The sequence below is a fragment of the Magallana gigas genome, chromosome 1 (genome assembly GCF_963853765.1).
Source record: "Magallana gigas chromosome 1, xbMagGiga1.1, whole genome shotgun sequence".
In the NCBI taxonomy this organism is placed as follows: domain Eukaryota; kingdom Metazoa; phylum Mollusca; class Bivalvia; order Ostreida; family Ostreidae; genus Magallana; species Magallana gigas.
In genome coordinates, this window is record NC_088853.1 from 36,659,752 (window position 1) to 36,731,840 (window position 72,089).

The 72,089-nt window shown below is 32.8% G+C and overlaps 2 protein-coding genes across 2 annotated transcripts; both read right to left on the bottom strand.

The window, feature by feature from the left end:
* Nucleotides 1–8,833: 8,833 nt before the first annotated feature.
* Nucleotides 8,834–10,170, bottom strand: LOC109618954 (myb/SANT-like DNA-binding domain-containing protein 4). Its single transcript, XM_066079061.1, has 3 exons — nucleotides 9,920–10,170; nucleotides 9,264–9,328; nucleotides 8,834–9,186 (listed from the first exon to the last, which is right to left on the bottom strand). The coding sequence occupies exons 1-3, from the start codon at nucleotides 10,126–10,128 to the stop codon at nucleotides 9,008–9,010; spliced, it is 453 nt and encodes a 150-aa protein (XP_065935133.1). The 5' UTR covers nucleotides 10,129–10,170; the 3' UTR covers nucleotides 8,834–9,007.
* A 4,138-nt stretch (nucleotides 10,171–14,308) lies between these two features.
* LOC136275883 (uncharacterized) lies at nucleotides 14,309–41,412 on the bottom strand. The gene is made up of 5 exons (XM_066086088.1): nucleotides 41,072–41,412; nucleotides 23,319–23,621; nucleotides 22,705–22,740; nucleotides 14,915–15,208; nucleotides 14,309–14,322 (listed from the first exon to the last, which is right to left on the bottom strand). The coding sequence occupies exons 1-5, from the start codon at nucleotides 41,292–41,294 to the stop codon at nucleotides 14,309–14,311; spliced, it is 870 nt and encodes a 289-aa protein (XP_065942160.1). The 5' UTR covers nucleotides 41,295–41,412.
* Nucleotides 41,413–72,089: the final 30,677 nt, after the last annotated feature.

Sequence of the window (72,089 nt, forward strand, 5' to 3'; positions counted from 1 at the left end):
CCTACGATTAATGTTCTAAAGACAGTAGTAACACCGACAATGAGTGCTGTGGAAGGGTCAATAAATAATGCAGCGAGTCCAATTAATATTGATATACGTATCAATTTTGAAATACTGGGAAATTTAGTAAACGGATCTAGATCAAAGTCAAACTTGCTTTTGATATCTGTTAGAATATACCGTTGCATTTCTTCACAGATGTCTGATCCTAAAGAATAACTAACTGATTGAAGGGTTTTCTCCATCAATTCTTTTTTAAGTCTTTTAACAGTTGAACTTGAGCGACAATAGTAAGGATCGCTTTCTATGTTTCCACTTTCCTCAATAATAGCTTCAAAGCAAAGTTCGATGATTCTTTCTTTTGATAATGCTCGAAGAACAGCATGTCCGACAATATGTCCAATGTGATTTATTGGAATGTTATCCTTAACAGTAATGACCGATTGTTGGTAGGTCTTAACTTTTTTGTGCGCAATTAGTTTAGCAATTTCAGCATATTTTTCAGATTCATGATGCAAGTAAATGTTTTGAGAACTGATGAATTTTTCGTACTTTTGATGTACTTTACGTTTTGTTTCCGTGACATCAGCAGAACCTCCTTTAATCAGGATAATTTTAATGAGGTTTTCATTTTTTCTATGGAAAAAATCAATCTCTTCTTGAAGATTCTAAAACAAAAAATACATGTTTAATGTTGTATTCTACTTATCCAATTTTTGTACAAAAGCATGCATGATTACTCAGAATAAATGCTAAAAATAATGCGAAATCCTTAAGATATTAATGAAAGAAAAAAAATCAATGTACCATTTCCTTAATATACATCTGTTTTTTCCTATATGTTACAATAACTTCGTAGACATACACTGTCCCAGGTATCTTATCTTCGTCTTTGATGTGTTTACAAAGAACAACTCTTCTTGCAAGAGATCTAATTTCTCCAACTAATTTATCTAAGTTGGACGCTTCAAGAAGATTCCAAGTAAATGACTTTTGGGATCGATCTTCCGGTAAATCAATGTTGAAAGAATGGAAGAAATCGGAAAGATTTTGAAAGTTGATAATTTCTGTCCAGGCATTTGTTTTGTCATCTAATTGACAAAAAAGAAAAGAAAAGAAAAAAACAACACTGCAAGCAAGTGCACAAACATGACTCAATTTGTATTAGTGTGTTTTGGTTTTGTTTCTTTCTGTTGTTTTCATTGTTTTTCCTGTTTTAATTTAACGGTTTTTCGTCAGTGTTGTAAGTTGAAACTGTGTTTTGATCTCAAAGCCACAAGATCAGTCAAGTTACTCATTTGAAGGCACGCAAACCTGTTAGCCATACCCGTATCTTATATATCGCAAACATCATTTAAAAACGTTTAGATATCGACAACTGTCCTTTGATAAGATATATTCAAGTAAAAATTGTTGAAACTAGAAAACTGACCAGTCAGGAAGGGCCCCGCTATGACAATTAATATAGAGAAGTGAAAAAAACTTTGAATTCCATCCTCTTTATATTAACAATAATGAAAAATAAATGCCCGGCAGAAGATGTAAAAAACTGGAATATATAGGATCTCGTGATTTGTAGTTGGATATGATTTTCATCCAACAATTAAAGTGTTTTTTTCTTGAGCCTTAGTGAGGGGATAAAACACACAAGTTGGATAAAAATCATATTATACTACAAATCATGAGATTCTATTTATCCCATATTTTATACACCGCAATCAATGTTTACACTGTTTATAAAACTCTACATTATTTTTACTTCATTATGCCTAGGCAAATCCCATTGTAAAGTCACAACTGTGGAATATCAAAAAAATATCCAATGAGTCATATCCACGGGATAAAGTGGGTTAACATGGGATGAAATAAAATTTGTTAAAAAAACAAAGAATTGATACCAATGCAATGATACCTAGGCTTTGCCTCTATTCAATAAAACTATCATAAATCATTGTGTACGGTATTTTAACCCAAAAAATATGAATATTATATTTCAAATCCATATTTCAAAGAATGTACACAATACTACACATCATTCAAAATTGACCTTAACTTCAAAACAAAGTTCATTTGCAGACACAGGCAGTGCAGTAATTAATCTCAATGTGACAGATAAAGATAAAGCTTAGGATTTTCTTCCTGTGGAAGGTTAATTAATCCCAAAGGACAAATATTGCACAGCCTTCCATGTATACAATGGTAACATTCTCAGCAGTTATCTCTCTTTGCCCATTCATTCTCAGCAGTTATCTCTCTTTGCCCATTCTTCTTATGCATAGTTAGGAATCTACCCCACCACCCCAGCTCCAAACCAGAAGACATAGAGAACCAAACTTAGCATCAAAATATGTATTTCTGCCTACTGAACTACCATACCAAATTTGAACTTGATTGGGCAACCATAAAAAAAGTTATTAGAAAAAAAACAGGAAATTTGTGGACGGAAGAGTGACAGACGGACGGACGGACAGAAGGACGGACGGACAGAGTGATTACTATAGGGCACCCGCAAATCCTTGCGGGGCCCTAATAACCCCTTCATATTTATTTTTTGTTAACAATATAATTCTAATCCAAAATATGCATAACAAGTGAACGTGTAGCGTTCATTGTAGGTGAACTAAGAAATGCTTTAAGTGAACACATGGCGACTTCACTTTAAGCAAAGAATGTGTTTCATATAGAATAATATTTGAATATTAATGCTCGTGGGCTTTCTTTTATTTAGAAATATTTTTTTTCTACTAAAAATGTGAAAACGTCATTCAGAAATAAAAAAAAAAACGCTTTACGATCAAGATCTAGTTAATGAATGGTGCATACATGTTTATAAAATTTAAGATATAAATTCTTCTAATGAAACTTCATAACAATAGCTATATATGATAGGGTGTACTGGGGTTAAAAATCTTTGTGAAGACAATTAAAAATCAAGTATTGAACAGTTATTTTCAATCCACTAATAAGGAACAAATTTAGGAGTTTATTTTTGCTTTTATTTTATTAATAAAAAATATCTAGAATGCCTTCAGTCTCCCCCAAAACGGAATTAAACAAGCTCTTGACCTCCTCTTTTAAATGGTGTCAAATTCATTACAGGTATCAGGATTACCTTTTCCGTGATTTAATATAGGATTTCAGGATATTGTTTTATCTTCTACAAAACTCTTTTAAATCCGTAAAGTACGGGAAAAAGATTCTTTAAATCAATTATGGTTCTAGCATTAAAAGGCACTCTGGCATCTTTAAATAGATATTGACCTTAATTGATAAATGTTTATAATTCAATTTTCGTAGCAACGCGGAATTTGATTGGAAAGAACATTTTAGTTTAATTTGTATAACCTGATTTGCATGTCACAAGACACGTCACAATGCGCCAACGTCAAAAACGCAGTAATCTACTCGACATATAACATATTAATATCATTTTTAAAAGTAAAACGAACTCAATTTGTTCAGAAAATTAAATAATAAGGAATGAACTCAATATCTACCCAAATTATACGAGTATAACCTGGGCTGGAGCAATATACGCTTTTTAGAAGCGGATTATAAGGCGTAAATTGCCACAACCCGGGTTATAATCGTGTAACTAGGGTAGACATTGAGTTCATTTCTTAAATAATCCTCAAAAAGTTTTAAAAACATCGTCTATTGCCCAGGCAAGCTTCAACAATGTTTATTTTGAGTTTAATGGATTTATCACGTTTATTTTATAAGTTATTTAAAAATATGTCCTGGTAGTTGTTCATAAAAAAAATGATGTTGTTAAAACATCTGCTCGTAAATCCGATTTAGCGCTTATTTAAAGCAATACAATCTTACGAAATGTATTTCCATAAAAAAAAAATAGCTGCGCGCAATCTAATGTAACTTAAGTTGTCAAATCTCAAACACTATTTTGAAATACACAAAGTTCATATTTATTGATACTTCTACAATAATGCGCTCAATTTTATGTGTTTTCGTACCGGTTAATCGGCAGTGAACCGTTAATTGAAATTTATAAACATTGAATAAAAATATATTCTGCCAACGAATCTTATTTTTTGTTAGGAGAAAAAAGAGATATGCAAAAGTAAGTCTTTAATTAGAGCAGAGATGAATTTGAATACTGTGATTAGAGGATTAACCTATAGTTTAAGAAATGAAGAGGATCCACGTTTTACAGTTCAAAAGAAGTTATACTATCCCTCAATGTATTAAGAATAACCAGAATAAATACTAAGAATAAAGCAACACAACCACAACAATGCATAGATTTCATAAATATATTTGGAATTTCATGGGGTTTTTTTTATGTATACGGTTATTATGTAAAAACTAATTTTGTTGTGATTAGCACCCTAGCTTAAATTTTGATTATTGTCCTATACATTGCTTTGTTTGAGCCTTCCTTTATAAGGAGGCAAATATAGTATGATAGTTTCCACAACCATTGAGCCCTCTGTTTAACTATCTTGGTTTATATCATTTTTTCTTACAATATAACTTTTGAATATATCAGCACACTAATTTGAGTTATATTTCTTAAATGTAAAGATAAAATCGAAAACGTGTTTATTTTGACAAATCAAATAATGATCATCTCATAAAACAAATGTTGAATGACTGTCAACTTGTTTCAGAAGTTGTTACAGAAAATCTTATTAACTTAACTAAACAAATTGGGTCAAAATTACATTATTGTTGCATTTAAACATAAAACTAGTAGGAAGAATAGAACAATCAAATTACTTACCACCACGAGACAGAGTGATAATAGAGTCAAACAATACTTCGTCTGGCGATGCTAAAAAGGACTCTCCCACAAATGTCAATACTGAAATTAATTAAGGTCTTTTATATCAATGCATTTTTTTTTCTAATGTATTTTTCTTAAATTTAGCAGTCTGATAACAATTCTAATTCACGGAGTCTTTTTTTTATTTTGTTTGCTTTGTAAATTGAAAAAAAAAAACACCAAAAGAATACAAGAAAAAGAAAAACATTGCAATAACTCTTAAACTGACATATACCTGGCTATTGTGAATGAAAAATTAGAAATAACATAGTTTTTAAGACGAGACAATCTACTGACGAAGAAGTTGATAAAACAGGGCTATAACCAGTCTCGGTGCAACCTTGTCAGCAAATACACTCTTTCACTGGATCACATTCATACTTTTGTGTACAAACTTTTCCATTTTCGTGATTATGACAAAAAGCACACGGCGGGTGTGACCGGTGAGCAGAGGATGCTCATTCCTCCATGGCACCTGATTCTTTCTCTATTTTTAAGAGGTCCGTATTCGCTCTGCTGCTGTTTTGTAATTTTCCTTTGGACTTTTTAGGTTTTGTATGTATGTTTCTTCTATGTAGAAATATAGCATAGCGATTAACAAAATACTGTTAACCAGTAGAATAGTGCATTAAGAGGGTAGCTAAATCATCGTATTAATATCTTATTTTTTTTAAATCAGAAATGATTCAGCGACAAATTGGTACATCACTTTTTGAATAGGTGACTTCACTAATTCATATCAGTGATATAACAATTACAATAAATGCCACATCAGTCCGTTATATGCCAATGATATAATGAAGCATTATGGATGGCAGTTATACAGTGTATGTGCGGACTATTTGATTTTATTGAATAATTAAGATTCGATTTATGGGAAACAATTTGAAAAACCATCAGAAATAGAGGAGATAGCACAACGAGAAAAGCAAGAAATGTCTAACATTACGTTTAATGGACAGATTGACGGACGATTGTGGCATAATATAAGTATGCCCTTACAACATAAACCTCCTCTTTTGGTCTGAAAAAAAAGTCTTGTTCAAATTAAAATACAGTGTGCACTACAACGCAATAACTATTGCGTTTAAACCCAATACCTTTTGCGATTAAACGCAACGATCATTGCGTTCAATCGGAAAAATCTTGGCGTTTATTTACAAAAATTATTGCGTTTAAACGCAATATTATCTTTTCGTTAAAACGCAATAAACCTTTCCGTTGAAACGCATTTTTTTTGTGTTAAAACACAATAACTATTGTGTGTAATCTCAATCTTTTGGGTTTTAATGCAAAAGTTATTGCGATTTAACCTAAAAGATTGCGATTAAACGCAAAAAGTATTGCGTTTAAACGCAAAAGAATTAATTGATTCTGCTAAGCTGGCCTCAGTGAGCTTCCGTAAGAATGCCTTTAACCCCGTAACAAAATGTGTCAGAAATATTGAAACTGTTTTAACGGTGTTGTTTTTATTTACTAATGTCTGAAAAACTATTAAAATTCAAAACATTTCTTATGATCAACCAAAATTTCAGCGTAGAGCCATAAGCAAGATACAGAGCTTTGAGTCATATAATGTTCACGTGAGTTCATGAAATTCAGCTTCAGATTTTCAACTTGGTATTTCCTGTTCAGCATTCAAAATTGAAACAAAAGAATAAAAAACAAGTGAAAAGCTGTCAATGTGACAGCAAACCGGGTTTTCTTTTATGTGAACTGGCCCCGCCGTCACCAACATCCCTCAACTCAATACTCAGCCTCAACTCTGAGGTTTTCCCTCAAATATATTCCCTCACCCTCAAGTCGCCGTCACCACACAAAATTGAGGGATAATCTTGAGGAAATCCTCAAATATTTAAGTATAGATTCATAGCAACCTTAAGGTCTTCCTCAAACAAATCCATCATGGCAGTCAGACGTCGCAGACGACGTAGACTCCAGCTGTATTGGAATACCCCGTCCAAAAGGGTGATTCGGGACCGTCTGAACTCCTTAGAGGCATATACTGACGATGAGTTTTTAGAGCGTTATCGATTTAGACAGGTAGTGTATCTTTTGAATTTAATAGGTGGGACCTTATTAGAAAGCACTAGAAACAATGCCTTACCCCCGATGTTGCAGCTGTTTGTTTGTCTTCGCTTCTTTGCGACAGGCGCTTATCACAAACTCATAGGTGATAGTTTAAATGTATCAGAGTCCACCGCCGGCAGATGTTGCAGATCGATAACTGAGGCCATCCTCCATGTTCGAAAACAATTTATTGTTTTTCCGAGAGATGATGAAGCCCGGAAAACAAAGCAAGAATTCATCAAAATTGCCGGTATGTTATCAGTCGTATTGTTCTGTTTTCTACTTTCTCTTTTAAAAAAGGATAACTCGTGCTTCGATTTTTGTAAAGAAAAAAATTGGGGAAGTTGTTCATCAAATTTCATATTTCAGAAAATGAAATTAAAAGTAGTTACGTGAGATTTTGTCATTTTAAATTATATTTTATGGATGAGGTTCTTGCGTCGTCCCACAAATTTTTCCCTTGGAAAATTTTTAAGGTTATTGTTTTGTTTTTAACATATTTAATTGATTAAACAAAAGGATCAGAAACAAGTTCTTACAATTCTACACACGTCTTCTGTTTGACCACGTAAACTCAACGGATTATTTATAATATTACGATTACAAAAATCATAATTTAATACAAAGATTTGTCTCATTTTTGTATAAATAATGTTGTTACACCGTTTACCAAAAGAAAAATTTATGGAAAGTTTCGTTACTTTAGGCATGTGTTTGCAAAACAAATTGATTAAGGTGGCTGTTCTGGCCTCTAAATTTGGTGTATTCCACTGATTGACAGCATTAGGTAAAATTTCATTTCATTTGTCGCCAACCACGATATATACAATAGGCTACCATCCCCCCACCCCCCACCCACATGCATCCCATGAACTTTGTGCTTTAAGGATGTCATAGTCTTTACCATTCTATAGTATTTTTACACAGGATTCCCGAACACACTGGGCTGTATTGATGGCACTTTTATTAGAATCCTGGCTCCAACTGAAAACCGGATTTTGTAAATAGAAAGGGGTTTCATTCTTTAAATGTACAGGTCCGGTGTTTTTTTTTTCTTTTCGGTATTTCAAATCACATTAAATGCTTGAAGAAATTTTGAAGAAAAGAACTGAAAAATATATTCAACATCCATACCAAAATCTCTACAATTAATTTTGTAGTGTAATAATATGCAATAAATCAGCAACTTGTCGGTCCCCTTATATAATCGGGGTCGAATTTTATTTTTGAATAGATGGTTTGTGATGCCAAATTTAAATTCACAAGCGAATTTAAAAGGACATAGTCACGATTTTTGTCAAAATGTATTTTTCCGCTTTATATCTATCTCTTTTTTATAATTTAACATTTAAAACATCTTAGCATTCAAATTGTAAGCAAAAACATGATCTAAGCTTTGTTTACAAGCTCTGTTTCTCGCTTATAGCTCTACGACTGACAATCAAATATGGGTAAGTTGCATTACTGGAAAACATCAGCATTAATTATACGTAAACAATTGATATAAAATAAAATTTGACAAAATCGTGACCAAATCACTTCAATTTTCAAAGGTAGTTGGTCATTTACATAAAGGGTCTAAAATGAATTCCGGAAATTCAGAACTTAATTTACACGACAGATAAGACATCTTAATTTCTAATAATTCGGCCTCAATTTGAAATTTCTTTTCATCCCTTTCTAATTTTTTCTGCTCTTGTTGAAGTTTACTTATTTCTTGGCTGAGCTTTTCGTTTTCAAGTTGGAGGTTTTTTATTTCCAATTCTTCTATGAATTCACGTGTTGCCATCTTCCTCTTCTTTTCTTTAGGCCGTTCATCTAATTATTGAAATATGGACAAATTTGAAAATACACATGAACTTATAGAATAAGAATTATTTAAGTTGTATTGCAGTTTTCCACTTCGGTATTTACCCGGTTACTTGTAACAAAAATAAATAGGTATCTCACCTATCTTCCTGTTTAAAGATAACCCAAATGTCATGCTAGCTGAAGATTCAGAAGAAGCTGAAGCATCACCGGTGCACGTGGTGTCATAACCAGCCAGCGATTGGACAGATGACGTTGGTTCTATAAAATTATATATTCTTTGGGGTTTTTTTCAGAATGACAGTGCAAGAACGTTAATATGAATTTTACTTTGACAATGTTCTACCTATAATAAATATGATATTTTTCATTACCATCGGAATCAATGCCCCCGACTAATCCAACAATACTGGGTCGTGTGTCCATTGTTTGGTACAGGGCTTCCTCTGCTTGCGTAAGGGGCGCCGTTGTTGGACCTCCCCCTGTCTTTGGTCGGTGTATGCCATCACTTTTCTCTTTCGCTAAAATTTATGTAAATTATCAATACAGTTTTGCTTAATAATTTACAAAGTTTTAAACTTTAAATGCCAATATATACCTCTTTGTTTGATGTTGTCATACTTTTTGTAGATGGAATCAGATGTTCTGTCATTTTTAAATTGTCTAAATGAAATATAAAAAAAAGAAAGAAAATAAACAATACATTTTGTGCTATGCAAACATTTGTATTATCGCATTTTTCTATTCTATTCGTCTTTTTTTAATTGATAATTTATGGATCTAAACAAAATCTTTACATTGCTTTAAGATCTATAATTCAGAAAAAAAATACTGGTATTGTGTGTTTTATAAGTGAAGTCAAGTTTAATCCAAAGAGAGGAGCGTAGATACGTAGATATGATGTATATTTTTGCGGTCTGGAATCGCATTACGATAATATGCATGCATATATATGCGTGCGGTGTGTACATGTTATATTGTATGTCAGTGCAATATCAGACCAGAGTGTGTTTACGATTTAAGATGTGTTATAACAATTTAATGAAGTATAAGGAATGCACTTTTATTAACTGTACGCTTTTTCTATGATTAAAAGTAGAGCACACGTCCAGTTATAATATAGGACTGGGATATACTGGGGTACAATTTGTGTATACACCTACAAAGGGAGGTTACTATATGTGCACAAAGGAAATCGTCTGGTCAAAACAACCAACAAGTAAGTGAAATACAGATAGATATCATAATACTTACAAGTTCAAAGTGTCTGCTATGGACTTCCAGGTCTCTTCTTTTATTTTCCCGTGCTTTCCCTTGATCCCCATCCCTTTCATTTTTCCAAACAACCGATCTTCAAATTTCATTACTTCTTCTATTAGAATTATCTCCTCTTCACTTGTCCAATTAGCTCCCCGTTTCCTTTTCCCCGCTGTTATTAACCCAAGTATCTCGTTTTCAGCCATTTTACAAAGAAATAACAAACAGACGACAGGTATTTTATTGCGTACAAACATTACGTAAAAATTCTGCGAAAATGCGCGATATTATTAATGTAGCAACTCAACTGTGTTGAGAAAAAAAAAAACACCTTAACTGAGGTGATCCTCAGCGCAATTGGTGACGGTGATTTGAGGAAAACCTCAGTTAAGGAAACCTTAAGAACTTGAGTTGAGTACTGAGGTTGAGGGAGACGAAAGTGTGGTGACGGCGGGGCCTGTATCCATAATCCATGTAAACCCGTATCCAGTGAAATGGAGTACCCTATATGCAACATTTTGCCAAAAATGACTAAGTTCAAAAGCTGGTATTTTTTTCATATATACTTAAAATCAAAATCCTAGCAATATGCACACCTCTAATATAAGTACAATTGATCTGCAAAAGAACATCTTCCTATCTTGAAAACTGTAGGAAAAGTTATCCGTACAATGAGGGTACCCTATATGCAATATTTTGCCAAACAATTACTAAGTTCAAAAGCTAGTATGTTTTCGATAAGTTATCAGAAATCAAAATCCTAGCAATATGCACACCTCTAATATAAGTACAATTGATCTGCAAAAGAACAACTTTCTATCTTGAAAACAGTAGGAAGAGTTTTCCGTACAATTAGGGTACCCTATATGCAATATTTTGTCAAAAAAATGACTAAGTTCAAAAGCTGGTATCTTTTTGATAAATTATCGGAAATCAAATCTTACCACAATGCACACCTCTGATATATGTTCAATTAATCTGCAAAAGAACAACTTCCTATCTTGAAAACTGTAGGAGGAGTTATCCGCACAATGAGGGTACCCTTTTGGCAGCCGCTCGCCCGCCCGCCAATTTCAATATTTTAATAACCGTTTAATTCCGTTGGAAAACCCGGTTAAAAATGTAAATGGATCGGATTGGAAAGGCAGAGCCAAGATCAGTTGCCAAGCCCTTTAATTGATAACAACAGGAAAGCAGAGAAGGGGAAGATCAAGACTATTATGTAGAAGAGTCCTTGAAAAAGAAATTCCCGAGAAAAAACACAGCTGGAACACTATCCATCAACTATCAAAAGACAAAGAGAACTAAACAAGAGACCACTTGGCCTTAACGGTCACCTGAGTAGCATATAACCCATACACAAACTTGTCAAGGAGTCTCATATATGCATCTAATTAGTTATGTTTCATACTGGAAAAGAAAAATTTTAAATCTGTAATGACGACCCCCTCCCTGCCTGCCTGAAATCTATCAAAAAGGACTGTGAAACCTATAATTTTGGCGAAAAACTGAAAGATCTGGTCTACAAAATCATGAATTCAGCTTTCCTTTGAGGTGTGTGGGAATAAAGAAGATATATTTTAACATTATGTGCATTTACACCTATACATCCATTCTGGCCCTGCCCTAGAGTCAAAACCCATCCTTGAGGGGATATGAAAATTAAAATTTCTGTAGAGGGCTTTCTGGTAAACATAATTATCAGTCAGTTTCTATACAGATGTGTGAGAACAGAAAAGAACATTGTTTACACATTATATGTATTAACACTATATTGCCAGATTGTCCCGTCCCCCCTCCCCCCCCCCCATGTCCTGAACCCCTGACCCAGGGCCATGAATTTCACAATTTAGGTAGAGGAGTTAAGGGACATCATAACCATGTATTCAGTTTTTTGCTCACTTGTGTGGGAGTAGAAAAAAAAGACTTTTGAAGATTTAAAACATTTTTACTATATGGCCATGTTGGCCCCACCCTAGAGCCCGAACCCCTAACAAAGGGGTCATGAATTTCACGATTTTGGTAGAGGGCAGCATGGACATCATAATCATGCGTTTAGTTTTTAACAAATATATATGGGAGTAGAGAAGAAGATTTATTAAGATTTAATACATATTTAGTATATGGCTATATTGGCCCCACCCTAGAGCCTGAACCCTTGATACAGGGGTCATGAATTTCACAATTTAGGTAGAGGGCTTCATAAACATCATAATCATGCATTCAGTTTTTAACAAATATATATGGTAGTAGAAAAGACGCTTTTCTAAGATTTAATACATTTTTACTATATTGCCATATTGGCCTTATCCTAGAGCCAGAAACCCTGACCAAGGGGCCATCAATTTCACAATTTTGGTAGAGGGATCCATGGTCACATAATAACTTTGCAACCAGTGTTTTTCTCACATGTGTGGGAGTAGAGAAGAATATATTTTTTTTTAAATTAGGCTTTTTTTGCATATTTGGTCCCACATGTGGCGCCCCGGGGGTGGTAGAGTTTTGAATTTCACAATTTACATTCCTCTTACCATAGAGATACCTCACATCAAAAATGGTAAAAATAAGCTTTGTTGTTTTTCAGTTAAAAATGTAAATTGTTAACTCACGTCACACGACGACCATCGAAACCAGATAGCAATAGGGCACCTGAGTTTACTCAGGTGACCTAAAAAGAATTGTCTGTGGCCAATTCTCCATAGGGGAGTAAAAAAAGCTTAATTCAAAGTCAAAATACATCTTGTTGAATTTTTGTTTTGCTTTGGAGTTTTTGTATATTACAATTTACAACAGAAATCAAATACAATATACGTTAGACAATGTTGGGTACAATGTAGTATTTTTAGTAGAAAAAAATGTATATCCTACCGGGCTAACCATAACTTAACGATAAAAACCCCAACCTTAAATTTTAGTATTAAAACTTGTCCTGAACTCTAAGGCTCCCGAAAAATAAATATTAATGGGTGCATTTCAACATTTTAAAAACAGGCGTTGCTAACAGCATCAACGTACTTTGATTGATGTTGTCGAAAACCAAATTGAAAATGAATATATATTAATAAGAGTGAATCTTGTTTTAACAAAATAATTATTATTTGTTTTTTGATGTACAGTGAAGTTGATAATGTCTTTTATCACCCCGCCCCCTATAGGCCACATCGCTCACCTGAGCGACGATAAGCATAATAAAATCAACTTAAGGCAGTCATAATACAAAATATCTTGACACTGTGGCATATTACATGTCGATCTTGTAAAAATAAACACCCATTTCCCCCTTGGATATGCTTATGTTTATAATCATGTCCCTTATCTAACAGGATGATTTTAAAATAGTCATATCGAATGTTGAGCATTGCAATTCTCAAAAAGACCCTTAACAACTGTTTATTTACGGGATATATACCTACTTTGAACTCTAAACCTCTTGTGAGGTCCATGAATCGTCTAGGGGCCAAGGTCTACACAATTTTAAAGAATCAGCAAAGTGTCAAAATGCTTGCATGTACAATGTAAGTAAACCCATACATGATAACTTTTCAATTTTTGTGAATAAGTAAACTGTTTTACTTTGTACAACTGGATCCCCAATGTGGCAACACCCTACACCTCAACATTTTTATTTCAGCAAATTTGAATCTTCATTATCTGAAGTTATTTTCACTAAAGTCACAGCTTCCCTACGCAAAAGGCAAAAGAAGAAGATTTTGAGATTGTTCTCTATGTATCCCTATGTAAAAATTCGACCCTCATTGGGACTTCACCTTACTCCCTAGGTTAATGATTTTTACAACATTGAATCTACATTACCTAACAATTTACTCTAAATTTTCCTATGTAAATAGTCGACCCCCATCAAAACCCCACCCTTCTTCCGAGTGTCACTCTTTTTTTTTACAATTGGGAATTTACACCACCTGATAATGCTTTCAAATAAGTTTAAGCTTTCCTGACCAAAATGGTTCTTGGAAGATTTTTTTTTTTTAAAAATTACTCTAAATATTCCTATGTAAATATTTTACCCTCCCCCCCCCCCTCTCCCATTGTGGCCCCACCCTACTGCCGTGGCTCATAGTTTTCACAACTTTGACTACACTTAATGAGTATGCTTTCACATGAAGTTCAGCTCTAATGGTTCCTGAGAAGACGATTTTTAAAAATTTCTCAACAATTTTCAATAATTCCTGAGTATCTCCCCTTGTAAAAAGACATGGTCCTTAATTTTCAGAACTTTAAATCCCCTTTGCCTAAGGATGGTTTGTGTCAAGTTTGGTTGAAATTGGTTAAGTGGTTCTGGAGAAGATGTTGAAAATGTTTAAAGTTAATAGACGAACAAACTGACGGACGACATACAAAATGTGATCAGAATAGCTCACTTAAACTTTAGTTCAGGTGATCTAAAAATGTCAGTATTGGAACATTATTTAATAAATACTTTTTTAAGCTCATAAGATGTGAATAGCACAACACCTTTTAACGATCTCTGATCATACGAAATGTTTGATAACTCTTAATTATCCGGAATTATTTTATTCGTATCAAAAATCTGTCTTTTTTATAGACAAAATTAATTTTTCTTTGTGTCAATATAACAATTAGTTGTTCGGCAAAATGCTTGGCTTAATTGCTCCACTGAGATCTCTTACACACAGGCTCGAGCCACCGTTGCAATTTTTTTAACTGATCTCAACTTGTATATTGAGTTCATTATAGTGATCAGTATATTGATCGTTGGAAATTTTGCAATGACTTTGTTAAATGCATGAATAAATATGCCATCAATAAATTTAATTTCTGTTTGAAGGACCCATAACGTTTTTATAGTTAGAAAATACTTGAAGCTTGGGTCAAGAGACTATTAAAGGCATTGCTACCACATGCATGTGTTATCTAAATTTAAAAAAAGTTAGGGTTACTTGTGATGAATCAAATATCTACAATCTATATTATTTTATATATTCAAGGTATAAAATAGAATTTATATATTACCTATGCCTTGATCAGACATGTTTTCTCTTTGACGCCTGCCTTTACTTGAAAGCAATTCCTTCAAACCATTTTTCCTCAGTACTTTAGCGAATTCAACAACATTGTGATCATCATGAAGTATGAACCGAAGAAAGGTGTTCATCCGTTCTCTGCGGCTTTTACATCCATCATAGAGAATTTCTCTGATTTCATTAACGTTTCCATTGCATTTTGATAATGTTTCTCTTGCAAATTGCGTTTGCATTTCATCCAGGATATTTCTGTAATTCATTGTAATTAATTTCCTGATGTTTTCTAAAACAAAATTAAAATAAAAGATGAAAACAAAATCAGAACCATTTTTAAAGTTCAAATACATCTGCTTTAATGAAAATATAAAAACAGACATTTGGAGCTCTTTCAAAAGAGGATCGGCACAATTTAAACTGATGATATTTTAAGTAATGACGTTCTATTTTTAAATGTTGATTTTACCTTGAAGATTAACAAAGAAATGTATTAAAAGTACGCTTATTTAAGAATGTTATCTTATATATCGTACTTTAACACTTGTTATGATCATAGTTGTGAAACTGACGACTCATACATGCATTTCGGCTACAAGACAATTCAGCAACAGCCATAGCCATCAGTAAAGAAACATACAAGACTACTTCAAGACATCTTACTTCCAGTTAAAGCTATCGCTCTTAATTGAATTTTTTTTTTCCGCATTTTATTTGTTAAAGAGACGTTTTTTTCAATGCTTAAAAAAAGACCTATGAGCCTTATTGGTCACTTGAGTAACTGCAGTGTGGCTTTTGCAATTTATACATTGTATTCATGTGCATTTGAACTACAGGGCTAGTGTAATCATTTTTAATATTCCAGGACTGTTTGATGCAAGAAACTTTCTGAATTCTAAAAAAAAAAATTTAAAAATTGCAGCATATCATACATTGACATAGGCAGCTAGGTTAAGGCCTCCCACAGATATCACGTGACCTTTCATGACGTCAGCTCCGCCCATTATTCATCTTTTCATCTTTTTCCTAATTTCGATTTAGTAAAGCGATCGCTGTTGAAATTTATCGATTGATTGCTTTGAATAATCATTTTGAGTTTTATTTTAAACAATATTTTATCGAAGATCTGTAATATTTATAATATTATATTTATTTATATTTATATATTTATTTCTTAAAATTGCATTGTCGTTTGCTTACCATCCGCGTCAACACAGCGCTTTCACTTGCCTTGTTTTGATTGTGAACAGATGACAGCTATTTGTCAACATTTTCATAAGATGCATGGCCTGCAAGAAGTCGACAGTGGAAAATGCACCTCATCTATAGTTTGAGAAATTTTAATGGTATGTTTCAATACAGGATATCTCGTGTTGACCTTTTCTTTTCAAAACATTTAGTCTTTTCAGTCCAGTGTTATGAGAGTATCTACACGTGTTTGTTTTGCACATCACTGCTCTTTTGAATTCTTACTTCTTACAAATGTACGAGGCTATACATGTATTTCATTTTGTGCATTGACTACATACCAGACACTGTAAACAGTGCATTTGAAAGAGGTGGGGTTCACAGGGAACAGTTATAGAATGCTTTAATCAAAGTGCATGCATGTTTGCATGATCATTACAAGTGAGTAAATTGTCGGAACTAAGATGATATAATTCATTTTGCTGGCTCTGTGCTTACAGTCAGGCTTGGGGCGAATTACATTGTAAAGTAATGGAGCATTACATTACCATTACTTCATGAATTTGGGGATTAAATTACCATTACCATTGCTTGATTTCTTAAAGCAATGCATTACATTACCATTACATGAGTAAAGAAATGCATTACCATTACCATTACTTTGTTTTAAAACAGTAAAGCTAATAAAGAGTTTTTGCTTATGTTTCAAATATAAAACACTCTTTAACATATATCTACAGGTTCATGTTCAGTATCAGGTTCAAATTCAATGACTATATATACAAGAGTCATTCTAATTCTTTATTTGCTCAATATATATCATCTTGTGGCATTATGAACAAGATATTACATATTAAGTATTAAAAAGATATTTAAAGACATTTGGCATGATACAATGTCAGATATGACACATAATTCATGCATAATAAAAAACAATTTATGGAATAATGTTGCCGTTATTAAAGAGCTAAATAGAGATATTTCCCCAGATTACCCAAATCTTTATAATTTTGGACACTTAAATGTATTAAATTATAAACAGAGGGTTTTCCCCAGTTATAGTTCTTAATATATTTTAATCGAATTTCTTTATCCTGAGGACACTTTAAGACAAAACATTGCTGTTGCACTTTATGATCAAAGTTTCAAAGGTTTCATCTTTTAACTGCATCCTATCAGTTTGAAAATCTTCCCAGCTATTCTAAATAAACGTTCTACAGGAGCACTTAAAGCTGTAAGTTACAGTAGATATCTATAACACTGTTTTGAATCCTTTTTTGATATTTAGCTACATATGTACATATATGCCTTATTGTGTATTGAGCTATTTTATACACGCCATTTTGGCATAAACTGTGAACATTGCTTTTGAAAGGTGTGGTGTCCCATGGTACACAAGTGTAGAATATTGTAATTAAAGTGCATGTTTGCATCATGATTCCTTTGCCTTATTTTATGAAAACAATTTTGTAACATCTTGCCTTTCAAAGCCTTATTTTTAAATTAAAAAATTCAGAAAGATTTGTACATGCTTGTAAGTGCATTAATATATATTAATTAATATTAATTAAGATTTTATATATTTGACATTGTTAAATATTGTGCAGCTAGGCTTTAGAATATTAAACCAATCAGTAAAATATAACATATGTGGTGGTCAGACTCAGTTGCGTTAGACCAGATAGCATAATAGCTAGATAATATTCAGGGGGCACAGGCTTGAAACTGACCTGGTTAGTTATTATTATTCACTACCTGATCCACATGTGCATCTCTACAATAACATATGCATGTTCTCAATAGCAGATTATGTTTTTAATTAACCAATGTAAACCTGATATGTTATTTTACAATTTATTTAACTATTTTCCTAAAGAAGATTTTGAGCTTAAAATAATTTCATATTAAATCAATATCAGAATTTTAGGGTAATGTTCCCTAATATTCATAAAAAAGTCTTCTCAGGATTTTTTTACAGAGTCATTGTTATTTTTTAAGATATGGTTTATCTTAATGTAAATACGTATTGATTCATTTCTAGGTAAAGTGTACATGTGCATCAATAGCACATGGCTTGAACATTCATGTATCAAAACAATTTTGATATAAGACAAATACATGTATATGTGGGATTGATTGTTACATTTACTACAGTGCTCAGATACCTCAGTTTATATTTGACATTATTGACTTCTCCTTGATAAAAAAAAAAATATATGGAACTCACTGAAGTTTAATTTAGTAAAAGATTATTTCGAGAATGAAATATGGTATATCAAAATAAATCTAATATTTACTATCACATAATGTGTAAAGCAGACTCTCTCTCTCTCTCTCTCTTTCTCTCTCTCTCTCTCGCTCTCTCTCTCATAATTGTTTCTACTTAAGATATTATAACCTGATATGCAAATTTGGTTTTTGTACTGCCATCTTATTATACGTATTACACAGCATGGAGTGGGTTTTTTTTCAACAAATATTCATGTATTTGCTATGCATATGTTTACACACCTAATTGATTTTTTTATTATTTATTTCAGCCAAACGTGGACATCTGCTACCACCTGGCGACATGGGTTATGCGGAACAATTCTTTTTGTTTCAATACTTGAGGCTACCCTGTCACCCCTACCCACATGTGTTCTACAGACTATTTATTAGAAAAATTAATTTGATAATGCATAAAAATGATGGATAATAAAGTGCTCATCATCATGAATTGGTGTATTTTGAATGTGTTAAATCATAATAAAAAACAAAATTAAAGCTGTTTTAAAAAATTACAATTTTAAAATTATGGTTCTGTTCCCTTTATTTTGTTTTCATTTGATATCATATTCACTTTTTTTTTAAATGACAATGTTATTCAATTATTTATGAAAATCTGGACAAATATGAGGTTCAGTGTATCTTTAAAAGACATATTGAAGACTTGCGTATCTTGATATGATGAAAAAAGTATCCGACTTTATGGTAGAGATACCCTTTTACGCAAGATTATTTTATATTGATTGAGGCAGGGACACACTGACTTCAAACCAATGTTAAATTACATAGGTGACAGGCACGTGACATAAGGGGGGGGGGGGGGGGGGCTAGTCCCCAACTTTTTCTCGCAGCAAATGTTTTTTTTTTTTAATTTAAATATAAAATAAAATAATTAATAATGGAGTTGTCCCCTAACTGTTTTGAGAGTATGAAAGAAAATCGATTTTTTCTCTTGTCAAGATTTTTTTTTTATAAATCTGCCCCACCTCCCCCACTTTAATCAAAGTACTGAAAGCCGGGCTCTTTTGGTGTGTCTTTGTGCAAATTGTGTAGTAAACATTGAAAATCTCTCTCTCTCTCTCTCTCTCTCTCTCTCTCTCATGCTTTTAATGTCGGCAAAGCGTCAGAGAGCGACTAAATTTTGTAAGCGGCTATAGACAAAAATATGTCTGTCTAGTAGGAAAAAGTTCAACAGTTATTGCCTTGAATTTTGCAACAAGCGTTTTATATTCAATCCCCATTTCTTCAACGCGCAGCAAAGTAGTTCATGGAAATTCATGTGCATTGTATGTATCCAATATGCATATTCTTGTTTTTGGATCAAGTTATTAAAAAGAAAACTAAAAAAGATAGACAATTCTCTCGAAATTAAAAAAAAGAAACAAAATGCCAACACTTTTGACAAAACGTGGCTCTTTGTGTAACTATTTGGTATAGCGGAAGCTTTTACTTTGACGCGGTCTTTTGTTTACTTTTGAAGTTGTGGCTATTTATAGTAACATTGGCGATTTGCCTGCCTACAGCCAGCACTCTGCTTTCAGCAGAGCCCGGCTAAAAAACGATGCTACATGTTATGTGCCTGTAAAGGTGGGATCAGGCCTCTTATTTTCTTTTCAAGAGAGTCTTACGTCTGTTATCTAGACATTAAATTTATCTGAAGTTATATGGAAAATACATTGAGAAAACCAGCCCCCACCCTAGACCTTAGATCCGCGCATGTGGTTATCTGTTCTGGTGCATTGAGGAATTCGTCACTCCATTCTGTTTAACTGAACAAAAAATGAATAGGTAATATTCCTGTGTAGTTTACAAATTGAAAGGCTCAAAAGTTTAAGGTATCCGATCCATAATAGCCTCGGATTCAATGAATCTAAGTGCATAACAGATATGTATGGGCCTAATACTCAATATATTTGGACATAATTTTCCTATTTAAGTATCAATATATAAGAGTCGAATGTGTCCCAATTAATGACTTTTTTCTTTTTTTGAAGAGTTGCCCCCTTTGTTTTTATTCTTAAAAAAATTAATTCTAAAAAAATCTACACGGTAATAAATTTATTTTCAATAGTTTTTGTGATCCTTATGATAAAATACTTTTACCAAAGCATTTTTTGATATTCCTAGTAATTCCTTTTTTTTATCTTAAAAATGTGCTCGTCTCCATAGACCTTAATGCAATCTTAATTAATTAATTACTGCTTAGTTAATATTTTTGAAAATTTCTCTCGGTGAATCTTTTTCTACTCTTAAATGCTTTAAATAACTATCCAAGTATTAAAGATATGATGGATATTCAAGGTTGGACAAATTTAGTCCTAATATGGATCAGATACCTTAATGAAATGTGCAAAGAAGCAATAATCAACGATAAACAATGTAAGTATTATCTGTTTTTGATCTTGATCATAAGTGCGTTTAAAAATCGGCTCATTTGCATAAAATCATATATACCTGTCTAAAATTGCTAAAGTTCAACGATATTCCGTCAATTTTAAGGAATGTGTTTAATTTTTTTATTTTCATTAGATACCAGTACGTGATTGTAAAAAGTGCTGGGAGCAAGTTGTGACATGTTTCTGAAACGTGAATTGACTCAGTTATCGACAAAATTTATAAAACTTGAACGATCAATGCAAAAATTAAGCATGTTGCTGGTACTGCTATAGTTGCTCCCAGCATATTTTAGATTAATTAATTTTCTTCAAAGTGACAGAAACAACAATTATTTTTTTTATTTGCATATCGTCGAACTTTTGTGGTAAGTGAAGCCATATGTAGCTGCTCTATTTTTAGCGTATTACGTGATGAACAGCTGATGCGGTGGTTATGTTCCTGTGAAAAATGTAAGGTAGATCGATAGTAACATAATGATGTATAAACTTTATTTTTGCCATATTTGTATACATCGTCTGAAATTAAGTCTGTTTTTAGTGCATTTATTTCATATGGTAATCAATGGGCGTCCTTAACCTAGTTACGTAATTGAACAAATCTTAAGTACCATGAAAAACAACTGGTCGTAATAATACCATCAAACCATATTTTATCATTATAGTCCTGTTTTAATACTATCTGACCCAGGGGCCATGAAATTTAAAATTTTGGAAGAGGCAACTCTTCCTCAACATAACTGCACTTAATTCATCTGATTAAAGCCCAGAGGAAAAGGTTTTCAAAGAATCCCTCATGCATATAGAGAACCCAGCCTACCATAAAAACCCCTACGCCATGGGCAAATAATTTCAATTTTGGAAGAAGCACTACTACTACCATTACTATGTATTATGTCTTTAGTTCATCTGCTTAATATCTATATATCCTACCAAAAGAGACTATGAATATTCATAATTTTGGAAATGCCATTTTCTCTCATAATTACTACATGTATGTACTAACTATGTACTAACTAGATCCCCGCCCTAACACTAGAGAGCCTGACCCAGGGATCATGAAATACAGATCTATTGAAGAGAGCTAAATGTGTATTCCAATCATGCCTGCAGTTTGAAAAAAAACTTGTCTAAGAGTTTGAGAGCGTAGATCGACAGAGCTGCAGTATACATAGTAAAGGGTGCATGCAAGTGTGAACTGATTGTCAACGATCTACCTTTTGTTTTATCAATAAACCAATTCGTATGACCTATTTATATATTTAACAATATTTACATTTGCAAATATGCTTCCTTATATGAACCTATAAAATAGCGAAAACGTTCAATTCTGTATGAACTTTTTCGTGACGTCACAATGATCATAGAACGCGCTTTGATTATTGTAAACATATCATCTCGGTATTTTCAACAGTTCTGAACGATTTGTATTTTTCAAAAATAAATAAAAGTAACTGTATTCACATTTTTGAAAGAAAAAAAACATCATTACGGCAGAAATACAAAATATATGAGGAGAACATATACATTTACCGCTTTTTCAAGAGATTTTTATAGGGTTCCTTAGTGAAAAGTATTAACTTTCGAGACGACCTTATAGGAAATCGGTGTGGTGAATAAATAATGTTTTGATCTTAAAATAATAAATAGAGTTGTAAAAGTATATGCAAGAAATGCCAATAAAATACGTAGGGTAGAAAAAATTAAAATGGGCCTCGTTTAGAATATTTGGGGTAAAATTGATGTCCATACAATGTACATGAAATCTAAAATATCTTAAATACACATTTCTAAACATGTCCTTAAACTGTTACAATGCAACATTTATTGACAAAGATCTGTATTAGACAATTCAACCATATAAAAATATAGTAAAAATATCGCACACTTTTCTGACAAACTACCTTGCCAACATTACAAATTGAATTAAACTCACCTGTTTCGTCATGGTCCTCCGGGAAGTCAATCAAATCTACAATATTTAGTGCAATGTTGTATATTTGTTTCATCTTTAAATGAAGATTATAACCAATTTAACACAAATAGTTTGTCAACAACAACGTTCTAACATGTACCACTGTATCTCTAGCCAAACTGTAAAATCTCTTTATGACACTTTTTTGGTAGAATTTTGTAACAGAGAGAAATACCTCCAAAAGACTGTCGACAAATTAACAACATTATTTTTGGACCTGTTTTACATTGTATAAATAATTCCCTCAAATAAAATTAATTGACCCCCCCCCCCAAAAAAAAAAGATAACAAAACCCCGCTTAAATAAAGCTCAAACGCCGCTTGGCGTTAGACCCACTGAAATATTAATAAATAGTTAATTCGCCGTTAATTGACATTTCGGTATCTGTTGAAGCATTATTGGATTATTCCATTTCCATTTCTAAATAACTGATGTCGAACATACGGGGTATATCACAAAGTATACTGAAAAAATCCAACCCCAAATGACAAATTATATTCAAATATATTTCTCTTATCCCTATTCTCATTTTCAAAAGCGAATCTTTTTTCGAAGAAAATCAATTTAACCTCACCTGACTTGTTCTCGAGGTCAGGGGCAGTAATCAATTTTACAATCTCTGAATAACCAAGATCGCTTAAAACGGTCACAAACCCATCAACGGATTCAGGACTTCCTTCTTCAACCATTGCCAAAAGACGTTGAAATTGTTTAAAACAACTACGAGGTTCACGAACTCTGTCTAAAGCGGTTTTTGGATACACATTCGTTTTTGATAATGCAGAAACAATCGCCGCCGGCTCCAATTCCTCAAAAAGGGTTTTTTCATTAATCTTTACTCGTTTTTTGATCAGTGTTGCATTTAAACTTCCAGTATCTACAATACAATACATTAAGATAGTAGTTTATATTAATAATAGTAAACACCACGCCCAGCTTGGTATTTTATTCATATTATCACCGTAGTTTTCATATTTTCCATGTTTTATTCTTTTTTTTAAAGATATACATTTATTTGTCTATGGTTTTTATTTCCATATTCAATTATTTACCCATACCACATCATATAATCATTTTGCAACAATATGACAGTATTCACATTGTTAATGTGTGACTTGTTCAGACAACATTTAAACAAGGTTGGAATGAAGCGTTGAATAATATTTGAGCTATATTCGCTTAGTTTATCAAACAAGAGACCAACGGTCACATGAGTACTATAGCATATACACAGACTTGTCGAGGAATCTCATATATGCATTTAATTAAGTTTCAATCTGGAGTAAAAACAAGAGGTCCATGTCCCACATAACTCACCTGAGCAACAATAGGCATGATAAAATCAGCTTGATGGAGTCATAATGCAAATAATCTCGACAATGTAGTATAATTCATGCATATCATTTATAAATTAAAAATAAAAATGCATTTACCCTTTGATACTCATATCTGTAAACATGTAATCAATTCCCTTTTCTAACAGGATGATTTAATAGTCATATCACATGTTGCTTATTGCAGTTCTCAACAAGATCCAAAATATTCTTTATATTTGGGATGAACCCCTTGTGAGGCCCAATTATCGCCTAGGAGACAACGTACAATGTACCCCCCCCCCATCCCCACACCCCTCGTTGTGACCCCATCCTACCCACGGAAACTATGATATGAACAAACTTGAATTTACCCAGTCCCTTCACCGGAAGAATCTCTGCCATTCAGTCAATTGAAAGGTGACTGAAAGGTGACTGAATTTCATATCTGTGCCATTCAGTCACCTTTCCAGACCATTCAGTTATCATTCAGTTGACTGAATGGCAGAGCTTCATCCTGTGCTTCCTGATGATGTTTCCACACAAGTATCAGCTTATTTGGCCAATGGGTTTTTGAGAAGACGATTTTTAAATATTTAAGGTCTTCTGTTTTATACTATTATTGTGCTGGTTAAGTTTCTTTTCTTTTTTTGTTCCTAGACGCGACCTTTGGGACTTCTATCTTGCTCATTTCTGAACGTTTTTTCTTCCAATTTTCAGGGCTTATGGACTTTACAAAACACTATCTACAACATTTTTTTAAATTTCTCTTCTTTTAACGGGTTATTCGCCTTTGAAAATTGTTTGGCCCTTTTGTTTCCAGACAAAGCCTCCGAGACTATGATAATAGTGAATAAAAATCCAACAAATTTGAATAACAGAGACATTGAATTATTTTTTTTTCATGACGTTCTTTATTTAGTAAAGGCAATTGTAAAAAAAAAAAAAACAGGAGTCAAAGGAGCGCAAAAATTTAGACAGATTTTCATTTGTTCTTTTAAATGAACAATATTTGTTAAGACATGTAGAATACAAGTTGTGCAGAATAGCAAGGGTTTTAAGTTGACACCGATAAAAAGGGCGGTCCTCTTAAATTTAGGGCCTTGAAAGTTTTCGCTAAATAACTCAAAAACGGTTAGGATTTCGATATGAATGTCGCTAGAAAAGGTGTTTGTTCATCTTTGCTAGCCAAGGTTTTCTGATCCACACGTGATCTTTTATCCTATTTTTAAATTGGCCAAATGATGAAAGGTGCCGTACCGTATACCTACCTGGTGCAGGAATGGCAGCCTCTGTAGATATTGACAAGTTGGAAGAACGTTTTAACGCCCAGTGTATTCAAAAGTTGGAATAATGGTTCTTCTCGAGAACCATTGCATAAAAAATATCAATATTTACAACAAAGGGTTAATATATTGAAGATTTTTAATTGTAAAAATCGTGACCCTCAGATCAAAACTGGGGCCCAAGGCAGGGTTCAAAATTTAACATAAAAATACATAAGATTGTTTAAAAAATTTCTTCCCGGGAACCACTGCACCAGGATGTCAATATTTTCACAAAGGCTTGCTTATAAAGTGAATATTCTAAATTGTAAAAAAGTGACCCTCAGATCAAAACTGGGGCCCCAGGCGGGGTTACAAGTTTAAAAAAGAAATAGATATGAAAAATGTTTTAACATTTTTTTCTCAAAAACCACTGCACTATAAATTATTAACAACAACGTTTGTTTAAACAGTGAAAAAAATGTGGCCTGAGGTTGGGTTCAAGGTTTAACACCCACATATACACACAAACACACACACACACACCCACACATACACACACACACACACACACACACACACACACACACACACACACATATATATATATATATATATATATATATATATATATATATATATATATATATATATATAACTTAAATAAATGAAAACACAAAGATCGAGTAAAACATAAGCGCTTCCATTTTCTTCAGGTGTTTTACAATACTAACATTATATATATATATATATATATATATATATATATATATATATATATATATATATATATATATATATATATATATAACTTAAATAAATGAAAACACAAAGATCGAGTAAAACATAAGCGCTTTCATTTTCTTCAGATGTTTTACAATACTAACATGGTAACGTTTGTTATGACGTCATAATAGTTTAACGGCGTCTTCAAGTCTCTGAATGACGTCATATGATTTATAATAATTAATGTATTGTATAATTTAGCCAGGCGCCTTTGTACTATAATATCGGACAAAAATCTTCTAAATTCCAGACGAAGTGAACTACGCTACCTGCTACAACAAAGGAACTACCCCAAACCACTACTAGAACATGGAATCAAAAAAGCCACATGCCATGATAGAAATGAGCTACTACAGATAAAAGATAAATCAGAAAAATGTGTTATTCCATACGTCTCAACACACAACCCGAAAAATCAAGAGTATTACCAAATTATAAAAAGCAACCTTCAACTTTTAGAACGTGACAAAAAAATTAATGAAGTCTTAAACAAATTTCAGATCATTAAAAGTAAACGACAAAGTCCGTCTCTGAAAAAGATTTTAACCCGTGCCAAATTGAAAATATCGAAGAAACACCAGATGTCCGTAAATGCCAGAAGCCAAGATGTGCAACCTACCATTACTTACAAGAAGGCCACCAATTCAAGTTCAAAAACGGCAGAAATTTTAATATAAATTCCTCTATTACATGTGAAAGTTCCAATCTAATCTACGTTATAACATGTGCAGGATGTGGAGTAAACTACATTGGTCAAACCGGGGATACCCTCAGACATCGAATGACAGTCCAACGACAACAAATTCGTGAAACAAAATACCAGTGCACGGCTGTTAGCGGACATCTTAGAAACTGTGCCAAGAACATTTCTCCGAACTTAAAAGTGTGTCCTATCTATAAAACAACAACAGAAAAAGAGCGTGAAACAAAAGAAAAACATTGCATTTCATTATATAACCTAAAACTGAATGCATTATAATTATAATTATAATTGTTTGAATATATTTTATGTTTTTCTTGTACAATTATATAATATTTGAATATATTATATGTTTTTCCCGTACTATTACAAAACGCTTATACTATGACGTCATAATGAACTCTGAAAAGCGCAACATATACTTGATGTTATATGACGTCACAATGATCATTTGAAATGTATGTACTTATGTATCTATGGTGATTGTTCAAAATTCCTGAAGATTATAATGAAACCGGTAGATTTTTGAATCGGCTTTCTGTTATTTTTTATTTATTACTTGCGTGGATTAACTTTACTCATTTTGGATTATATATATATTTGTTTTCCCTCAGACTGAAATGTCACATTTTCATTGGATTAAACATGGCACGTGATTGCATAATATATCTCTATGTAGGTTCTGTGAGGATAACTATTAAGCAATATGGCCGTCATTGGCCGCCGCCTCACCTACTCATCTCGATATTTCATATTATTTAACACAGAAATCGTGTTCAGTAAATCATTAAAATATTTAGAGTAGTGGCCCTTTGGAATTATTTTTAAATTATAGTAGTTGCCCTTTGAATATTGACGTCACATTGTTGTGTCTGGAATAGAACAAAATGGCAGCATCTAAATTTGCTCAAATCTCTGCAGAGGTTTAAAACTGAATAGCAACAAAACATTGTAAGTAATATGGGTGAAGCAAAGATTTTTTAAGCGTATTTGAAAGGTGGTATTGATAATTTTAAAGAGTTTAAATGAGTTTAATTGGACGAGATGTAAGGCATCTTGTACACGGCTTTGCGTAGATCACCGCTATTTGTGAATGAATATGTCCCTTGATAGTCCTCGGGAAAACAAAACACTTCGCCTCGCCATCTATGAGATTGATCAACCCAATATATTTCCGTAGTGAGTCAGTAACTAACCTAATAAGTAATATATATATATATATATATAGAGAGAGAGAGAGAGAGAGAGAGAGAGAGAGAGAGAGAGAGAGAGGATATCTATATTGTGTGATTTTATATTTGCTTTATCCAACGAGTTGAAATGGTGTATATATTCGCAAGGCTTGCCGAGCGAATATAACCATTTCAACGAGTTGGATAAAGCAAATATAAAATCAAACAATTATAGATGTTCAATTTATCTCATACAATTTCATTTATATTATGAAGCTTTTGAGACAGTCCCTTATGTGACCCGAATTGGGTTTTTTTTTCAAAGATAAAAACGATGATGCAACGTTGTGTTATGCAGCTATTGTGACCTTGCGCAATACAATTTAGTACGTTATTCCTGAGATAAATCTAACTGTTTAATGTAAAGTTTCACTGCAATAAACCTTAAAATAATCTTTTTGCTCTAAATAGTTTTCCTAAGAGCATATTCACTTGATTAAATCGAAATTCCGATTAGAAGACTTGAATAATCAAGTTTGTTTACACACACAAAGTTGCGAATGCTTGTTGGTTTGAATTGACTCGAACGAGGAACAGTTGTTGATGCTTAATAAAACAAACACTAGGCTAGCCTTATGATTCGAAATTGAAAATAGTGAATAAGGATGCTTACTGGTGGTGGAATAAAAGTCTTATGAAACATTATTTCGGTAAGTTCTTGTATATAAACACAACCAGAGCGCTCTGTTTTCATCGCGTCGTCAGGATGAAATCCTTCATAGTTAGCGTAATTTGCAGTTTTACTAACTTTACAAAGCAAATTGAAAGTTGGAAGTGGGCTAAACTTTTCAAAAATCTCGACAAACAAGAAAAAGGGGTCTTGTGGTTACGGTTATGAATAACTTTGCAAAAAAAGATGGGGGGAGGGGGGGGGGGGGAGGGGGTGACGCTTGTGCTACGCAGTTATGTGTTTTCCTTCATATTTGTAATTTAAATCTTTGACAAATCAATTTTATATTAATTTTTGTAGTAGGTATAGTTATGTTGAAAGTACTAGCAAATCTTCGAAAATAGGTCACTGAAGCGTTGAAGCGAGGGGTTGTGTCAAAAAAAGTTCGAACCGGAAGTATTGGATATAGCATCACCCGTGTGATATAGCAAAGCTTTATCACAGGGGTAATAAAAACCACATGTATGAGATAAATATATATATATATATATATATATATATATATATATATATATATATATATATATATATATATATATATATATATATTTATTTATTTCAATTTTATATATATATATATATATATATATATATATATATATATATATATATATATATATATATATATATATAATATCCAAAATGAGTGAAAGGTGATATCACACAGTATCAATAATCAAAAAAGAAAAAGAAAATGAACAGTTCCATAGTTTCTATGTTAATGAAAATATGTCGTGTAAATCCAAAAATCTACTTTACTGTATTACATGTAACCACTGTGGCGAAGATTACATCGACCAAACCGGAACACAACTTACCGCCCGCATGCGCGTCCATCGCCAACAGATCAATGATCCCAGTACCAGAAACACCCCATGCAGTGAACATTTTGACAGATGTGCTAAGGGAGATTATACAGTATTCCCATTTTAAAAACTTAAAACCGATTCTACCGCCATGAGACTTGTGAGTGAGAACTATTTTATTAAATTATTTTCCCCAAAACTCAACAAACATTAAATATCTGTATTTATAATCATCTTTATTCGAGGCAGTCTTTGTATTTGTAAATTTATTGATTTCGTTATGATCATATTGTGTCTAATTCAGTTTTTCCAAAACTTAACGTTTTATATTGTATTATGACGTCATGGATTTATTCCTTCCCTGAGAAGACTCTTGTTACATCATGACGTCATAGTAATCGTTTCTAAGGAAGACAATTTCAAAACTTATGTACAGTGGTAACAACGTTATTGTTGACAAGCCAATCGTGTTAAATAGTTCGTGTAACGTGGGTGATCGTTCGTGTAACGTGCGGGATCGTGCGTGTATCAGGAAAATTGGTTTGCGTTTTTACCGTGCGTGTTCGTGATTGATCGTGCGGTTTTTCGTTTTGTGACATTTTTTACGGAATACCAGTATTTATTCTTAAAACAAAGACAAGTAGTTTTTGTAAAACAATGTGAATTTAAAACTTTTTTTTTTATATAAAAACATTGACAGTTGTTAACATTAATTCTCTCTTTCGTCGTTAAATACATTTCTTTTTATTCAATAGCTCATTCAATCCTTTGTTCGGTCGAGTTAGTTTTGCTTAATTTTATAATCAGCCTTTATCAAGCATCCACTGTGTCTTGACACATAATTTCAATCATATTAGCAAGAACGACACGTTAAATGAAATCGGTCATGCTTACTCATTCCCCGTTTTAAACTAAACGATTATTCCCAACGTTTTTCCTCCAAATGAAAATACGGTACGCATTATTGTCTGGTAGATTGTATAAACATTTGTTTGAAATAAGATTTATTTAGACGCTTTAAAATTTAGAATAAATAGAAATAAATCAATTATGTACTGTAAATTATGAAAATATTGGATGTGAAAAATCGAAATTCTATGGAACAAGGTAACAAATTTACCTGTATCCCGCATAATTAAATCGCACGTAAGAGAATTAAATTACATAAATAGTCAACTCGTATGTAAACAATTTCGTGTAGTTTATGCATAATCTTCAATTCTATTACACGTAATTTTCTTTTACTTATGATAAAAGGTAATATTTGTTATGGAGACAAAAAAATATTTTTTGTATGAATCCTTTATATTTGTGTATGGATGTGTAAAAGTGTTAACTCGTAAAACATAAAACAATGCATGACTAAATTACATGCCGCTTTAAAAAAAAAAACACAAACATAAAGCAATACGAATTAAAGAAATGCGTTTCCTAAATTCTAATCTTAAAAATTAATTTTGATTTTGCGTGTTTAATGGTGTAGAATCGTTCCGTTGCGTGTTTTATCGTTTTTGTTCGTGTATCGTGAAAATTCAGTAAGTTAGTGATCGTCTGTGTATCGTGCGTGATCGTTCGTGTATCGTGCGTGATCGTATGTGTATCAAAATCGTGCGTGTCGTTTGTCAACAATAACGTTGCTACCACTGTACATTCACCTGAAGAAGGATGTAAATCCAGAAAGCGCTAGTGAATAGAAACTTTGGAACTGTTAATTTTCTTTTTCTTTTTTGATTATTGATACTGTGTGATATCACCTTTTACTCATTTTGGATTATGTTACGGATTCACACATAGAAGAAATGGCAGAACCAAATACTACCAATATAACTGTAAGTAATGACATGGAATTATTACTTAATGAGATTTCTGAAAAAACTATCAATTTTGATTGAAAAATTTGATAGCAACCATGAACCTATTAAACAAACTATTGACGCTATCAACCTGAATTTTGAATCAATCAATGATAAACGTCAAGGCTTCATTGATTTCGGAGCAACATCCTCTACAAATAACATGCAGCTGGAGAAAGAAATCAGCATGAAGAAAAATATCATCATCCGGACATGGAAAAGAAATCTAAACGAACGAAAGCAGGCATTTTGGAATGCATTGAAAACTGAAAATATTGTCATCATCTATAAAAAATGGCGACAAGAGGAAAATACCATTATAATGCCAAGAAAATTTCACATAAAAAATAGCAGGAGAGGATGAAACTGAAAGAGCAATAAGAGAAAATTTAGCTCTACAAAAATATGATGCAGAAATTGCACTATTGGAATCAAGATCAACTAGGTATACTCAACGATTTCAAAATATTGATATCGAGATGGAAGATGAAATAAAGAAAATTTCATCCGGAGAAGTTCAGAACCACTTACTTAAGCAGTGGAAAAAAGTCACCGATAAGGAGGAAGAAAAGTCTGAATACATCTGGACCAAAAAGAAGGTCTTTTATGACGATTATGCAGAACATTACGGGAACGTTGAATTAGACAGAAATAGAAAAACCTGCCCAAAACAAATCGTTAAAACCAAAATTAAGGTATCAGCATGGAAACGATAAAACATATGCTGATGTAACCATGGAAAAAAACAATGAATCAGCGAGACAGATGACCAACAATCAAATATTTAAATTAACACAAAATAACCAACGATACCATGGAAACTGGAATCAAAACCAAAGGTACCTTAAACCAACAAACGGAAGAACTCATCAAAGAGACGAAAGCTATAATCCCATTAGCAACAGGCAACACGACGTTCACAACGATGGAATTAACAACAACAACAACAACCAGAACAACAAAAACCAAATCAACAACAACAATCACAGAAAACCTTTTTTGTGGAGGGGCAAAATTCAGAAATACCGCTGGAAAAGTTGGGCATCGAAAACATAGACCCCAAAATAATTCATTTATCTAGAAAGACCTTTTCCAAAGAAGAAATTGAAGTATTAGAAATGGGTTTCAAATTCACACCAAACCCAGACAATCAAACCCTAGGAAAGGACATAGATGAATTTTGTCGAAAACTACGTTTACGTGAATTTTTTGGACGGGTTGAGAATTTTAATGATTGTATAGTTCAAAACAAAAAAGGAACAACAATACAAAAAGCCCGAAACAAACATCTTGATGAGTACATTGATTGTCTGAAAACTACAAAATCTTCATTGAAAAACAGAAATCATGTGAAACATAATTTAAACGTCAAACAGAAGAAAGCTCTGCAAAACTTACAAAATGAAGATACAATAATTCTCAAGGAAGCCGATAAAGGAGGAGCAATTGTCTGTATGGGCAAAACGTTTTACATAACCCTTGTTCTTCAACATCTAAGTGACGACAACTTTTATGTAAAATTACAAGAAAATCCCGACAAGAAAATCATGAGAGATTTGAAACGCCTATGCAAAAAAACATGAACATTTATTGAAAGATAAGGAGCTGGATTATCTTACAAATTTTGAGATGAAAACTTGTAATTTTTATGGACTTCCTTAAATACATAAAAGTAATCATATTAAAACCGTCATCAAAGATCAGAATCAAACATATATTATTACTACTGAACCCTTGGATCTGAAGCTTCGACCAATTGTTGCAGGCCCATCATGCCCGAAACATTGACTTAGCAACTTTGTGGACATTTTACTTAAGAATATATGTGAAAAAGTCCCTAATTACATTCGGGATAGCATGGATTTCTTCAACAAAATTCCTGAAAAAACAGCCCCAGATTCTCTTCTAGTAACATTTGATGTTACTAGTTTATATACAAATATTCCTTATGATTTTTTATTACAAGCTATAGCATTTTGGATATAAAAACACCCAGAGCTTATTTCGAGAGACTTTTCACCAGACTTCATTTTAGATTCAATACAGTTTATTTTGAAAAATAGTACGTTTCATTTTGATGGAGATTTTTACAACCAAATCAAGGGAACTACAATGGGGACAAAGATGGCGCCCTCCTACAGTATTTTAGTAATGGGATACTTTGAAGAAATTTTGTATCAAAAAGTTGAAAAGGACCTAGACCAAAAAGTTATTGAACACCTTAAACATTCCTGGAAACGATATTTAGACTGCTTCATTTTCTGGAGATCTTCATGAATTTCACAGTCTTCTTAACACTTCAAATCCAAATATTCAATTCACCATGGAATTCATTGATTGTTATATTTCGTTTCTGGATATCATGGTTTTAAAAAACCAATCAAAAATTTCAACAGATGTTTATTACAAAAGCACGGACACTCATCAGTATCTAAATTTTAAATCCTGTCACCATACGCACACCAAAAGAAATATCCCGTACAATTTATTTAGAAGAATTTGCACTATTGTTAGTGAAGAAAAAACCAAAGATCAAAGATTGATGGAATTAAAAATGTATCTAATTGCTCAAAACTATCCCGAAAAACTAATAGATTCGGCCATAGAAGAAGTAAAGAAAATACCACAGAATATACTCAGAACAACCAGAAAAAAGGAAAAGATCCATTTTTAATTCCTTTTGTTACAACCTACAATCACAAACATTTTAATATATTTCAAAAAGCAAAAAAGAATTGTTCTATTATTGAACGGGATCAAGAACTTCAACAACTAATTAAAAAATCTGACCTACTCAATAGCCAAAGACAACCACCAAATGTGAAGAAAATATTAACAAGAGCAAAATTTCATTCAACACCAGAAAAATATGTTGTTTCCAAATGCGGAGATTCCAGGTGCGGAATGTGTCCTTATCTCAAGACAGGAGATTCTATTTCTGTTAAATGTGGCAAGACTTTTTATGTTAATGAAAATATGTCGTGTAAATCCAAAAACTACTTTACTGTAACCACATGTAACCACTGTGGCGAAGATTACATCGGCCAAACCGGAACACAACTTACCGCCCGCATGCGCGTCCATCGCCAACAGATCAATGATCCCAGTACCAGAAACACCCCCATGCAGTGAACATTTTGACAGATGTGCTAAGGGAGATTATACAGTATTCCCATTTTATAAACTTAAAACCGATTCAACCGCCATGAGACTTGTGAAGGAGAACTATTTTATCAAATAATTTTCCCCAAAACTCAACAAACATTAAATATATGTATATATAATCATCTTTATTCTAGCCAGTCTTTGTATTTGTAAATTTATTGATTTCGTGATGATCATATTGTGTCTAATTCAGTTTTCCCGAAACTTAACGTTTTATATTGTATTATGACGTCATGGATTTAATCCTTCCCTGAAAAGACTCTCGCTACATCATGACGTCATAGTAAACGTTTCTAAGGAAAACAATTTCAAAACTTATGTACATTAACCTGAAGAAGCATGTAAATCCAGAAAGCGCTAGTGAATAGAAACTTTGGAACTGTTCATTTTCTTTTTCTTTTTTGATTATATATATATATATATATATATATATATATATATATATATATATATATATATATATATATATATAATGTTTAAAAATATTTTCAAGAACTTAACCTTTTCAACGCCGATAGTCAGTAACGTATGTAACGTCATCTTGCCATACAGTGACGTCAACGTTAAGTAATGCGGTAAAACGCGACGTCGAGTTGCAACGTAAAAAGTCGCACCTGCTTATTTCATAAACATATTATGCACACCAATACTGTATTTATTACTCTTTAAATAAATTCAATATTTCATCATACCTATTTCTATGTCTATCAGATATAAGTTAAAAATCTTTGTTTCAACGTAAGCAGAGAAGTAAGTTAACGTCAACATGTGAGTATAACGTATATAACGTCTGTATTTCGTTTAAATCTTCCAGATTTTTTTTGTATTCAAAATGCAATAAAAATCAACTGTATAATGGATGCAATATTTTACAAATTATTACAACATTGAGCGAGCAATAGCTAAAGGTACTTGTTTTCAACAATTCTCTCTCTCCGTCTTTCTCTCTCTCTATCTCTCCGTCTTTCTTTCTCTCTCTCTCTCTCTCTCTCTCTCTCTCTCTCTCTCTGCTTTTCATTTTCCCCTTTTACACAGTCCCCTTATTTGTCTTTCGCTATTGTTGTCATTTATTTAAAATGAATGCGGGTGTGGTAAAGCCTAAAGCAGCGGTCGACACACAGCCCCACCTCACAATCTTGACACCACCACTGGATGCGTGTTTTCTTGCAGCGGTCATTTCCAGCAAACACCACGCACTTCTTCCTTTTCCCTTCTGGAATGACGGACGGGAAATGCCTCTCGGTGAGCCTCGCCAAGGTTCTGTGCTGTACAGGCACCACTCTCATCTGTCTGTTTCTGCTACCCTGCCTGTATCCCCCTATCAATTCTTGGCAGAGTTGCTGATGGAATTTTAGATGGTTCAATTTTTGCTGAACCAGGAAAGTGTCGCGGTAGCAAATGAATGCGTTAACTGAAAAACAATTATGAAATGTTTATGGTTGTATGAGATACCTCTATATTGTGACATACTTTCTATCGAAATAAACAATAAAATCAAGTAAAATTATTTTTTCCCCTCAAAATCATTAGCTAACAGTGTAGCGCAATGGGTCAGTGGCCCGTTTCACAAAGCATACTTAGGACTAAGTAATATATTAGGAAAGAACTTTTTCCTAAGTTCATTACTTATCCGTTTCACTATTCCAGTCTCACCTTATGAAATTACTAAGTTATGTCTTAACTTTAAGACAGGTAAACCGATGTCTTAGGAACATGGCGACTGTTTATATATAATGAAATGAATTACATGCATATTAAAGTTGAACAAAAATACAAGAAAAAACGAATTATTAGGACTTGTTCACTTAAATTCTTAACTGAAAACTTTAGAACTATCAAAATATACATATATTTCTTCAATTAATTTCTTTTGTGTATACTTTTAATTTTAACATTTTTTTAAGATTATCTGGTCGCACGCGCAGATGGTTAGTGGGTATTGTTAAAGCTAGTGCACTGACGATAATCTTAGGAAAGCTTTGTGAAACGGGCCCCAGAGCTCGAACTATGAATCTATAGAAGTCATGAGTTCGAATCATGATGGGTTTTTTACAATTACCTTCATTTCTGAATCTTAAATAAGTTAACCTATATGTTTGCGATTCTTCGTGTACCATCAACACTAAAACAGTTTAATTTTTAATGAAAATATGAAATCACACAATACCCGCTGCTGTGACAAGACTGTGAAAGAGGAGCTTTCTCCACATTTTTAGACTTTTGAACTGGGGTTCAAACTGTAGAATTAATTGGTCCCCCAGATCGACTCCTCCCATTGTGTGGTTGTATTTTTCAACAACTGCTGGTATAGAGATGTCTCGTCCTTTGCCATTTGTTGTCTGTACAAATCTGTTGCAAATAATATTTTTCATTAGAATTATAGATATTGCAGAGAAAGGGAAGGGGGCGTATTTATTCGTCAAACGACGGCGTGGTGAATCAAATCTAAATACAACATGTACGTACCGTCGGGAAACGGTTGTAGTCAGAAATGAAACTACTCTTCTGTCTGCCCAAAGAATTGCCATGACTCCACCCCGTGTTTTCACGCGAATCTCTCCTTTCTGAATTGGTGTGGTTTTGAAACTGGAAGGCATCCCCTTTCGAGTTTTTATGACCGTGCCCGTACTGTGAGTCCCCTTATCCAGAAGGTCGTAGACGAGAGCAGGGCTTGTGAAAAAGCTGTCGTAAGTGACATGGTGATCCTTGTAAAAGTGAGGTTCCATCAGCTCCATCACTGCCTGATAACCCTAGGGAAAATTCCTTATTACCATTAGCAGGGTGCGTTTCATATCATTTCTGGGATTAAAATTAGCTACAAATACTTGTGCATTATATTGAAATAATTAAGATATAACCAACATGTTTAACAAAAGCGCGCATTAAAGGACAACATACTTGTCCATTCGGACTACGGCGTTCATTCCTTCTTCCTTTGTAAACATTGATGTGGTGCGTGTACCCGGTGATAGAGTCTGCCAACACCCAGAGCTTTATACCCCATCGGTGGGCCTTCTTGTTGGAAATATACTGCTTTAACTGATGCCTGCCTTTAAAGCCAACCATGCGTTCGTCTACACAGACATCTTGATTTAGACTTGAAAGAACATAATTAAATCAGGAAATATTAACAAAAAAGTGACCAAGGCTTAACTAGTATTGACTATACATATTAATTTCTGACAATTATCCAAAGCATGAGACATTGTTTTTTTATTACTTTGTAATTCATTGCACGTGTACGAAGTACATGTGTTTGCAGTGTAGTATTCACGAAGTTTTTTTCATCAATTTAAATGATGATAAAATAATTATAAAAGCAGCAACATTTTGCTCGGGGAAGTATTTTTAAGCGAGCGCTCTGAGAGTTTTCTTGGGGGGGGGGGGGGGGGTGTTTTTTAATGAGTTGGAATAAACAACATATCGCTGGGTTTAAGCATTTGATAAAATAGAAATGGGAATACTTTTTTCTCGTTTACACATAGTATTAATTTCCAAAGGTCTTGTCTTTATTGAAGTTTAAAGTATGTGTGTTGTACTTGACAAAACCCATGCCTGCATGATACGCGAAATACATATGAGAAACTCGGGAATAATTGGAATTTTATTAATCTAACTAAATAATTTATATACATGTATCAAATTTTAACGGCTTATGAGGTTTTTTTTAAAAATTAAGTTATTAGCGAGAGCATTAAAAAAATAAGTGCCGAAATCCCCATTGGTCAGTTTGCTGCATGCACTTGCTTTTGTAAGCGCCCGAAAATTTTACATCTGACAAGAACAATGCCATGTTACAACGCTCTTTTAAAAATGTTGCACTTTGAATTAATATAATTGTAATCGACATTTTGGTATACTATAGTTTTGTGAATTTCTTGTAGTATAATTGGATGCATTAACACGTTTATTTAGAAAAATGTCCATTACACAATTGGATAAAAGGTTTCTATCAATTTTATACATGGTTTTCAGCCTGGAAATTTTCTTTTTACTATCGTTTCCCACCCTGTTTCGAAATAAAGAGATTCTCTAGACGCAAAAATAGATAATCCTGTGACAATCTTGCTGCATTGTATTTGTTCTAACTTTGACTTCCTAATAAGTTTAAATTTGAGTTTTTTCTGTAATTCCAATGTCTTTTGTGCATTTGCTAAAATTGTTCAGGGTTTGGTCGAATTGATTGAATTTTTTATAACAATGAATAATTGTTTTAACCTTGTTTAGCTCAATAGGATAAACTTAAATAGCTCAATGGGGTATATTCAAATAGGTCAATGGGATATATTTAAAAAAGAACCAAATTCATTCTAAGCTAACTTGATAAACAGTTTCTTGATTCTTTTCTCATAGGCTTACACAGTTTTACACATAAAGAACTACTCGGGAGGTTTGAAATACCCATAAAGTGCAGGGGGGGAGGGGGGGGTTAAATCTTGTTTAAGCTGTTCAAGAATTTGAAAATAACTATGAACTTTGTTTCAAATTTACTTTGAAATTCATAAAGAATATCTGACTGCAATTATTGTGATTTATATAAACAGATATGTGCAATTGCAAATATATTTACATATAAACATATAAAAGTATATGATACATGTAGTAACAAACTGATATTTTTACTATAAAAGTGCGTGTAATATATACGCGTAAAATTACCCTTACCGAAAACTTTCATAAATATTATCGCTTTCACGCTGAATTTAGCATTACCGGTACATTCAATATTCTAATAAGTTATCAATTTATTGATTGTGTGATCCGAGTTTCATTTATAAGTGTACAATTTACCTGTAGTTTTTACCAAATGTCTCATTTAGTATGGTGATGACAGGTGATATCTTGTGTAGGGGATCATATCCCTCTTCGCCGGGCTCTGGAACATCTAAATTGTCACTGCAATGCAGAAACTGCAGGATGGCCTGGAAACGATTTCTTGACATAATTTCCCCAAAGTTTGCCGTTTCAAAAGACCACGCACGGGGGTTCGATTCCCAGTACGATTCAAATGTCGGCTTTTTCACAATCCCCATGCTCAACACTATTCCAATAAATGCAAGCATTTCGTCAGATGTCACAGGAACCCAGTTGCGAAATCGTGAATGTGGCCCCAATATTCTTGGAGGTCTGCTTTTTTGGGCGATTTTCTGGTCCGCATAACGATTTGTTTCTCTTACTAGAATATCTATTATATCATTATCATCATCGGCATGCAAGAATTTCACAAAAAAGTCCAGAATTGCCATACCAGGACCAAAGTTGACGGGCCCAGCATTTTCTGTAAAATCTGGCTCCGGCAGCTGGAATGTCTGGGGGTCAACTACACTAAACCATGGGCCTCTGAAAAAGGCAGCTTCTTCTTCACTTTCTAAGTCGGAAACGTCTTCGTCGGATGCGTCAACTTCAGACCCAGAATCAGAATTGTTCGCCATTGAAAATTGTTAGCGCAATAAAATGACGTCATATTTTGACGTCAATTTAGGGTAAAATGACGTCAATTTTAGCTATTTCACACATACAATTTATAATATAACACAAACCTTTTATTTACGATCTGTTTATTTGGAACTTTTCCACACGTTTATAACTTTTTCGGATAAATTCTAGATAAGTATAAAAACCGACATTTACGTCGCTTTGGCATAACGACAAGTGACGACATTTTTGTCGCTTTGGCGTTGAAAGGGTTAAATGTTTCAATTTGTGAGAGTACCATGCAAGCATCCTTAAATAATGTAATTAATAAAAGTGAGACATCTGGACCAATGCTGGGGGCCCAAGAGGGGTTCAAAGTTTGATATAGAAATATATACTTTGGAGAATGTTTAAAATGTTCTTTTCGAGAATTACAAAGCTTCAGTTTGTGAGATTACTAATCATAAGATAGTGAAAATTCTAAATTGTTAAAGCCGACCCAAAAGCACGGAACAATGCTTGGGCCCCAAAAGGGGTTCAAAGTTTGAAATATAAGTAGCATAGCAATAGAATGTTACAAGGAACTGTTGTTCCATGTGAGCGATGTGGCCCATGTGCCTCTTGTAAAGAAAATGTTATAAATTTTATTGCGATTGAATTGTGTTGACACATCAAAAGTATATTTAAAGTTGTTTTGCGTTAAATGTGTATGATTTGTTCCAAAATATTTCTTTATCAGTGCACTTCTTTGTTGTATCAGTGAATCTGATATATACATGTAAGTGTTTAATTTTCACTATTTCATTCTGTTTGTTAGTTAGTTTTCTCATACAAGATATTACAGTGTAGGAAAAAGACCGTTTTTCTGTTATGTCAATCTTCACATATTATCAGATATTGGTTGCTTGCAGCAAAGTTAAAAATTAACATACTTTTTAATAATAAATAATACCAATTGTTTTCAATATCGTAAACCAGTAAAAAAAAAGTAGTATCATTATAAATATTTTTTCTCTGATATTTATTTCTGCATTTCGCTGCTCGGTATGTGTATTAACATCTGTACAACGCAATTTTATCTATAAACTATATAAAACTTAAAATTAATGAATTTGTACTCACTTGTTTTTGTTGCTGGTGACTTGGCATAAACAACCTGCACCCGGATCTGCAATGGTCTTTCATAATCCATTACCTTGGCTTTATCAACTTTTTTTACCATTTCCAAAATCATATCAAGTAACCTGTTGTTTTCTATGGCATTTAACAAAGTTTGGACGGCATCGTCAGTGACAGGTCTTAACTGTAAAACTACCGATCCCTTAGTCGCTTCTGATATATCCATTTGTCCACAAGAAATAGCGGTTTCGAGAATATCAGCATTGCGGGAAGAAATGCATTGAACTAAGTCCTGTTCTATTTCCTTACGACCAGGAATTGTCAATTTTACCTGTATAGGCTCATTTTTCACACAACCTTTAAAAAAAGCTCATCCTTAAGAAATAACTAATTTTAAAAAAACAACATTTAATTTGTAGCTTAGTTTGCTTTGATAGTCAGATGAAAGCATTTAGTATTTTAAAATGCATAACGGTTTATAAAACAATCAATTTTAGTATGTTCAAAATACAGAAAATAAATGTGGTACCTGGTTCTCTTATTAGTTCGTGTTCGATAGAGCTCCATGGTCTTTGAACAGAGTTATCGTCGACATATATATTTGCTGGGTTTTCAAGTCGTTTGCAAATATATTGAAATTGTTTTTTCTCTTTGATTATGTACAAGAAAAAATGAAAACAATCTCTGTTGTTTTCCATTAATGTTTTAAGTAGATTTTTTGTCTGATTTTCTCGACAAATGGTCTCCGTTATTTCATCATGAGCTAAAATAGTCACTGCTTTTTCTTCAAATAATAGATCCGTGATATAAAGTGTTTCCAATTCGTCATATAGAAATGGTTCATGCTCTGTCAGACAGGTTGTTGTTAGAGAACGAAGATTTGGAGACAACTCTGGTCTTCCTGATAAAAAAAAAAACAAATGTGGATGGTTTAAAGTGACATACCGGAAACTAAAACACACGTGTAGACAAACACCAAAAACTGATTTTTTAGATGAATGCAATGCAGTTATATGTACCAGGTACATAGTGAACCCATTGATTTTTATTAGAAAACCCATAATAATCCTGTTGTTCGTACAAAAATATGCCAATTAAATTTTCGATGAAACAGGATTCTATAGTTTAAAAAATAAATCATATAATCTAATGTTTATAAATCATATGGATTTATCATTTTATTACTAGTTAACACTGCAATTTGTCACAAAACGCGCTGTAAAATCTTTAAAAGTTTTGTTAAGGTATACGTTTACTCAGAATGCAAAAAAATTCCATTGATAATAATGAAAAACCATCTATTGTGTGTTAAAGACCTATCATGGTAGTGCTTATATTCAGTTTCAAAAAAGTAGGTCAATGACCTACTTTTCGAGATAATGGCCATTTAACATTTTTTTGAAAATTTAGGAAAAGTCCCTAAAATGTTTACACTATGACTGAAACTTTCTTAATTGTGAAAAAAAATACAAATTGCTAAACTCTTTTAAAAATGAAATACATTTTATGAATGACAGTGACACTAAACAGACAAGAAGCATTAAGTTTTTATTCACAATTTTTATAAATATTCCAGTACAAATTTCCTCTATCAATTTTTATTTTTCTACCCTTTTTTAAATTCAATTTTACAAAAAAACTGAATGATGATAATTCTCAAACATTTATAGCATTATACTGGGTATATTGAGCTTACTCTGCAGGCATAAACGTTATATGAGGTCAATGATTAAAATTTTGAGATATGGTGTGTTTTAACGTTTTTAAGCATTTTTCAATATTTTTGTAGTGGGTGCCATTCAAATGTCTTAACAAAAAAGTGAGATAAAAACAACATAAAATATACAAAATTATGTTGACTAACAAATAAAATCTTAACTTTGAATATAACAGTACTACCAAAAATATTTCAGTGAAAAACAGAATCTGAAAATTTTAGTCCGAATTTCCTCTGTTTTGCTAAAAGTCCAAATTTGTTTGAGCCTAATTCCATAATTCAGTAGAAATATCGAATGGGTTGTCAGTGATAATTCATTTCATAAATTATTTTAGTGTTTAGAACAAATTTTACTCATGACATTGAACTTTATAACAATCCGAATTTGAGAACTAAAACTCTGAGTAAACAACGCCCTTAAAACCAAAATATTTTCTTGGTAGATAAAAGGATTGTTAGCAAATTTAAATGGATTCTTACATGTAATTTTTTTTCTTATTTAAAAAGTACTTTTTCTCGCAATTTTCATTTGATGATGTTGATATGAACTTATTGTTTTCGACATTTTGCCGAATGTCGAATTTATAATCCAGCATGCTTTCATTTCACTACTTTATTCCAAAACAATATTTCATTTCGAAACATAATTTGAATCCAAATTATATGAACTCTGTAAAGCACAAGTTTCATATTCATGTACCTGTGCCGATGAACTGAATAACACCACTTGTCTACGCTATTTTTGGACAACCCTTCTACGTCGAATTGGTCGTCGATTCAATTCTTCTGTTTAATACTGTTTGCAATATTATTTATGTATAGTGAAACTTGGTTATAGCAAAGTTCTAGGGACCAATTGAATCACTTTGTTATAAACGTATTTCGTTATATCCGTATAACGAATTCGTAATAATATCTAGAGCGAATTCACTATATACATGACTTCTTTCACTAGACAATAATTTTTGCTAAGTGAGGCTTAAAATAAAATACATTTTTTGATACCTTTAATAATCTGATTGTTAATTAAAAAAAGGTATATGGAAATGAATCCATTCGAACTATTTTAATAAATGGTAGTGCAAACTTTTTTAAACTGTAAAGACATTCGTTATATAGGTGTTAAATTTCGTTAATATACACCTCTACGGGACCTAGAATCAGTTCCCTATATCCGTTAATTCGTTACATTCGAATTCGCTATAACCGTAAATTTTTGCAAAGACTTGCTAAGAATTTCACTGGGGACTAAAAAAAAATTAGCGTTATCTAAGAATTTGCTATATCCGTGTTCGTACTAAAAGAGTTTTACTGTATATACACACGAAGGTTGCTTGAAATTTTTTTCGGACAAAGTGTTTTACGGCAAAATTACTGTGTATTTTGTAGGATGGCGTATGTTTTATTAAATTACTACCAAACCGAATTACGTAAACAAAAAATCATATGAATTTGAATTTAATTTTTAGCTCACCTGAGCTGAAAGCTCAAGTGAGCTTTTCTGATCAAAATTTGTCCGTTGTCTGTCGTATGCGTTGTCGTAGTAAACTTTTCACATTTTCTTCTTCTTCTCCAGAACCAACGGGCAGATTTCAACCAAATTTAAAACACAAAGCATCGTAAGGTGAAGGGAATTCAAGTTTGTTCAAATAAAGGGCCACGCCCTCTTTAAAGGGGAGATAATTGAGAATTATTGAAAATTTAATGGTATTTTTCAAAAATATTCTTCTCAAAAACTATTTGCCAAGAAAAGCTTAAACTTGTGTTGAGGCATCCTCAGGTAGTGTAGATTCAAGTTTGTTCAAATCATGGTCCCCAGGGGTAGAGGAGGGCCACAATAGGGGGATCAAATTTTACAAAGGAATATATAGAGAAAATCTTTAAAAATCTTCTTCTCAAAACCTATCAGGCCAGAAAAGCTCAAATTAAAATGTAAGCATCCTCAAGTAGTGTAGATTCAAGTTTGTTCAAATCATGGTCTCGGGGGTAGGGTGGGGCCATAACTGGGGGATCAAGTTTTACATAAGAATATATAGAGAAAATCTTAAAAAATCTTCTTCTCAAAAACTATCAGGCCATAAATGCTCAAATTAAAATGGAAGCATCTCAGGTAGTGTAGATTCACGTTTGTTCAAATCATGGTCCCCGGGTGTAGGGTGGGGCCACAATTGGGGGATCACGTATTACATAGGAATATATAGAAGAAATCTTAAAAAACTTCTTCTCAAAAATTATTGGCCAGAAAAGTTCAAATTAAAACTGAAGCATCCTTAGGTAGTGTAGATTCAAGTTTGTTCAAATCATAGTCCCTGGGGGTATGGTGGGGCCACAAGAGGGGGGTGAAGTTTTACATAGGAATATATAGTCAAAAAATCTTCATCTCAAAAACTATTAGGCCAGGAAATCTCAAATTAAAATGGCAGCATCCTCAAGTAGTGTAGATTCAAGTTTGTTCGACTCATGATCCCCGGGGGTAGGGTCGGGTCACAAGAGGGGGATCAATTTTTACATAGGAATATATAGAGGAAATCTTAAAAAATCTTCTACTCAAAAAATATCTGGCCATAAATGCTCAAATTAAAATGGAAGCATCTCAGGTAGTGTAGATTCAAGTTTGTTTATTTCATTGTCCCTGGGGGTAGGGTGGGGCCACAATAGGGGGATCAAGTTTTACATAGGAATATATTGAGGAAATCATTAAAAGTCTTCTTCTCAAAAACTATTAGGCCAGAAAAGCTCAAATTAAAATGGAAGCGCCCTCTGGTAGTGTAGATTCAGGTTTATTAAATGATGGTCCCTAGGGGTATGGTGGGGCCACAATGGGGGGATATATTTTTACATAGGAATATATAGAGAACATCTTCTTCTCAAAAACTTTAAGGCCAAAAAAGCTCAAATTGGCGTGTAACCAATCTCAGTTAATGTAGATTTAAGTTTGTTCAAATCATGGTACCTGGGGGTAGGGCAGGGTCACAATGGGGGATAATCTTTTATATATAGAGAAAATCTTTAAAAATCTTCTTCTCAATAACTATTAGACCAGGAAAGCCAAAATTTGAGTGGAAGCATTCCCTGATCGTATAGATTTAAGTTTGTTTACATAATAGTCCAGGGGTAGGGTGAAGCCAAAATGGGGGATGAATTTTTACATAGGAATATTTAGAGAACATCTTTAAAAATTTTCTTTTTAAAGACTATTTGGCCAGAAAAGCTTAAACGTGTGTAGAGGCATCCTCGGGTAGTGTAAATTCAAGTTTGCAAAATAACAGTCCCTAGTGGTAGGGCGGGGCCGCAATGGCAGTTTGAATTTTTACATAGGAATATATAGAGGAAATCTTTAAAAATATTCTGGGAAAGTTTTCTGTCCAAAACTCAGTACTTAGTTTGAAAGCACAGGTTATGCAGATTTAAGTTTGATGAAACCATCAGTCCCTAGAGAAAAGTGGGGCTATGAAACTGGAGGGGCGGGGGGGGATATAGGAATAAAGAAAAATCTTCTTACAGGTACAACAATTAAAGGGGCTTGGTATTTACCCCCCAAAAAAAGATATGGATAAAAATTGGCAGATTTTGAATTTTTTTTAGCAAGATCTACTGTACTTAGTTTTTAAGATATTTTGAAACTGTACTGCTAATTTGATCAGAGTTAAGGCAATTGTTGCTCAGGTGAGCAATGTGGCCCCTGGGCCTCTTGTTTTCTAAAGATACCGCGATTTTAACTTTGCATGAAATAGATTTACGAAGCACCATTTTATGTTTCCGAGACGTCAAACAACTGAAAGTCAAACATGTTACTCTTTTTCAAAGTAAACACCTTTTAGTTCCACACACTTTTAAGTAATATAACAATTTATAAAATGCACGTTAATGATATTATTTGATTGTTTGATAAGTTTCTTCACAATATCTTTTATGGTATATCGTAGATCATTTAGGTCCAAGAATCTCTGTCCACGCAGTTTCGACTTTAGATAAGGAAAAAAAAAAGAAAATCATAGTTGCAAGTTTTGTCCTTCAAGAGCTAAAAAATCACTTATTTAATCTTTACACCTCTGTGATTCTAATTGTAAACCTTTGTTTTATAAAAATAGCAGCATGTAAGAACATTTTGGTTTCAACCAGAGATTTTCCTGCGTGCACATGAAATTAAATGCCCAGTGCTCCAAGAGGTCCACTGACCACAACTTTTTTGAGTCATCTTCAAGGGCTGTATGTCCAAATTCGGTGATAAAAAGGTAAGAACATTTTTAATTTATTTAAAACTTTCACAAAATAACCTTCATAAGTTATTGTAATGTCATATGAAATATCGTTTAATATTATGCACTTAAAAGGAAAATTTTATTAAAAAGGAAAAATGGATTAAAAAAAACAAAAACAAAAAACAATTAAAAAAAACTGACATGCTCCGTGAAGCATATCTTATCAAAATAACTAAGCTGTATATTTATTATGGTGCATTTAAAACAAACATGTCTTTACATATTTCCCAATGATACGTCAAGTTTAAATGTGAAAAGATTCGCTGGTACATGTAGCATGTAAATATTCCGCTCACAATATATCTTGTCCGCGAACTTTTCCAACAACCCTCGTAACAGTACTTCTAGTATCATGAGGTATATTAAAAAAATGTTATTACTAACATAGTCTGAGAGAAAATCTGAGAAGATCTGAATAAAATTGAAATCGATCAGGATAAAAGCTTGCAGTAAGCGTGTGAAAAGCGAGAAAATTGTTTCGTGCTAGAATTGTTTTGTGTATACCGTTCAGTGTTTGTAAATCATTTACCGTTTCAGAAAAGGCCTGTAACGTTTCGTGTAGACCGTTCAACCGAACGTTAAATGTAAACAGTTAAGTAATCGTGTAGCGAGCATTAACTGAATTAGTAGGTTCAATGATTGGTATTATCTAGCACCACAACTAACACTCCGCAAAATTAGGAATAAACCCTCAAAGTTTAACATTTTTTGAACATATTTTATAATACTTCACTTTTTAAAAAAAATTAGTTTAAAGAAAATGTACCTAAATATGCATGTATATCATAGCATTAGGATTTGAACAACACATAAAGAAAGCCCAAAACATCTCAATCTAAAGAACTGCGAACGCTAACGCCCGTTTCCCGCCTACATTTTACATCCAAATATTTTGGAATTTCTGTCAGATATTCAAAAACTAAGTTTTCTTCTTATATATAAGTATAATCAAATCCTAATGGACTTATATTAAGGGCATTGGCAACGTTCCTGGTTTATACACAATTTTTTTTAAGGATTCCTTTATAGGTTGATATGTATATAAAAAGACATTTACCAACACATAAAACCACTCTTTCCATCGTATCTTGAGAAATAATTTAAATTTTATATATTTCTCATTTCACATTGATTTCAATGAAATAGAGGGAAAAATTAGCAAAAATTTTTTTTTAAAGGAACAATTTTTTAATAAGTGAGATATCTGATTTGTTTTTCATTATTCAACATTGTTGTTAATAGATTTTCTATGATATCCAGCTGAAAATTTTATAAATAGATTTATATATGAAAAGTATGCACCAGAAAATGCCATTTTACTCTTTTAGAGTTACTCCCCTTGATTTTTTTTCTGTTGCACACACACACTAAAAAAATAAAAAGATAAAAAAATGTTTAAACAATATCTTTAATCACAAACATCTTTAATGTAAGAGCAAAGGTTTCCAATGATTTTTTTATTGCTTGTTACTCTTGGTTTCCCTTCACAAGTGTTCTCGGAGAGCAATCGCAATACACCATGCTGAGAGTCTCTTTTATAAGCCAGTAACAGGTGGGAAAAAGAGAGTCCTGACTTCGCAATGCGTGTCATTATCATTTTAGAAATAACTTTATTGTTCACTATGCACATAAGGGAGGAAGAGTTTTTTTGCACCATTTCATGATAATGAAGTAGACTAATGTACGAATCAAATGAAAAGCTGTGTTGAAGTAAAATGTGTTCTGAAAAATTCTGTGAAGTAAGAAGTTGTAGTAGAGCTTTTGCATCAGATGCTGCATCATGTGCATTATAGTCAGTTTGAATGAAAGATTTGACCAAGTCAGTTTGCTTGTATGAGCAAAGTCCAGGCCTTTCTTTTCTAAAGAGTGAAAGTGTGTCAACAAATCCTTGAATAACTTTCCCTGCATCACCATTCATGTCATTTGTGATCAAAGCACGACAAAAAGCATTAGCGTCAAATCTAGCATTATGAGCCACTAACACAACAGGTTTATGAATTGAAGAAAGCCACTGTAAAAAGTTGGTAAGTCCTTCAGATGTGGATGTTGATGGAACAGGTTCGCCTTCCTTGTACATTTGGCTCCCAGCAACGGTAAGACCAGTCAGAGCAATCGCACTGGTTGAAATCCTTTTAGAAGGCAGGAGATACTGGCTGTAGCTTTTGTCGTGTATGTAGGCTGCTCCAATCTGAGTAATTTCAGAATCATTACCTGTAATCACAAAATAAAAATATGTTTCATGAAAAAGTATGAATATATTATAAAGATATTGAATAAGGTTGGGTGCAACATTGTTTTTATTTGCCCCTGAGGGATGAAATATTGCCAAACAAGAAGCGGAGGGCAATGTATTTGTCCCAAGGGGGTTATATTATCAATGCTGCCTGAAAACACAGTCAACATTTGTTTCATTATATGAAGAAAGAAACCAAATATCAAGAAAGGATAATTATAATTGAGAAATAAATTTTATGATTTAGATTATCATTTTATAAACAAACTTATTTCTAACATACCAAGTCCTGTAGTTTCAAGATCAAATGACACATAAGCATATTCCACTCCAGGTATCAGTTCTTTGCATCACAAAGGGCACACCTGATGGTTAATAAACTGCCTAATCCATAACGTATCTCGTGTACCGTGTTTGTTATATTCAAAGGGACAGAAGAGTGGCAAACAGAACAGCCTTCAGAGAGTTTGTCTACAATAAACCCCAACTCCACTATTCGCCTTCCCTGCCGCCAGCTTATCTCTGTTGTATCGTTAACATTGTCAATCTGTCGATCTAAACTATCACCAGATGCGTAACTGTTCTCCTCGCTATCATCAACTACCGGTAAACACTCAGCGATGTCAGAGTCATTATCACCATGATCACACAGCTTAGATGAATATGAGTGGTCATTAATAATCTTTCTTACGTTGTTTGCTTTAAATACGTCGATTCTTTTCTTTTTGGAAGCTGAAATGAACCTGCCAGTCGATGTAGAACGATGTCGCTTCATCTCTCGAATTTTCTGTTTACCTCGGAAACGCTGTTTTTATTACTCTAATAAGCTAAAGAGTTCGTGTTACGGGCGATAACTCACAATTACAAGAAAACTCAAGAACGGTAACTGAAATTCGATGTATAAAAGAAAAAATGCAGGTACGGATTTTTTATTTCCGGAAAACTTCGTTGCCAATGCCCTTAAATTAAAATTTGCAATAAAATTATTTATTTTTCAACAAAAGATTTGCTAACGCAGGGTCTTGAAAAAAATCATTGAAATCGCTCTCTATGAGTGAGGAAAATATTATTTAGCAGCCAATATGTGCATAAAAACTTAATAACATATTTACGACATGTAGTAAAGTAAAATTTCATTTTAATTCATATCTGTTAATTTTTTTTCGAAAATTTACAAAGCAAAATCCTTTTTTGATAATGGATTTTGGTCTTTATACATATGTTTCCCCCGTGAAACAACAAACCATTTGGTAAAAATGTGCTAAATATCAATAATCAAAACCCCTCAAAAGGAATTTTTGTTTCACTGGGGGGGGGGGGGGGGGGTTTAAACAAACATTTCCTTTTTCCGTTATTTTCTACTACGAAATGAGCTATTTTAACCCAAAATACAAAGTTATCTCACTTTGTTTGACCAAAACATTTATATTTGATGAAAATATACATAAATGTTTACATAATTGTGAAAAATAAATTTAATTAGACAACTTTCAAAAAATGACTTTTAGTTAAGGTACCTCACTACACCTAGACTTGTACTTTTTAAGACACTACGTCACAAGATGGCGATATAAATGTTTTGTTAAACTGGTTATATCATTCGATTGGGTTGAATAGCGTCGTAGCTCAGTGGCGAAAGTATTGGGCTTCTGAACTGCAGATCATGAGTTCGAATCCGCCTGGAGTTTTTGCTCATGTTTACTGAATTAGATTTTTGAAAATGTAATTTTTCATCCAAAATTGAACATTTTTTTGCCTATCTAACTTAAATATCTTCTTATCCATTATTATATTTATCATATCAAGTAATTTTCTTCTGATTTGAGAAAATACTTCAAGATGTAGTGAGCCACCTTAAGCGGCTAGCCAATGCTATCGTTCGAAGTCCTTTTCATTTTAAGTTTTTCAAACTCTACGTTTTATATCTCCCGCAAACGAAAATGAGGGTATATAGAAATCACCTTTTACGTCCGTCTGTCTGTACGTGCAATAACTTTCGGTCCATATCTATCTTATGGAGAATCGTTGTAAGTTCTTGTCTCACACGAAGATTGCTTATGACCTAAGGGTGTGTTATAATTTTGATCTAAGGCCATTTGGGCAAGTTCAGAATAACTTAAAGGAAAAGTGAAAATTTCCTGTCTGCTCTATATTTTTCTTCAGAACACTCTTTGGAAGCCTTTACTTCCCTCAACGATTGTTTTTTTTCTTAGGGTGTTATGATTTTGACCATGCAAAGATCATTTGAGCAAGTTCAAGTCATTGGGAAGAAAAAGTTAATAATTTTGTCAGGTCTTTATATTTCATATGAAGAAAAATTGGACTTCCTGTTTCACATAAGATTGCTGATAGTGTGTCATGAAGTTCGGTTGTGCAAGTTCAAATTCATTGTTAAAGAAATGCTTAATACCTGTCTAGGACATACCTTGAAAAAAAAAATGATAACACAAAGATTACTTGTGACCTGTAATTATGTCCTGATCGTGGGTTTCGGCCATTTTTTTAAGTTTAAGGTCACAAAAAGAAAATGATGCATTGATTTCTTTCAAATAGACAGATACCGGTACTTGAGTTATATTTACTTAGCGTGGAGTATCATTTGTGAGCTATCTACAGAACGTCTAGTTTTAGATTTAATCAAACATTTCCAAAAAAGCATAATCAATTGTAATAAGATGCATTTTATGATAATAATTACAGCCATGCTTATTAATCATATTTCATCATCCACAGCATCATCATCCTACATTTCATCTATATTTTTCATGTACATATTTCGAAACAGACTACAATCCCCATAACTCACTGTTTTTATGCACCCTAAAGTAATCATTATTTATTTACATATTCTAGTGGCTTCTGATATTTTATAGCCTTAACTCCTGTGGTCACTTATATACATGTGAACAGGATTAGGTGGTTTACTATAGCCAATTGTATGGATTTTAATATATATAAAATTTGTCCCGCTTTACCTGAGAAGCCTTTGTGACAGACCAAGGCTTGCATTCTTATGGGAAAGACCTGCTTTTTTTGAAAAGAAAGTTTAGCTAATTTATTTGTCCAATATTTTTGAAGCAGTCAATCATAGTAAGTGTTCTTTTTTGGTATTCTTGAACTTAAATAAATAATTTGATAAATAATAAATTAATGATATTTTCTGTTAATTCCTACATTTGGGCTAATTCTTATTTTTTAGGTTATAATATTTTATATATGAAAGAATGTTTTATATATATATATATATATATATATATATATATATATATATATATATATATATATATATATATATATATATAAATTACCTAGTAGTTCATAGTTTTGATATCTAAGCTTTATTATTTCATTTCTGATATATGAAAGGTTAGTGATTGTTACCATATTAAATAATTGTTGTTAGAAAGTACCATAATCAGAATATCAGCAGCTATAAGCATGTGAAACCTTGTTCCATAAACATGTGATCGTTGCAAAGTTATATTTTATGTTTATCTTATGTAACTTTAAATAGGAGCTGCAATGGAATTTTTTTTTTTTATTTAATCAAATATTGAAATTGATAAAGATATATAGCATATTTCTATATTTGTGTAAATTGTGTTCAAGGGCAGTAACTCTTCTTTAAACCTTATCCTAAACCTTAATCCTTTAATTCCTACATTCTAGATATGAATAAATGAAGAACCCTTAAGTGGGTTTTTTGATTTTTTGGGACAATCCACTACCATAAAATAGCAGTAAGAGATATATAGCAGTATAAATTACAGTAACTTTTTTTGCTGGTATTAAATGTGTGTAAAATGAATAAAAAAAAATAAATTGAGATATGTTATTCTTTAGTGTATATAAGTATTTTCAAATATTTCTGTTTCGCATTCGATACAGTTATCTGAAACTTGACATGAAACCACAAAAAAAGCTGCAACTTTGACTCAGCTGTCATTATTGTTGTGCTCCCCCAAATGTTATTGTGAAAAACAGATATAGAAAAACAACCTCTGGTTTGCTTAAATTATTTTGTTTTGTTTTGGTCTCAACCTTATTTCATGATATTGTAAAAAATGATATAGTAAAAATAACGAATTCTATATCAACTAGTAGACTAATTGTTCTCGAACAATTAGAGGTATTTCCACCTCATTGTTTTTTTTATGTTTGAAATAAAATTGCTTCAATAGAATAAAATATTTCTTCTGCGTTACTTCATTTTAAAAAAGTGTCAAACGATTAAGTTTGCAATTTTTTATTGCTTGACGACCTTGACCTTTGACCTTTATGTCATTTTCATCTGACAAGGTAGACGCTTCAATACCAAGTGGTCCGATGTATCTATGATTATTGATTCAAAAGTTATTTGTGTTTTTATTGAATGTTCGAAACTTTCAGGGGCAATAACTGCTAGAAAGGGACTTTGGACCCTGTTGGTATGAATAGATTGAAGAAGCGCCTAAGTATACTGAATACATTAGTAAAAGTTTCAAGTCTCTATCTCTAACGGTTAATGAGGAGTAGCGATAACAAGCATTTTGTACAATAGGGGCAATAACTCTATAATTGTTACATGGTAAGGGTTAAAGGTTTATATTTTGAAATGTCTTAAGATGTTCTACTACATCCATGAAAAACTTTTTCTCTACCATCCTAAACGAAAGAGATACAAAAACTCATTAATTAAGAGATTTCCAAATGACCTTTGACCTTTATGTCATTTTGTTCGGCCAAGGTAGACGTTTCCATCCCAAGTGGTCCGAAGACTCTATGATAAATAATAAAAAAGTTGGAAGTGATTTTATGGAAATTCAAATACTTTCAGGGGCAATAACTGATAGAAGAGGGGCTCTGATCCTTTCGGTATTAGTAGATTGAAGAACCCTCTAAGTGTCCTGAAGACATTGGTAAAAGTTCCAAGTCTCTATCTCATATGGTTTTAGAGGAGTAGCGATAACAAGCTTTTCGTACACAAGGGCAATAACTTTGTAAGTTCTGGGAGTTATCAAGCAAAGGGTCATTTGGTACCATAACTTTTAATGGCCAATAACATAAAGAAAAAATTGTTTCAATATCTCTTGAAATAAAAAAGCTGTCCCTGGAAAAAAAGAGAAGAAAAAAAATAAGAATAATAAACTAGTAGACTAATTGTTCTCGAACAATTACAGGTCTTTCCACCTCATTGTTTTTTATGTTTGAAATAAGATTGCTTCAATAGAATAAAGTAATTTTACTGCGTTACTTCATAAAAAAATGTCAAACGATTTAGTTTGCAATTTTTTATTGCTTGACCTTGACCTTTGACCTTTATGTCATTTTCATCTGACAAGGTAGACGCTTCAATACCAAGTGGTTCGATGTATCTATGATTATTGATTTAAAGTTATTTGTATTTTTTATTGAATGTTCGAAACTTTCAGGGGCAATAACTGCTAGAAAGGGACTTTGGACCCCGACGGTATGAATAGATTGAAGAAGCGTCTAAGTATACTGAATACATTAGTAAAAGTTTCAAGTCTCTATCTCTAACGGTTAATGAGGAGTAGCGATAACAAACATTTTGTACAATAGGGGCAATAACTCTATAAATGTTACATGGTAAGGGTCAAGGGTTATATTTTGAAATGTATTAAGATGTCCTACTACATCCATGAAAAAGTTTTTCTCTACCATCCTAAACAAAAGCGATACAAAAACTCAACAATAAAGAAATTTCCAAATGACCTTGACCTTTGACTTTTATGTCATTTTGTTCGGCCAAGATGGACGCTTCTATCCCAAGTGGTCCGAAGTTTCTATGACAAATAATAAAAAAGTTGCAAGTGATTTTAAAGATATGTAAATACTTTCAGGGGCAATAACTACTAGAAGGGGGGCTCAGATCCCTTCGGTATGAATAGACTGAAGAACCCTCTAAGTGTACTGAAGGCATTGGTAAAAGTTCCAAGTTTCTATCTCTTATGGTTTCAGAGGAGTAGCGATAACAAGCTTTTTAGTCAAAAGGGGCAATAACTCTGTAACTATTTAAAAGAAGGAGCCAAGGGGATATATTTCAAAATGTCTTAAGATGTTCTATTACATCCATGAAAAAGTTTTTCTCTACCACCCTAAACAAAAGAGATCTAAAAACGCATTAATTAACAGATTTTCAGATGACCTTGACCTTTGACCTTTATGTCATTTTGTGCGGCCAAGATAGACGCTTCCATCCCAAGTGGTCCGAAGTTTCTATTACAAATAATAAAAAAGTTGGAAGTGATTTTATAGATATGTAAATACTTTCAGGGGCAATAACTACTTAAAGGGGGGCTCAGATCCATTCGGCATGAATAGATTGAAGAACCCTCTAAGTGTACTGAAGACATTGGTAAAAGTTCCAAGTTTCTATCTCTTATGGTTTCAGAGGAGTAGCGATAACAAGCTTTTTGTACACAAGGGCAATAACTTTGTAAGTTCTGGGAGTTATCGAGCAAAGGGTCGTTTGGCACCATTACATTTAATGGCTAATAACATAAAGAAAAAATTGTTTCAATATCTCTTAAAATAAAAAAGCTGTCCCTGGAAAAAAAGAGAAGAAAAAAAATAAACTAGTAGACTAATTGTTCTCGAACAATTAGAGGTCTTTCCACCTCTTTGTTGTTTTTTTTTTGACATAAGATTGCTTCGATAGAATACAGTATTTCTCTGCGTTACTTCATAAAAAGTGTCAAACGATTAAGTTTGCAATTTTTTATTGCTTGACCTTAACCTTTGTCCTTTATGTCATTTTGATCTGACAAGGTAGACGCTTCAATACCAAGTGGTCCGATCTATCTATGATTATTGATTCAAAAGTTATTTGTGTTTTTATTGATTGTTCAAACTTTCAGGGGCAATAACTGCTATAAAAGGGACTTTGGACCCTTTCGGTATGATAGATTGAACGAGCGTCTAAGTGTACTGAATACATTATTAAACGTTTCAAGTCTCTACCTCTAACGGTTAATGAGGGGTAGCGATAACAAGCATTTTGTACAATAGGGGCAATAACTCTATAATTGTTACATGGTAAGGGTCAAAGGGTGATATTTTGAAATGCCTTAAGATGTCCTACTACATCCATGAAAAAGTTTTTCTCTACCATCGTAAACAAAATAGACACAAAAACTCATTAATTAAGAGATTTCCAAATGACCTTGACCTTTGACCTTTATGTCATTTTGTTCGGCCAAGGTAGATGCTTCCATCCCAAGTGGTCCAAAGTCTCTATAATAAGTAATGAAAAAGTTGGAAGTGATTTTATAATAATGTAAATACTTTCAGGGGCAATAACTACTAGAAGGGGGGCTCAGATCCTTTTGGTATGAATAGATTGAAGAACCCTCTAAGTGTACTGAAGACATTGGTAAAAGTTTTAAGTTTCTCTCATGGTTTCAACGGAGTAGCGATAACAAGCTTTTCGTACAAAAGGGGCAATAACTCTGTAACTATTTATAAGAAGGAGCCAAGGGGATATATTTTGAAATGTCTTAAGATGTCCTACTACATCCATGAACAAGTTTTTCTCTACCAACCTAAACAAAAGAGATACAAAAACTCATTAATTAAGAGATTTGCAGATGACCTTGACCTTTGACCTTTATGTCATTTTGTTTGGCCAAAGTAGACGCTTCCATCCCAAGTGGTCCAAAGTCTCTATGATAAATAATAAAAAAGTTGGAAGTGATTTTATGGAAATTCAAATACTTTCAGGGGCAATAACTGATAGAAGGGGGCTCAGATCCTTTCGGTATTAGTAGATTGAAGAACCCTCTAAGTGTACTGAAGACATTGGTAAAAGTTCCATATCTCTATCTCTTATGGTTTCAGAGGAGTAGCGATAACAAGCTTTTCGTACACAAGGGCAATAACTTTGTAAGTTCTGGGAGTGATCAAGCAAAGGGTCATTTGGTACCATAACTTTTAATGGCCAATAACATAAAGAAAAAATTGTTTCAATATCTCTTGAAATAAAAAAGTTGTCCGAAGGAAAATAGAAAAGAAAAATTATAAGAATAATAAAAAACATAAAGAAAACAAAAGGTCTTTCACCTGAAAGGTGGAAAGACCTAAAAACATAAGAAATACAAAAGGTCTTTCACCTGAAAGGTGGAAAGACCTAAAAACATAAGAAATACAATAGGTCTTTCACCTGAAAGGTGGAAAGACCTAAAAACATAAGAAATACAAAAGGTCTTTCACCTGAAAGGTGGAAAGACCTAATAACAAGGTTGGAAATATATAAAACGCATTACATTGAATTTTAAAACAGTCACCAAATTTGACAGTTAAACCCTGAGTAAACTGCATTCTTTAGAAATTAAAATGGGTTACAAAGAAAGTGTTGTTTCAAAAATTCAAATTATACGTTACTTTTGTACCCCAAAAAAACACTGAATTTAATATAGTAGTGTAAGTTACATGTACATTACCTCTTCTCTGTATATAATCATTCTTGCTTATCATCTTTCTTATCAGATCATCTCTCTTCAATTGTTCATGTATTGCCCTCAAAAGCGTATTGCAAGCATTTTCCCCTTTTTTAAGAATTATCTTAATCAGCTTTGATTTTTGACGAATGACATGATCACAACCGGTGATATCAGATATATCTGAATCATCAAGCACAGATTCAACCATTAATGTGGAATGATCAATTTCCGGGAGTTCCTTTCGAAGAGTTGTAAAACTATGCTGTATGCAAAGAGCGTCATCACCTACAAATAGATCATTTGTTAAAAAGAATAATCACTGATGATATATTTCTATTAATTACAGAACTAAATTCAATGAAAATCGCATCTATTCTTGCTTATTAGATAATACCGTCGAATCGTCTTAAATCTAACATGTATTTAGATGCAGATATAAGTTGATTAGCCAAGGAAATGGCTTACACGCATAAATTCTTAGTACATGAAAATGTATAATGAACTCGCTTTTCATAGAAATGACCTTCACGTTTAACTTTCTTTGCACATGATCACAAAAATGAAAAATGAATTAAAATATATAAAAGTAAGGTTATACAAGTACATACATTATATACATGACAAAAAAGGGCAATATTTTTGAAATGCATATGCAAGCTTAGGAATGGGAATCCCCACCCACTTTGTGAAAATTCAACTTTGAAATTTGACATTTTTATACTTGTTTATACACCGAACTGACTACGATTTCTTCCGTTTATAGGATATTAAAGACATGTCATCTGTGCAGTCTACATATTCCCAGTTTTGGTAATAAACACCGGCTCCTTCAATTTATTAAAGGAATGTCATGCTTCTCTTGAGATATATTTGAAGTTTCTGATTCTGTCTGTTCTGTTTCTAAATTTTGTGCTAAAACTGTAAAATCTGTAACATTTTCATTACAAGGACCTCGTTTACAAGCAATAATGAATCTGTCTAGAAAAAGAATCAATACCGAACCGTAAGAATATCTGAAATATAAATCCTCTAATGTTGTCTACGGAATTGAAACACATTTTTTTTTTACTTATTTATGTCGGTGAAACCAAAGGTTCACTTAAGAAACGTATAACAGGAAATATTCTAGAAAAAAAATACCATTAAAACAATAGATAAAGTCACCCCTTTGTATTTCTTACAATTAAACTCCAACCATTTTCAAACTATTAAATTATTAAAACAAGAACAACTCTACGAGGCCTTAAATATTTATCGACTTAAGGGACGCGCATGGTATTGTGTTTGTATAAAATTAATGTAAACTTATCCTACGTGACACATAGTGCTTCCTAACATGTCCTTAATACCTTACATTAAGAATGGAGAACAGTGAAAACTTACATGGTTTATGATTAAAATGACTTTCTGTTTTCAATGTTTCCAGCACTACAGTGTGCCCCAATGTCTCTAATAGCACCAAGAAAGGTGCATACAACTGTTTTCTTTCCAATATGTTAATAAGGCTATGTAATCTTTTATTTCTGTTCTTTAGATCAGTCACACTATCGTGGTCATTTGGAGAAAAATGACCTGTTGTCAACATTTCATCTGCAATTTCACGTGGTTCAAGCTCAAAGTACAAAACTTGAAAATGGTCCTGCAGCAACTGGCGGTTGACAGAGAATTTGGGTCCTTCTCCTTTTTCTTCAACTGCAAAATTAAAATTAAAAAAAAAATGTATGTATTCAATTAGATCGAACGGAATACATTTGGGTTTCTTACAAAACGAAATGAATAATTCTCTTTTATTACGTATTTCTTACTTTTTAAAGCATTTTCTGCCTCATATTTCTGATACTCCTGAATTCTGTCAAATACATGCCTATGGGAAGATGATTTCCGCATGCATTCAATGAAATCTTTGCATCTTTTTGTCTTGATGAACAGTTTAAGAATTTTTTCAATTCTGTAACTATTCCCTGGCACTTTATGGATATATTCCTTACTAATATCATCGGTGAAGACATTCATTTCAGTGAGTTCATTTTCAAAAATATCGAAAATGATGTTTTCTTTTAAAAACACAAATAAATGTCTGACAGTTAACCCATTAGAATAATCTAAAAAAATAAATAGTAAAGCTTAAAATGTGAATAAGCGTATAATCTATATACTTGCATTAACCGCATTTAATCATTATGTAATCAATAGGTAAGTGTGTTTTATTTTCAGTGCTTGATGATTTCCATCATTTCAAAACAAGATACATTCTATTGAAACATTAGTGCATGAGCAGTCTACATTGAGCGATTTTAGGAATCAATCTCTGTTTTAATTTATGTTTTATTTATAATCTTATATTTTCAATGAAACATTGGGACTCAGATTGGTGACGTACACGTATCAATTCCTACTACCTTTAAAAAACAAAACAAAGCAAAACATTTACTTTTTAGAAGTAAAATATTTATCAAGTTGGTTTTCTTATATACAGAACACAGAGTTACCATCTTGGTATTGTTGTGTCATTGGTGAATGTGAGCCTGGGGGCCAGGAAGACGTTCCTCCTAAAAGAATTCCTTGCATCACTTGTAAAAATACAATTAGGAAGATATTCTGAAATAAAATATTCCTGTAATTTATCTTTGGAACATTTAATCTTTTATTAGGTACTGAAATTAAAATGTAAATACACAATATTTTCATTCAACACAAAAATAACTAAAATTTTAAAGCAAACAGTCATAATTATGGCAGTTAAATCGGTTGTTTATTTATCTTTTTTTCACGATTTAAGAAAAATTGAACAGAGAGAGCAATGAAATGTTGTTTTAAAGGACATTATCAAATATCTTGATTTATTTATTTTTTCTATCCATTTTCTTAATGTAATGACAAATTTATTGTTCCGCGAGACAAAAAAAGTGTTCCATCAGCTTCGTCTCGAAACAAAAAAAAACCATGCAATAATGACGTCACAAAAAGAACCGCCTTTCTGTGCATAATCAAAAAATTTATAATTATTATTTAAAAGGACTATATGCGGTTTTATGCATTTTATGACCCCAAAATCGAAGTTTTAGAAAGCGCTTTAAAAATAAGGTGAAAGATAGTTAAAAATCATATTTGAAATAAAGGTGTGAAAGGTTATCACCACAGTGACGTCATAATGTAGAAATGACGTCATGAAGATTGCATTATTTTGATAAATTGATGTTTTGTAATAAACAAAATGGGTGTCCGATGGGTTTTCGACTGGGAAACATCGAGCGCAGGCTTGCTCAAGTACCATTTTTGGGAGTTGATTTTAATCCCTATGCAGTTACTCAGACATACCGAAAGTGAAACAGTGTTTGGACCTCAGCACAAATTATTCCTGCTGACATAAGACTTAGTTCTTGAAAATAATTGATGAATTCGATGTAATGTATGCTAAAGGATTGTTTTTCAAGGAAACTTATTTATAAATACCTTGAAAATGGTCAGATTTTAAATGGTACGAACAATTTGAATATTTTTTGTAGTCGTATATATTCCTACGCCAGAGTTAAATATAGTCTCGTTCAACTCGACGCTCGGCTGTCTCCGTAAATCCTTGTTGGAGATTTACGTCGTCAGCCGAGCGTTTGGTTGAACGAGACTAGAGTTCAATATTGCTTGGATCCATACAATTTTCGAGAAATATTTCTATCACTGATACTATGATACATAGTTTGAATGAATTAATTTTATCTTTAAATATTATTTAACATTATTCATATCGGGGTTTCTCGACATTCTTGTCGAAAAAGTCCAAAAATTCATATTATAAAAATGTACCTACTTCAAATTAGAAAATACATGTACTTGTCATGCAAAATAACATATCATTGATTTTAAAATAAATAAACATCGACAAAATCAACTCCCGTCAGTTCTTCAATACTTTGATTTAGTATAATGTGTATGTCTATCTGAAGAAAATCATATGTTAAAATCGCAATTGAGCAAACCTGCGCTCTATACTTCCGAATGCAAAATATAGAGCAAAAATGAGTAACTATATTTTTATTTGTTCGCAAATTTGCGGGAATTAGGTCATTTAGGTGACGTCATAGATAAACAGCGAATGAGCAATGAAGACTAAAATCAAGATTAAATTTGTATGCAATGATTTGTGAAGATTTTATTATTATACGATACTATTTAAATATTGGTTGAAATCGGGGGCATATATTTGATCATACTGCACATAGTCTTTTGGAGTTTCATTAGCATTTAGATGTTTATTTAAGGGGGCCGATTTGTGTTTTTTTGCAGAAAAACTACAATAGCAAAACTCTTTATTTGTTAACCATATGTAATTTAAACCAACTCTAGTTTATATGCGAAGGTTCATGAAAATCGACCGTCTGGTTCTTTTTAGGGACCATCTCAAAATAGAGGTACATTTACTATAGGAATATATAGGAAACTGTCATTTTCCGCACATCAAAGCAGTTTAAAAAAATAATACAATAGGTTTTTTTCTCAAATTGTTATATATGATAAGTAATATCATTTCCCACCTTATATGTAAAAAACACAAAATTCTACCGTCTGGTTTTTAGTGGGGGCCATCTCAAAATATTAAAATGCACCAAATTTTGCTATATATTTGGATCATCACGAATGATAATTGGTATAATGGATTCATTCCAAAAATGAGGAAAATATCCTCGAGGATAGCATCATTCTATATATAAAATTTCAACAGCGTACAATCTTTACTTTTTCTTTTATATTATTTCTTATAACGTACTCCTTCAAAGCTTCATTTTATCATAACGTCATAAAAGCGCAATGGCAATGCTCCCCTACCGCACAACGTAAAAATCGTGTTAAAAATAAAAATTTCCTTTAAAAATTTAAATATTTTTATCTGTATTTTGTTTATTGTGTTCAATTTTATAAATGATATCGAAAAAAATTCTTAAGAAGTATAAAACAACTGTATTATATTAGAATGCGCAAAAACATGCGCAATGCAAACTAAAGTCGGCCTCCTTAAGCGATAAATCATTATTTTTTTTAAGGATATGGACTATATCTTTCAAAAAATAATGATTAAATGATTACATTTACATTTAAACTTCTTTCCTTGTCTGCGAATGTGATTTATACGTCAAAATTTGTGATTTATTTTAAGAATAAGTTCAAATTAATGGAAGAGCCACAAGCGTGAACTTTGATTATCGCTTGTGATTTTGCATTTTACAGCGGTCAACGTTTGTGACGTCATAATAAAACTAGTCATTTTAACCTTTGGGTACCCTTTGTGTGTCAGGGTCCTATAACTGCTGTATCTGTTCACACACTTTACATGCAAGAAATATTTGGAATGTAAATATTCTTGGTTTAAAGTTCAATAATTAAGGTAAAATTGGTTCACTTAATGTATATGACATGAATTAATATTGACATACCATTTAAATTTTTTATCATTTAATGGATATAGGCTTAAACAAAGTTCCCTTGATTCGGACTTTACAATTTTCTGATTCCGTCTTCATATAGAATAAATACAACACTAAAATAACACAAGATAGCCAGGGGGCCACATCGCTTACCTGACTATATGTAACGTTGGTCATAACTATATACAGCCTTATTTAGCAGTGCATATTGAATAGGTACCGATAGGACCATTTTCTATTTTCATAAATGAGCTGTGTGTGCTGAATGCATACATCTTCCAAAAATGACATTAATTAACAAGGTAAATTTAATAGTATTAAAATGTTAATATTAACTACTAAGAAAATAGAATTAATACTATTAAACTGTACATACATGTGCTTGTAAAACCAATTTATCGTAAGCCATAAAAAAGATCGAGACAGTACAAGATATATAACGTTGCTACTTTTGCTTTTGGATTCAATTCTTTTCGTTTTGGTTCTTTTCTTTTGTTTATGGGGTTTTTTGCAATTATTTTTCATTTAGATATTAATACAGTAAAACACGCTTATAACAAAGTCCCAGGGACGGCCAATTTAACTTCGTTATAAGCGTAATTCGTTATATCCGTCAAGTCTACCACATGAAATAGGGACTTGAGGAATGAAATTCACTTCGCTGTAAGCGTTAATTCGTGTTCGCTATAACCGTGTTTTACTGTACACACATTCGTAAATTCCGCTCACAACATAATATAAATGTACTACCTGAGTTATTTATTTAACAAAAACAGCTTACATGATAAAATGTACTAGATGAAGATTGTAGAACATGTATATGTACTCTTTCAAAAATACATTAGATGCAGTCATGATTTAAAACATCAGATAGGAAGTTATTACCAAAATCCAAAATGTTGTTGCCAACAGTGTGTCCATATTTTGCACAAAAATCAATGAATGCTCTTCTTTTAGCCATTTCTTTTAGCCATTTTTATTAAAATTTTAACGGATCCGCCGACCCTATTTTTGCAATATTGGGAAACAAAATCATTTTCCTATCTTTTTTACCGCCGACCAATTTTTAGTCAATCATTTAAAAATAATCCGGAAATGCCTGTTTCTGTTTTCAACTGTTTAATTTTCATGAATAAACAAGAATGAATCATGGAATCAGAAACAAATATATTAAAACAACTATTTTCAGCAAGAAAAGATAATAATAAATTATGAAAATATCCAACAATAAACTATACATAACTATAGGATACAAAAACAATGTTCAACAACAACAATGTCCTACAACTGATATATTCTGTACCACAAGCAATAATTGACTGTCTTTTTACAGGGTATATCCACACATCGCTTATTGCAGATTTGTCCTCTTGATATAGCACCGTCTAGGAAGGGGAAACCGAAAAGTTTTGCCAGCATGTGTTGTGACAGCCATGAGGAGGACATTCACGTCAGAAAATTACACTGGCTTCCAGGAATCTCATCTTGCTTCATAGACTTTATCAGGCAAACCTGGTGCGGCGTGTGGCGACGAGCTGGTTCTTGTCGACTGCAGCGTAGGCTGATGTAAGATGTGGTGGCTGATATAAAAGAGAACATTCCCATCCTGTGTAGCTGCTGGACATGAGGGTATATGTCGTCTGCGCTCTACAAGATTCAACCGCAAGATGTCCATATAATCTAAAAAAAAACCATTAAACTATGTAAAAAAAGACTATGTAATATATATACTATAATGTATTAAATGTATTACAACTTTGCTGTTATCTTAGAATAGAAAAACTTTGAATAAACATATTATTCAGTTTTTTCTTTGTGTCTGTACCTACAAAACAATGTCATAATTAGTGTTCTGACAGCATACCATAGGTAACATGTGTCTTGTGTGGTTTTACAATTGCATATTCACCCGTCTTTCCTTTGGGGAAGCTGAGCTGTCACTGTGATGCACCTTCTTTTTTTTACAGCCCGATGTCGAAGTGTAAAGCTGATACACACAATCTGTAAATAAAGGAACATGTTAGATTATTTGGTATAGTGTAATGGTCAATTTCAATCCACACTCAATATTACAATTACTGATGATTACCTGGCCATCGTTGCAGGGTAGAAATGTGACGTCTTCGGGGCAAAACTATTTACTATACTGTGGTAGACCTCTAAGCTGCAAGTTTGGTGTAGAGGTGACAGTTTGAATACATCTTTCAGTAGAAAACTACCTCCTTAAACAGCTTATGGGCTCTGGATCCTGATAAAGATAAAGCATGTTATTATTTAATCAGAATTTTAATTTAGTTGTACAAATTATACAACTCATCCTGTAGCACAGTAGAAATTTAAAGTCATTTTTTACCTTCTCTCGGCCACAATCTAACTACATTCAACTCGCCATGTTGACAGTTGTCATGTTCATTATTCATGTTCATTGGCAACATGCTCCACCAAGGATGCCCACTTCTGCTCCTTCATATCTCCGTTGTCTCCACTAGAGACAGCAACCCAGTAGCAGTGGTTGACAGAACTTTTTGTCCAGAGCCTGATATTTCCACAATCCTTTTCCTTGGCAATGGTCTCGAGTTTCTTTGAGAAGCCTGTATTTATAAAATAACAAATTCAAACAAAAGGCAAATTGACAAGCTATGAAAACTAAGTAAACTTATGTAATTAAAAAATAAAGTACCCTTAGCCATATGCAAGACATCAAGGTAGTGCTTCTTGTCGTGGTGTTCTGTTCTCATGAATTTCTTCACCATTCTGTGTCTGTCGGCCACAAGGGTCTGGACATGGAGGCCGGCATCTTCCAATCGCTACAGTCGCATCTTCAGTCCCTTGAGTTCCATGTGAGTGGACCCAGCCACCTCATTACTCTGTTAAATAAAAATATTAGTTATCATTACATTCTTGTTTAAGGTTTTTTGACCATGAATCAGTTAACCATGTATAGGCCTATCATTTTGTAATGAAATTATAAAATCATATTCACCTGAACTAACTGAAAGTATACCACTTTCTCTGTCTACATCAAGGTATATGATCCAACTTGTCAGAGACGCCGGGGGAGTCACACCCAGCATCGCCTCCTAGTGTAAGTGCCCTTCCCTCATACTGGTTGAGCAGCTCGGCCTGATGGAAGTCCCAGGTAAATAAAACTGCTGGCACAACATAACCTGACTGGATTCGGTTGACGATTGATGCAGAGATTGTTGGCATTCTAAGATTGCGGAATAAGCGCAGGCACTTGGTTGTATTGATTCCACTGAACACCATGCTACCAGCCAGGGGAAGGTTGAACCATGGCATTACATGGTGACATTTCTGGCTCTCCCACTGTATGGTTTGTCCATTTATGCTTGTGGAAAGAGTTCATGGTGCCTCTGGTAAACGGCACAAATGGCTCACAAGGCTCTTCACGTAAGTCACACTTTCAAAGTATGCTGGGCAAATAGGACTCTGACACAATAAACTGTCTCTCTTCTAATGGCGGGGAATCACTTCTCAGGGTATCAGAACCATGATGGTAGTCTTTAACATCCTTCGTCTGGTCTAATGGGTCATAGTCCGGGTAATTGTCACCACGGTCATCCTTGTCACTGTCACTGTCATTCTTTTCAGGTTGGGGCACTAATCCGGCAGCAATTCGCAGTGAAACACCGTCAGACAGACACGAGCACTGAACTCCAGTCGACACAGTCTTCACAGTCTTCTGATCAGTCATGGAGACTTGAATCCTACGTCTGCTCTCTGGCGGACGAATGTCAACCTGGCATTTCTTCACCATCTGGGCAAAGGTGGTAGAAACAGTTACTTCATTGTTGGTGAGGGATTTTTCTGTACAGGGGGTGGCACTTTAGGGTCTTCCTGACTGACAAAGCAGACACAGTACACTGTCCTTCATTCCTTGGCGTAGTATCAACAGGTAAATAAATATTGTTAATAAAATTGTCACAGATATTCATTCATAAACATACATCAAAAATTACTTTTTATTGATATTTTATCACAACAGTTCTAATCGAAGCATGCACTAAACAAATAATCATTACACACCATTCAAATATCATAAATATTTTATGTAGAATTTGGTGTTAAAAAAACAAAACATGAATTTGCTTTTTTTTAAAAGCCTTTATTGGTTTCTTATAGATTTCACTTTTTCGACAAAGTTCAATGCAGTGTACTTATTATGTTTCAAACTTTATGTTTCTGGTCTAATTGAAAACCAGATATCTAATAAAATAATAAAGTCTTACGTCTGCTCTCTGGCGCTCTGAAAACGCTCCTCTGGGCTTCTCGGGGGGCAGAGAAATGGCGACATTCCCGTCCTAGGGTTTCTAAAGAAGGGGGATATCCGGGTGGGTATCACTCTTCAGTCGAATTTTCGCTCCATCATACCCATTTTCTCGCAGTTTATCAGGGTCTCTGTCCAACTGATCCTTTGAAAAGTGCACAGAACATAGACGACTGTTTTTCGTTGGCACAAAATCCTCTCAGCGGCAAAAACTTGTCCATGTCTTCTTTCTAACACTTTCCTTTGGAAAACTGAAAAACAAATCAGTCCACTCCCTTTCTTCTGACGGCTTGAACACCCGAAGGTGGCACAAAACACCATAATGTTCCGTTATCAGTAATATGATAAGTTGTAATTGGTTTTAAGGACGAGTAAATGTAATACGATTACAATAATGGCTAACGGCTGTTTTCACACATTCTTGCTCGAGGTCGCATATGACGTCACAAAACATGGCGGGTAGATGGCGAGAAAAAAATATTCATATCAAGGGATTTGAACTTCATCGCTTTTAAACAAATAAACTAGGCAGACTACCATGTAAAATATGCGACGAAATCGTTTTTTATTACTGAAATATTTTAGGTAGAACTGTAATATTCACAGTTAAGATTTTATTTGTGAGTCAACCAAATTTTGCATATTTTCTGTTCGTTTTATCTTACATTTTGTTCAGATATTTGAATGGCACACATTACAAAATATTGAAAAATGCTTAACAACGATAAAAGACACCATATCTAAAAACAAAATTGATCATTGACCTCATATAACTTTTATGCTTGCAGAATAAGGTCAATATACCTATTTTAATGATATAAAGGTTTAAGTATTATCATCATTCAGTTTTTTGAAAAGTTGAATTAAAAAAGGGTAGAAATATGAAATCTGACAGAGGAAATTCGGACTGGAATATTCATAAGAATTGTGAATGAAAACCTAATGCTTTATGTCTGTTTAGTGTCATTGCCATTCATAAACTGTTTTCATTTTTTAAAAAGTTTAGCAATTTGTATTTTTTCACAATTAAGAACATTTCAATTGTAGTGTAAATTTCTTGGAAACTTTTCTTAAACTTTCAAAAAATGTTCAATGACCATTATCTCAAAAAGTATTAGAGCATTGACCTATTTTTTTTTTATCAATGGAATTTTTTTTCATTCTGAGTAAATGTATACCTTAACTCTCCTGCGATTAGCTTCGCGACATGATGTAATGCATTTAAATGTTATCTTGTAACAAACGCACAATACTAACTTTTAGTAGTAGTTCATCACATCCTCGTGCGTAGATAAGTGACCTTTTGTCAAGTAATGATAAGCTTTTGTCTACAAACCTTGCATTATGAAGTTTTAAGGCCCCTCTAACAATTAATTCCATGTTTGTAAATTAAAGAGATAGTACAGCTGAAAACATGTCATGTGTGTGAATGACTTCAGGTTTACCTAGTACCTATTATACCATTAGGAAATAAGAAAAAACGTTGATTGTAAATGTTTAAATACACAAAAATCCGTTTCACATACTTAATAAACGTAATCATGTGCTTCCGGAAATTTAAGGGTCGTACAAACCAGAATGATCTTATATCGTTTATTTGTACTGCGTGGACTTTGATTGACAGTAATTGACACGTGCTGAAAACTCATACGAGTTTAAAGGGACTCTCTAAACGGAACACATTCTCACTTACTCGATAATTTATAATGGTTTACCAATTTCCGTTTGTTTTAAAATGAATAGACATAAATATGTCAAATAACCCATATGTCAAATAACCCATCAAGGGGCCTCATTTACGAATTTAGCTTGTAGCAACTCTTTTGATAAATACGAAAAATACATGCTTACAAAGTAATAACTGTGGTTATTTTAAAAAGTTTGAACAATTATTACCTGGGAGAAGTAGAAAAAAACCCATAATTTTATTAACAGACATGTCCAGGAGACTCTTCGGGAGCCCTGCATGTGTTTTGTTCACAGTACGCATGCGTAATAGTATAGACGGCTGAACCCCGTAACACGTTGCAATGTAAATATGTGATAGGTTATTCGTAATTATTTATTTTAATGAAATAATTAGATTTATTTCATGTAGAACTTTGTAATATTCTGAAAGTTTATACATTCATGAGTAGGACAAAAATACCGAACCCGATCTGAAAATTCTTTCAAGTCGGTTTTTTTTATAAGATGCGCCGTACTGTCCATTTAAAAGCTCTTGCTTTTCTAAACGCGCTTTTGTTTTGACTGACAATGATCACATTCATATTAATAATTTTACAGATGTACAGGATTGCTTAAAACATTTCCTAGGACAAACACAATTATAGGGTAATTGAAACAGTATGTCTTTTTTTTAATGCAGTTGTTGGGAGTTGATTTTTAATCAATTCTCCTATGCAGACACTCGGACAAACCGAAAGTGAAACAGTGTTTGAACCTCAGCACAAATCATTGCTCCTGACAAGACTTAGTTCTTGAAAAAAATTGTTGAATTCGATGTAATGTATGCTAAAGCATTGTTTTTCAAGGAAACTTATTTACAAATACCTAAAAAATAGTCAGATTTTAAATGGTACGAACAATTTAAATATTTTTTGGTAGTCGTATGTATTCCTACGCCAGAGTTTAATATAGTCTCGTTTAACTCGACGTTCGGCTGTCTCCGTAAACCCTTGTCGGAGATTTACGGTGTCAGCCGAGCGTTTGGCTGAACGAGACTAGAGTTCAATATTGCTTGGATCCATACAATTTTCGAGAAATATTTCTACCACTGATACATAGTTTGATTGAATTAATTTTATCTTTAAATATTATTTAACATGATTCATATGGAGGTTTCTCGACATTCTAGTCGAAAAAGTTCAAAAATTCATATTATAAAAATATGCGTAATTCAAATTAGAAACTACGTATACATGTACTTGTCATGCAAAATAACATATCATTGATTTTAAAATAAATAAACATCGACAAAATCAACTCCCGTCAGTTCTTCAGTACTTTGATTTTATAACTAAAGCTGAAAGGCTGTCTAGACATGTGTATTTAAATGCCTAACTTAAAGTAAATTATGAATGGCTCCTTCTAAATATGCATTTAATGCCTAACTTTTATCAATGCGTTTATTGTAAACAGTGGGTGATTGACAAACAGCAAAAAAGGTGTTGTCATTTATCAATAGAAATTATACATTTTATAGCACATACTGTTATTATCTTAAAATCAAACTTAAAAGGCAGGATTAATTTGTTTCAAATTCCTTTGATTTCATTCAGTCTGTTAGTGATAATATATTTCGTCAGTTCATCGTTATACGTAAGTTGTCTTGGTGATTTAGATAGTTGACGAATTTATTCCTGATAATAGATTATTGTTTGTCAATTTTATCTTATTTGTTTATCAAATGCCGTATTTCACGTTAAATAATGTAATTTGTTTGAAACCACATGATAATATTATTTTAACCCACACATTAAAGTGGGTGAAAAATGAACCAAGATGATATAAATAAAAAATGATGAATGATTAACATTGTATGTATAAGAATGGAAGATATATATTTATATACGTTTGTAATATTTAAAACCTTACATACAATTTTATATTCGCAATAAACAGTTTTCTTACCGTTATGATCGTCCGTGTATTTAACTACCACGTCAACAGAATATTTAGGACGTTCTAAAAAAATGCTTATCCATCACGGAAGAGCATTTTGAACAGCTGTTATCAGCCGGTTTTTAAAAGTCAATTATTTAATCAATATATGTACTGTAACAAAGACTGACCTCATTCGTGCATTTGAATGTAAAAAAAAAATAATGATTTCCTTTTTTTTAAACATATCATGAAACTCTACGTAAATCTAAACCGTTTGTTTTAAATGCTCCGCATTATTTTCTACTCTTTGATTAAAAAAAAAATGTCATACGTGCGGATAACAATACGAACATTAGATAGCAGAATGTCATTTTCTCAATGATCATTAACTTCATAAACCGCACGAATCAACAAAAAGCATGGTGTTCAGTCCTGCCAGTTTTTATACTTGAGAAACTTGTTTTTTAATTTAAAGTACTTAAAAGAAGGAAGACCCCCCCCCCAAAAAAAAAAAACAATTAAAAAACAGACACTTCTTTTTTGTATCTTAATTTTTTTTTTTTTAATGGCCTACTAATAAATGTAATGAAATGTGAGGAATGGTACATATTTAAATTTCTGAATATAGTTATAAAGTGCATGTTAAAGGAGGATTTCCCCATAATATTTGACCATTGTAAATTCATAATTTTTTTTTATTTCCCTAGATATACATGTACATGTATGCAATCTTTGAAAAAAATTCTAATTGTATGTATAAAATTTTTCTTATATTATATTCTGTATTTTTTAGTTCTTCACAAACCTTTTTTTTGTTTCATCATACAATTTTTGAATTCCCGTCTCTGAAAAATGTGATTCCCCTGGCATGTCATACGTTGGATCTAGTGCACGGTTCATGTTTATGAATCCGCTATTTTCCAACATCGAGAACGGCCTAATATCCTTCGCAATAAAAACGCCGATATATCTCGTAATATCACCATGTTTTGTCAATGATCTGGGGTATTTATTTCTCAGACCAAGAGCTTCTGGTAAACGAAATTGCCCAGTTGAT

Bases quoted from the DNA above. Each gene is read 5' to 3' on its own strand.
- LOC109618954 (XM_066079061.1), bottom strand. From the start codon at position 10,128: ATGGCTGAAAACGAGATACTTGGGTTAATAACAGCGGGGAAAAGGAAA. The intron at 9,329-9,919 runs GTAAGTATTATG...TATTTCATTTAG, and splicing joins ATAGCAGACACTTTGAACTT to ACAATTTAAAAATGACAGAA. The intron at 9,187-9,263 runs GTATATATTGGC...CATAAATTTTAG, and splicing joins TGACAACATCAAACAAAGAG to CGAAAGAGAAAAGTGATGGC.
- LOC136275883 (XM_066086088.1), bottom strand. From the start codon at position 41,294: ATGGATATATCAGAAGCGACTAAGGGATCGGTAGTTTTACAGTTAAGA. The intron at 23,622-41,071 runs GTGAGTACAAAT...ATTGTATTGTAG, and splicing joins GTCACCAGCAACAAAAACAA to ATACTGGAAGTTTAAATGCA. The intron at 15,209-22,704 runs GTGAGTTTAATT...ATTTTGTTTTAG, and splicing joins GGAGGACCATGACGAAACAG to AAAACATCAGGAAATTAATT.